Below are 72,089 nucleotides of genomic sequence, written 5' to 3' on the forward strand. Positions count from 1 at the left end.
TCATACAATCAATTGTAGCCTATGCAAGCATATAGTATCAAAGCATTAACGTTGCAACCTCTAACCTACCAGGTTCCTAATTATACAGCTTGGTTAACTGGGCACACTTGTCGTTAATATGTTATCCAATGACTTAATCATTCAGAAACAAACGGTCCTAACCAAAGACTCGAATCTGCAACATTGGTGATGTACATGATACAAACTGCTGCTACAATAAGAGACAGTTTAATCAATAACATCATATTATGTGCATTTGGAATACATACATTGTATTTACCTGACACTTTCCTACAACATGACATCAGAGGTTTACATTGTAATTGCTTACTCTGTTCATATCCATATCTTCCTAACATATTGACTTATACACCCATCGATCCATCAATCATCAATCTATCCATCCATCCATCCATCCATCCATCCATTCCTTCCTTCCTTCCTTCCTTCCTTCCTTCATTCATTCATTCATTCCACCTACTAAAACCATCCACTTATCCATCCATCAATCCATCCATCCATCCATCCATCCATCCATCAATTCATTCATTCATTCATTCATTCATTCATTCATTCATTCATTCATTCATTCATTCATTCATTCATTCATCCATTCATTCATTCATTCCACCTACCAACACACCCATCAACTTATCCATCCATCCATTCATCCATCCATCCATCCATCCATCCATTCATTCATCCACATATATCTCACATAGTTCAACATCCAACTGAAACCCCATTTCAGTAATAACAATTAAGTAATACAGCCTACCTTGCCATTAAACGCCGAGTTATCAGAAATCTACTGCGCATGAGTAACTGCATACAAATGTTCACCATCCATGCACAATTACTCATCATTACAAAATGCATTACGATGGCCGTCAGTTGACAGGATATCTATCAAATACAACCATAACAATATACTTATATCAATTCATTCTTCTTTTTTTCAATAATCATATTCTGTTATTGTTATTGTTATTGTTATTGTTATTTATTATTTAAGCCTTGTAGTACAGGTCTGATGTAAAATTTCGTGTCATTCAGTTATGACAATCAATGAACACCCATAGTGACTAATAGTTTCCGGCAATTGTAAATTGTCACCTTCCACTTAACATTCCACTATTATAAAAAGATGTTATGTATGTTTAGTCTGTTATCTTTTCTTTACCGTATAGTCATCACTGCTGACCAGATTGGTACCTATGGCAACCATTATAGGAAAGCAAGTCATGGACATCAACATCTGTATCAACACATAATAGTGGTCTTCAGTCAATCTGTAATCATAAAGGTGAACATGTTATGTGATCATCTGAACTTCAGCTTGACACTCAAATTTAAAAATTGCTGTGGTTTTTCAATCACAAAAGGTATAGATTGGTTTGATCTATTCCCTTGCATAGATTTGCTTAGTAAAAAATATGTTGTGTGAGAACAGTGTCATACCCGTGTGACTGAATGACGATGATGATGATGATGACGATGGCTGAATTTTAATGCGAATCAGACAGAACAGGGGCTAAAGAAGAGAGGCAAATCGGTACAAGAGAACTAATCAGACCAATGTATACACTGGGATTACGCATGATGCTTTTAAAACCACATAATCCTTTAATTTAAGATGTGAAACACACGATCACTGAACTTTAAGATGTTCCCTGTAGTACTATTGACCTCTGGCCAACGACCAACATAATGTTTCGTTATACTTTAGTGCTGGCCGTTCAGCCATACGGATGCATATCTGGTATCAAAAAACCAACACTGGTATAATGTCACAATCTAATTAAAGAATAAACGAGTGATTTCTAGAGTATATCATCTTACCTTGCTATTAGGATCATAACGATGCTGACGACAGTCAAGATAACAGATATAATACAGACAACAGTTAGGATGATCTTTTCTGCATATTCTTTGAATGGCTGTAATAAAGAACCTCAGTAGTTGATGGTATTGCATCGTTAAAGGATATGATGTCATAATTATCATTTCAATTATCGGTGGTTACATTACACCATAGTTACCAATCTAAGGCTATAAGAAGGATAATATACGGGGAATGGTGATACATACCTGTGGTTCGGCACCCAAGGTCATTATCACTGCAAAACTTGTCAGGTGATCACATAGGCATTCAATGAAGGTTCCAGATGACTTGTTACCACCTGTAGCAAGGGTACAGCCATCGGTACTCCAAATTCTTATCAAAGAAATAGTTGTAGTTATTGACAACCATTTCTATATTCACTTTATCTGTATTGCAAACTATTTTTAGGTTCAGTAACTTCAGAGAACTCATACTTCAATTTCGTCTAAGAAATATTTTCATAAACGTATTATTGAAATAGCAACAGGTTTCAATGAGAGACATGTTTGAAAATCATACCTTGGAAAGTTATGCGAAATGCTTACATGCATAGGTTACTCTACATATATGTTCATTAAAACTCACCCATAATTTGCAGTGTAATCGATGAAAGAACACCGTGGAGCATAAGCCACCTGTGAAAAAATGTACACAATAAATTGGGCTCCTAATAAATCTCAGGAAGGAAGATTTACTAATCTAGCTGAACGTTAACCCTTTAATAGTAAAGCTGTTAGGTTGCATTCAATGATAGCCGACACATTTTACTTTGTTTGGCCATTTCAGTGTTATATCAGTAAAGAGGTAACCCAGTAAATAGATCTAACATAAAGGGTAATGAACTTATATTTTGATATGGCAGCTATGAATTCGTAATATATAAAATGGTCTGTCAATATCATACAGGCTTAGTATTGATACTGTTGATGTTAAACCTCTTTCTATGACCTCATTTGTGACCGACTGGTGTGATGCTCCCCTCCACCTCTCTCTCTCTCTCTCTCTCTCTCTCTCTCTCTCTCTCTCTCTCTCTCTCTCTCTCTCTCTCTCTCTCTCTCTCTCTCTCTCTCGACGCACACTTCATGATGAGTTCACCTTAGTATGCCCTTTGATCGATTTCCAACAGCTGACCTGTATATTCAGCTGACTCCATTCCAACACAAGTGACATTATGGATATACAATGTAATCTCGTTAACATGTCACATAAATATCACTTTTAATAAAGCATTCTATATCTCAATAGGTCAAACAACTTAATTGGAACACGCAATTAGTCGTATAAGTATATTTCCCTTGTAATAACAACGCTCAGGATATATTAATGACATATCCTAGATCACTGGGGCATGAAAAATAAGGAAAACTATATCTTACGTTGTTTTCATACAAGACCATCTTGATAGGTTCTGTCATGTCTGTGGTGAGTTCTGACTTGGGATAGATTGTGAGCGATACCAAGGGGGTGTTCACTCTTTCCACCTTCTGAGTAGCAGTGATAGATTTCACCCACTGTCTTAACTTTGGTCTATGAACAAAATAGTAAAATAAAATCTAGTTATTCGAAAATAGGTTAGAATTATATCTAAATTTAAACTAACAATATCACAAAAACAAGAGCAACTTGACAGAATTTAAAAGAGCGCAATAATAATAAAATACCTACTTCTTAGAAACTTCATCACTCGGTATGATATCTGTAGGGTCCTTGATAACGTACATTACCACTGCAGCGGGGTTATCTAAAAATAGAATGTTAAAATTACAAACAAACACCTCTCCTTTATATTTCTGAAATCTTTCCTAGTATTTCCCTAGGTCTTATTGTTTAATTCCACTTCTGCCATTTCAAGAATTATCTGTTTGCTGAATTAGGTATGACATATTCTTTACTCAGGACCTTGTAACATCAAATGATTTTTTAAAAGAAATTTGTTGTATAATAATGTATAAATGTTCATACCTACAGTACTTATAGTGTCCAATGCTTCCATTGTTGAATGTGGTATAACAATATAACTCTGTCGTGCAGCTGTATCATTAGCTATAGCATCTCGTTCTGTTCGGGAGTCATGCTTCTCTTGTGGGAATATGTATTTCTTGTGTCCTCCAACGTGAACAAGATAGCCTTTGATATCTAGAAACGTACGATAATAATCAATGGGTTAAACCGACAGGGTTTATAACTGCTATACTTATTTAGACAGACTTGTTATATACATGTATAATATATCATCATCATCATCATCATCATCATCATCATCATCATCATCACTGTAGGTTTGAAAAGTTGAACAGTTCCATGCCCGACGCATTGATATATGCTCATCATTTCATCAATAATTTATCAAGGTTTACTCGCATACTTACACATGAAGTTGTTGGTGAGAGAAACGTTGTGACCTGTATACACCATGTATTCATATACTTGGTCTGCAAATGCCTCCATCGAGGATAGCAGTCCCGCGATGCTACCGGCTCCTTTTGTCTAAAATAGGAATAAACTGATTACGTTAATTAAGGTATGAATATGGCTTCTCTAAAGAGGAGAATGTTGATGGAAATTGTTGAAGGAGAAATCATTAATTACAACTGAGGGAATTGGATATAAATGATACAATTGTATTTGTGCCTGTAAGAAGACTTACCTCATAGGTGGTTCGCCATATCTCCTCCAGATCAGGCTGTAGAAATCGTCCAATCAGACCAACAAATTGCTATAGTATAATATTGATAGAAAGACACATTAGGAGTGAGCAGTGACACGGGCAAGACTTACATGAATTTAATCGACAGGTTCGAATATTCTTTGCTCCCACCGCCCAATATCCACGCGCTGTGCACTGGTGATGATCGCTAACAAGCGATCTGTAAAGATCTAAATGATATCATTATAAAGAATGATTCGTCGTACAAAATCGTTATATTACATCTTTTAAAAGACACCAGAAGACATCCAATTGTTTTTTGACTTCATCTGTATAGTTTATCCTCACATTTGTTCGTGGAATTTCCTGTCCCTCTGTATGACGAAGCCTTGTCGAACTTTAATATTTATGAATTAAAAATGAGTCTCCTTATATTAAAGGAGGCATATGGGTGAGGAAAAATATATTTTCATTTTTAATGTTAACAAATGCAATTATATTACTATGTCTTTCCATTTCGAAAGACAATATTTGAAACAAGCTAGATCAAGTCGGTGTTTTAAATTCAATAAAATTTTTTAATGCAGAAAATTAAAATTTAACAAAGTTTCATCAACCTACCTCCATGAAGCCATCGATAGCCGCCGTGTTATTTTCAAAACTAAGTTTAATCGACCCAATATGTTCTGTTTGACCAGCAATAGCGATCACATCACCTCCATAAAGTTGTACCCTGTCCATTATATTCTGCATATCTTTCATCTTGCCAGCCATTTCAAGTGGATCAGTAATCTCTGCCATCTAAGCGTTGTAAACAAGATAACAGTAGAATGAAATGTCCTGTCAGCTAAGCACCGTAAACGTTGGAGTAAATTACAGAAAATGCGTAATCTGTTAAGAACCATAATTTTCACATGTATGTGTCTGTTTGTGGGTTTTTTCTTTCTTGTAATATTATAAAGAGATGTGTGCTCTGGGAAACAAAGAGACTTGTGTATTACCGATTTTAACAACTCAGAAACGGCAGTGTTTATGCAATCGGTTGTATCTGGTTGATCCCACACGCCATCAGATCTGCAGTACCTTCTCATGAATCCTAGCATAAAATACATACAAGAATTACAAAGGTTATATAGAGAACTATCAATTCAATTCATTTAATAACATCGAGGTCCTTCATCCGCCCTGTCGATGATCCTCATCAGAATGTTATAGTTACAACCGACTATTAGGTAACCACCGGGCGATCACTTCAGATAACTTGAAATATAATAATAAAGCTATATTTTGATACAGTGTGTTCATTAACTATTGAGTATTGCGTTGCCATTTCGAAGAGTAATTCAATGAAATGTAACAGATGGAGAGTTTTAGAAGATGACATACCAGATGATCCAGTCGGACAGTCCATCCAATCTGTGAACTGAGATGACTTTGTTTCTTGCCATGTAGTACCAAGAGTGATCTCTGCCTTGCATCTACTACCAACGGTAGCCCCTGTATCAGTAATGAGAATGTAACATGACATATCAAAAATGTATTCTATTATACTGTGGGAACGAAATGTCGTTTTATTTCCGTTGTTGCTTGGTTTGTACTTGCAGGAATGACCTGCGATCGCTTTGTTTAGCCAGAAGTGGTGCGTGAACATATTGTTTCACTCTTCTCTGCATATATCAAGAGGTTTCGCTATACATTGCCAATTAGTCGAAAATATCAATGCGAAATGTGACACTGACCTTGCAACAAGTAAACATGTCGGCTTACATTGATTGCCACCTTGCAAACAACGCTGGTGGTTGTTGACTATTGGACTTTTGGCATCTTGTAATACTTTACTATAAAAGGCTATTATTTTGTCTTACGCTATATTTTCAAATTAATTTTGCAGTATCTTATTCACAATTAATAATTTATATAATATGCAAGATTTGGATTGAAGCAATTCCAAAATTTGGTGAAATTCAATATTTTGAATTGAATGTGAAAGGTTTATCAAAACATCTTCGACAGTGGGAAGAGGTATCGGAAGAAACGTCTTACTAGAAAGATGTGAATATTTGAAAATGATTATATGTGCGTTTGATAACCAACCGTGAGAATCTCCTTGCGTTTCAGAGTAAGGAACGCAGCGGCCATATTTGTCGTTTGCGTAGTCCGCTAAACATCCACATATGTAGCTACCATCAGTATCTTCGCACTTCGCATTAACACCACAAATACCAGGCTGGGTTGTACATTCATCAATATCTGTAAAATACAAACTCGAACTTGTATAGAAATTTGATTAAATGCTCTGATTAAATGTTAAATGCAAACAAAAAACATTGACAATCCTAATTATTGACTGTTCTCGCCATATATAGGTAGTGACAATAACTTCCATTGTGGTTCGGGTGAGAAGTGTTCAAGACAAATACATACGGTGTGTCTAGTTATCGTTGCAAGAATCGATAAATGAACCATGACAAATGATCTCGACATTGCATTTATAGACAATATGAAATGTTTATAGATGGAAGATATTAAGAATACTTACTGATGCATTGAGGCACAGGTGGTTCAAATTTACCATCTTGACATGTAGTTTTACCAATACCATTCGTTGTCATACCAGTAGTACAGATTATTTCCATAGATAAACCATGTGGTACAAGTACTACAATCTCAAGCTTAGCTTCATTATTTGAGGTCAGATATTCACAGTCCTGACCATAATTTGCCGTTGAGACTGAGAGTGCTGTTCTACTAGTTGGTGTCGAAGTCAGAAATGTTGTATCACTAGTTGCTGTCGAAGTAAGCGATGTTGTAGTGATAGTTGGTGTCGAAGTCAGCAATGCTGTAGTAGTTGTTGGGGTCGAAGTCGTCGACGTTGTAGCAGTTGTTGGTGTCGAAGTCAACTGTGCTGTAGCAGTTGTTGGGGTCGAAGTCGTCGACGTTGTAGCAGTTGTTGGTGTCGAAGTCAACGGTGCTGTAGTAGTTGTTGGAGATGTCGTCGAAGGTGGTATCTCGGTGATTTGTGTCGTCGAAGCTGAAGTATCAGAAATGAAAATGTATTACGTTTATAATTGTGTTTAATGATCGATTCGAAATTATTAAAATGTGTACGTTGACGTCATCAAAGAAAACTTTTCAGATTTCTACAAAACTACGAATTTCCTGTTTAAATACAGAAAACAGTTAATGTTTGCATAAATAAAATTGTTAGGTAACAGACAGCTTCGAAAATAACGAGTTTACCTATTATGTCCCTATCATCAATGTCGAACCAAGCCTATCAATGAAGTGTTCGAATTCGTAAACATTTTTTTAGTTAAACTATTCAACCCCTATGACATGAATGGGATGAAGCATTCATCTTTAATTCAACGATATAGGTGCATGTCTTCTCTGGTGTATCTGTTACAGTACAGTGAAATTAGAACTTGTACTACGACGATCACTGTCGAATATTGTACATTTTTACTCTACATGAGGCATTCCTTTTTCCAATAGAGAAATACTGTAGTTCCTTGATTACATGATTGAGATGTACTTGCATCACTAGAAATTATCTCATTGACATAAACACCAGTCTTAAGTGCATAGGTCATCTTTTTTTTAAGCTGGGCATTCCAACGTATATGATCTAATCGACCATTAACATGACGGATGTATACACTATATATCCTTAACTCGGAGTTTCATGCTTTTGCACTCTCAAGAAAGCTAGTACAACTTGTCCAGGTTTACATATTAACGTAAAAGTCCGGTTACTCCGTTGCGTTATTAGATACTTGGACTAATCCAATGTGCGGGTTTGCCGATGTGGTCGGCAAGTTAAAATATATTCTCGTAGCGGCATTTCAAAACCAACTCTTGTCATGGATCCTTGCTCTTGTTTGCTTTTTTCAACATCATTGTTTATGTATATCTTTTTCAGTTAAACATCGTTTCGTCTCATATTTGTACAAGAAGCTGGGTTGGAGATAATAGGTTACTGAATGCTGTATGGTGGTTTATTTTCTTTCAGGCTCAAATGTGTTTTGATAGTAATACGTTGTAATACGTTGTACTGGTATCTTTGATATAAGGGAATGTGTTTGTGATTTGTGATCCGCTTCTTGAATGTGTTATCTGATAGTACAAAGTAAAATATTGTGTTGAAAATTATTCTCCTGTGTGTGTGTGTGTGTGTGTGTGTGTGTGTGTGTGTGTGTGTGTGTGTGTGTGTCTGTGTCTGTGTCTGTGTGTGCCTATGTGTGTAATGTCAGGTTGTATCTTGCCTTGGTATTTTCTGTCAAAGATTATTTATTCGAAAAGTCAGGATTGAATTTAATTATCAGAACTGTTCTACTCATTACTTTTGCACTCATATAGACAAGGGCACTCAGGGAATAACGGCAGTATAGGGAACCTTCTACAGTATTTGCAAAAGCCTGTGTCGTTAAACAAATATATCATCAATTGTGTTTTTGTGATCTTTCATATTTCCCCAATGCAATGTGGTCCCAACCCATTAAACTTCACACAAACTCGGCTTTCTTGAAAAATTGTCTTTGAAAAACTGGTGTATTTATTAGATTGAAGTCGATGAGTGATGTTTGGTAAATTGAATGTCGTTACTTACTCTCGATATGTTTAGGTACCATGACTTGAACTTCACAAATGTGGAGGACTAGCGATCGATCCACCAGTTGAACACTGACATAGCGACCATTAACAGTCCCATTGCATGGAAAAGTCAAAATTTCGTCATTGGCTCTGTCCAATCCTACCAACTCTCCACAACGGGTATTTAAACTGATGTCCTCACTGTTTCCCACTCTTACTTCAGCATTTTCAATTCGTATACCTGCAGACAGGATAACTCGGTTATATATATATATATATATATATATATATATATATATATATATATATATATATATATATATATATATATATATATATATAATATATATATAAATATATATATATATATATATATATATATGATCATTTCATTGGTTAGCATTGTTAAGAAGCTATCAAATGATGACACTACAAGAACGTCTTGAGGAATGCAAATCGGTTTGCTAGTTAGACCTAACAAACAAATTATGTGGTTCCGATTACACTCAATTGTAGAATAGGTGGGGATCTACAGGTATATTTTTAAATTTATTTTTAAAATATATGTTTTCATAAGCGATTGTTCAGGTTCAGGTGGTTATGTTGTTCGTTGCTTTCCATATGGTCTCTGTGTTATTGGTTTCTTCTCAAAAGATGTACAGCCATTACAGATTAGAAGAACAGTTCCATATTGTCTTTTTAAGTTAATTCCATTTTCCGTATCCACTATTTCGTGCGAGACTTCAGAGTTTTTTTTCTCGAATACGTAAGAAACAAACTATGTGGGATCTGGTAACCGGAACTAAACAAGTTTTGTTAGGCCTCAGCAAGACACGGCTTCTATGGAAGTCAGTTAAAGTGGCCATATGGATGACAATAGGACATCATCAACAATTTTGATAGTATGATAACATTTGTTTCATCAATTTTATGAAATAAATTTATCAATATGAAACAACATATGTCAAGTCTTCGTAAATCAATAAATTACGAAAGATTAAAGAATGTATGAAATGTTTGTTATTGTACACATACGTTTAATAACAAATATTTTACACATTTGTTTAGCTATTTGCAATGCAATGGCTTACAAATACAGACTTGATCAATGTTTTTTTTCACACTGAATTTTCGAGTAGGAAGCCAAGATATTGTTTTTCATTAAAAACTGTAAAATAAATAATATTACCAAATACCCGTCCATATGGCCACTTAAAATCTTTATTTCTACTTTTCGTCTCTGTAGAGAAAGCCTTTGTCAGGATGTTAAAAAACATTGAGGGCGAATAAGTGAAAACAATATACAATAACGTATAGAACTGGAAAAGTGATGGATATGCAAGTCAAACGACGAAAACAAGCTAAGCCTAATAGCCTAATAAGGACGTTGAACCTAGCAAACGGACTTATATAAATAATTGATGAACCACTGTAACCACGGCACTGTATACTGAACAAAGACGTTGAAATGTTTTGTTGTTTGCAATTGATAATATAATTATAATACTAGAAGATTGCTGAGATCAATCTAAAAGGTAAAACTGGATACAGTTACCTTCACTTACCCTTATCATTGTCCTGACGATTGGTTACAATGACCTCGTGTACATCATACGATTTTCCTAAATCTACTTTCCACCAAGCATTCTGATCATTGTTGGTATGGGAGCAACTTCCCAAAAAATAGTCACTTGCATAATTACCATCTATAGATAGGTTTGCATGGGCCCCATCGCCATTATAGATAAACGTGCTACTTTGAGAAGCAGTCCCCATCAAAGCAATATTCTCATAGTCGGAAGGTTCTGCATAAGTAAACATAAACATATGTGAACTGAATTGCCCCAATAGATATGTTTGTTAATACAGGGGGGGGGGGGCGCTACATCTTTTTAAAAATATTTAAATTGTAATGTTGATAATTACACTTCCATTTCATTAAACCAATAACACAATGCGTCGACGCCGTCTACGAAGCACAAAGATCATAAAGCTTTGATTTCTATTTGGGTGTGACCAGCATGCAATTAAGGTTTCCTTGCTCTACTGTTGCTACATGGCGCTATATTTTTGTTTCACATGTGTGTAGTAAACAACGCCATCCTCGTGACATCCGCTTCTTGAGTGCTTGATCATGTTGGGTAAAAGCCTTACTTCCATGATCTCAACAATTTGCATCATGATTGAGCACGTAGGACCGGATTCATTGTTCTGTAATATATACTGATAACATTTGTTGATGTTTTTAAGTCATTGGTGTTTTCAGATAACCGCACAGTTATTCAAATTCCTGTAAATTAATGATTATTCCTCGTCGTTCGGCAAATTCACGTAAACAATAGACTAATTAGCTTGTCTGTATCATTGTGTATCTCACTTGTATGTGATGCGTGTACCGCTCACACACATCATGCATATAGTGCTGTGCATGTGATTCATGTCAAATTGTTACATTGTAATACATCAAGTGACGTGTCATTCGCCTGGTGCATGCACAGTATAACAGTCGCCATCTTCTCAGTCACTCTGCACATAACAAGTCTCATGACTGAGAAATGCTGGATAATTTATCGATATAGCTGTAACAAGGGATGATACCATGACTGCTACCTTTCCCCAACTATATCCAGTGTCATTATCGTTCCCATTTAGCATGTGTCATGCACTGGGACCCGGAAATATGTCTGCATGTACGCATGTATGCACACTGTGTTGTCAGTTGAAGAAATTGAATTTAAACTTGATGCAGATGACAATCAAAACTTTGTCGGATTTTCTGTCCCAGTGCAATCAACATATAGCATGGCTCACTGATGTCAACGTATACTTAAATATGTGTGTACATCTTACTTTTGAAGAAGTTGTGATAAAAGAGATGGAATTCTCACGGACTGCTAGCATTTTAAGTATTTTTAATATTAATGTCATTGTCATATTTTGAGTTTTAGAATTGCTTATGTTCGATAGAACAGATATCACCAACTCGTACATGCCAAAAGGAAGAAAGTTTTTTCCTAAATTTTAATTTCAAAATATGTTTGATGTCCTATTGTTTAAATAATCCACATGATATGGTTATTTTGGTTACCATGGCAACTAGTGATCATTAAAATGACCATTTTTTCGATCGAACTCGGCATAACAAACTACCCTACATAGCGTGGTCACAATATGCAAATAAAAAAGATTATTATTAAAATTATAACGTTGTCAGATGCATATGTATTTAACGAAAACATATATCATTTTCAAGTCTCGTGTATGTTTCCATTGAAACAGCTATCCTATTTCAGATCATTAATGTTACAACAGATAGCACCAACTCACACCATTTTGTTGATCTTTATACAGATTAGCCGAGTCATCGATAATCGTAACCATATAAATTTTTTTAAATTTTGTTTATTACCCAATACAATTGCAAAACAATACACAAGAATGCAGTACAGAACACACAGGAAGTACAAAAGGAAATGGGGGGGGGGGGGGTGAGGGCTGGTTAACATAATTAATTAACTAAATTAATACATAGGCTTGAAAATAATTACAATTGATAAAGATCAATTTTACAATAATGTGCATAGAATGATGTATGTGATGAAAGGCAAAAGACACCAAATTAATTACCTTACTAAAAACTAGTTTCTTTGTATCTAACCATACTGAATAATATCATATTCTGACTATTTACAATATCAATAATAATAATAATAATAATAATAATGGAACTGATGAATAATTATTATACTGTTTCATCCCAGTCCACGATAGTGGTGGTCTGCAATTTCATCAGATAATGCAATGTTAAGCACAACCTGTGATAACCATGACTCGAGACAGGAAAGAAATATACGATGAGATCTTCAAATGAAGTGTTAAATAGAGTTAACAGAATAAAAGATATACAGGGCTTAAACTCAACCATGACCCTCCTTGGAAACCTTATGCACTGTTAGATTCAAATAGTTTCCTGCATCGGAACACAGCTCTATCAAAACCCCAACCCTAAGTAAGCCAATCTTATCTGGTCACCACAGCTTGAGATAGATGTTGATAAAGACAAATTCATTGTCACAAGTGGGATTCGAACTCAGGACCTCCTGACTACTAATCTTGAACTCGAACAACGACGTCACAGTAAGGTGGTGTTAAAAATATTTTCACTGTGACTGCGGACTATGGATAAGGTCACATTTTATGCAATAGAGCAGGTTTGATTCCCCCCCCCCATGTGATTACTGAAGGCTTCCTTAGTTTGAATTCTTCCGAAACAAATTCATTTTTGACAAATAAAGCATCATATATCCTTGCTAGCATATGTAGAACCATACTGAAATTGAAAACTGGTAGACTAACACCGTCACAATATGTCAACATAAATGTTAAACTGCAAATAATTTGTAAACGTCTCTTTACTGTAGTGGGGTGTATATTAAATTTGCTATACGCATAGCGTTTTACCGAGTAAACATAATTCAAAGGCATCATTAATATTTTCCGTCGTCGATGTGCTTCAGTCATTTAACATCCCTTGTTTAAAATCGGTTTTCTAAAAACCTTACAAACTGTTTTAAACATATCAATTATGTAGCTGTCGTGAAGAACTCGAGCAATGAATAAATGATATGCAGTTTAAAAACCACTTATTCATCCTAAACAATAGTATAATAATAGAATTATTGAATGGAGACAAATTTACACCTAAAAGTGCATCTCATGGTCCTTGTCCATAATGCTCACAGTGCCTAAAAACACCACCTTAGTGTGATCTGATCATACAACAAAGGCATTCTAATGAAGGTGCGTGTCAAATACAGTTCAGGTCTGGTAATATATAACTTAATTGTTTGCGAGTTATATTGAACCGAAAATGTTCAAAATACGTCACTAGTGTTGTCATGGTATCGCTTCAACAGAACAAACTGGGTATATATAAATTATGTATTGATTTTATCTGTCACTGTCTGTGTCTCTGCCCTGTCTGTCTGTCTGCCTGCCTGCTTGTTTGTTTGTTTGTCTGTTACATTACATTTTCGATCGAATTGAAATAAAACATTCACGAGAAATAAAAACGGATAAAATACATGTCCATTTCCAAAATAAATTTATCCATGGATCCGGTTACGACCTGAATGATAGTTCTGTGAAACGTGATAAATATTACCATTCCTTCACAGTGCTGTAAAAACAGGAAACGTAACATTACATATGGACTTGATGATTTAAATGGCCTGTTATTTCACAACTTATAACTTCCAAATCCACACGAATTATTTCTTTTTCATTTGAAGTTGTGTGAAAATGTCATGTCATCACGAGTGCACCACCAAGGCAAAGCCATTTGTACTATAATTTCGCAATAAATAGGACGTGAAGAGGCAGAGAGAAAGAAAGTGAAAAGCTAAAGACAACAAATCCTACCCACCTCCAGATAATAACACGACTACCATTAGCAGAACAAATAAAATATACTTGTAGTTTTGGTACATTTTTGCGATACTCTTCCTAGATGTTGTTCGATGTTATCGTTCCGAACCTTTATTCTTGCGAACTGTCTATCACAATAGTGATACACACTTGGTTGCACCATTTTGACTAATAGGTAATACACGATTCCTATCTTTCAAAGTAAATATTCAATATTCAATTAGTTGATCGAATGCTACTACAATGATAACATACCACGATGATGTTATTTTGGTTATTTGTCTCTTCTCCAAGATTTAAAAAAATATGGGCAATATTTTATGTCATCACAATTTGTAGAGTGGGAAAACAACATCGCTTACCCCTTTTGACCTTTCGATTAAATGGAATGTACCATTTTATTTATAAGCAATTCTTTGACGATCTCCTGGGAGTAGTTTTGATGAGTAATTACATTATCAAGTAAATGGCTCAGTGAATATACTTAACTGACAGTCACAAACAAACTCTACATCAGCTAGTAAAGCAGAACTAGTTGCAACTAGAATATGTTTTTTTCATCGTGTGACCAAAGATATATTCACTAATAATTGGTTCACATACAAATACATTGGAACTGTTAATTGATGCTCAGTAGTATCCATAGGTGATGCAGTGGCAAGTTTAAGGCTTGATTGAAAGCTTGGTTTTAAAAAATATCGCCATGTTAAAGCTACACGATTATAAATGTAGCAGCACTGTTGATCAGATAACAAGAATCTATTCACAAAATAAGTGTTCAAATACCAATCACTAGACATTGAATTGAATTGAATTGAATTGAATTGAAATTTATTCCACCAGAAGAGAAAAATATATACACAAACTCTGAAAGCAACGGATAAAACATTTCTGGTGAGGGCCATGGAAATAGTTCGTAGGAACTAATCAATGTCCATGGACCGTACATGTAGATAATAAATACAAATTTGGGCTGGTACGAGTTTCACAATAACAACAAAAATACAATTCTTAGTAAATAAGGAGAAGTGTTGGTGGCAAAATTAAATGGAAGCTTGTACATGTTAATCGGTGGTTGATCTTATCCACAAGTCATATGGATACGCGTACCGATTTATGAGTAGTTGTCAATAGTTTTATTCTCTCTGTTTCACCAAATCTGTGTCAGATTGAATATTGATGTCAATAAATACAAAATAAATGCGACGCAATATATTCTAACAGTTGTCAACTATAATGACCTCTTCAGTGTAGGCAGCTTTTGTAAACTGGAAGCAAATTGAACGACGTAGTTTTGAATTTTGATCGATATTGTCATTCAATTTTGAGTTGAACATGCTCTGGTAACCATGGCCACGCACCAAAAACCAGACCATTGAACGAATCCACCTTATTGCTATTTCCCATCTGTTTTCGTTTCGATTAGTGTTGGTGTTAGTATAAAATTATAACGGGCACAAATACGTATAATATCTATTCCTCTCCACCATCACATCAGTTCACAATTTTCTTGTCTGCTTTCTTTGCAAATCCAGATAATCAAGCTCCAGGAAGTGGTCTTGTTCCCATGCTATTTTCTCAGTGGTATCATCATGCCCTAGGAAACAGTTCACCCTTAGATTTACCAAAACCTATTGGGCAGTATTGAATACAAAAACAGAGATAATGAAAAACATGTTGAGCTACTTTTGTTCCAGGTAACAGAACAAGCATAATTATAAACACATATTTTATATTCAGTACTACGTGAATTATCAACAAAACCACATTCAACGTGTCCGTGCTTATAACTCGAAGTATATACGTACACATGATCTAAGCGGACGATTTTGCCTTCTTTGTATCGCTACTTGGGTTTCCAAAAGAAATTGTTGAAGAGGCGGTCAAGTTAGTTGATGTCATTATTGTCATCAATGCAGGCTTCATTATGTTTCATAATCCAAATGTCTTTTTGGCGGTTATGTTTGAACCAGATGTTGTGCGGTGCTAATCAAAGTGACACAATGATATACTTACCTCCTGATTTGTGCCGACAAAGCAGAGAAATATGATAGAGCCCTGCGAAAACATTGAAGCTCTTTTAATATAATGTTGAATTCATTAAGTCATATGCTATATGAAAACATAGCAAAAGAAATTTTCCTTACACAGGGACCGCTGAATTTAAATTTTGGATATAAATAAATACAAAAATACAAATAGATTAATTGACAGCAAACAAACACACAATACTAGATCATACAGGAGTATTTGCCATCATGATATAATGAAGAAAAATCGCAAACCATTCTATTTTTTTCATTCCATCCGACAGTTAATAGTTTTTCTACCTAGCTCCATGCGATTCATGTGTTTCTTCTATGTTTAGTTCAGTTCTATTGTCATCACCATGTCATGACCCTATATGGTCGTTGAAGAAAAAACAGCGATACACAAACCTGGTATGGAGGGGGGGGGGGGCACACCCTACATTTTCAGATGGGGTGTGCACCCATGCATGCACGTTACAAAGGTACTATCCAACGAACACCAGACTCATTGTAAGAGGTGTCTAGGTTTCGTGAATCAGTGAGCCATTTGGGCAGCACGCACCTGGGTGCATTTCTGTGGGAGTAGCCCCATCCATTTTTTCACACTTTTCGATAACACCTGAAATGAATAGCACTTGGCGAAAATACGTGATCTGGGTACTATAAAAGTTATTATGCATGTACTAACCTCAACGAAGATAGACCCAGAAAATACGTAGCTTGTGTCCAATGATCCGTTACCAGTGTAGACAACCACACACAGTGTACGAGTAGAGATGGAAACAATCAGTAATAGTAACACTGAACGCAGTTTTAACCTGTAGGTACAAAAGATAACCATCTAGTGACATGGCGATAAATGGTAAGGCTATGACAGCAATATTAGATACTAATTATGGGTGTTATGCAGCAGCAACTATCAGTAGTTGCTGTATAACAACACGGGGAAGAGTAATATTGTCTAATTATTTCCGAATAAGGCAGGGCATTACAATGTAAGTGTTTAGAACACATCAAATTCTAAGGCACACATTCGTGCTACAGTGAAGGCAAATCACCGACAGGGGGTTCCCGTGCTTCATAAGTAGTGTCCTATGGAAAATAGAAAAGAACAGTGTCCGGTCTATGCAATTGGGTTCACTCGTGTACCCCGTACCAGGTGACACACAATCTAAGCCAATTATGTAAGGCTGTATGAAAACGACGTGTTATAATATGGTATAATTGTTCAGTCAGTTCAGTTCACTCCAATACGTCCATGCACTTTCGTTGTTACAAACGCAACTTCTTAATTTCATAGAATATAGTTCTACACATTCTGCTTCGAATGGTTGTACACATATCACACTGTAAAAGCTGTTTGAGAGTCGTGAACGCTGATTTAGCGTGAGAAATACTACACTGTAGAGATACGTAATACAGATGGAATCATTTGTAATGAATTTACTGTAAGCATCTTCTAATAAAATGGCGTAATTTGTAATAAAATGCCACGGTAATACACTATTGTGTTCTCACCATAGTCTCTCTTCAACAGGCCCCCAATCATTAACATCTTGATAAGAACACAGAACAGCGATAGACAAGGCCAGGATTGACATCTGTAGTGAAGAATGAAACACACATATATAGTTATGTTCCATGTATTTATAACACAGAATGTCACAACATGAATTAGGAACAGCGAATGATCTGTTTGTTTCTTTTTTTTTGTCAGTGAAATATAGATGTTGAAAATTAATAGTGTCAGAATGGCTCGATAATCTTATATTCCATTGTGCTCTTCATTGAACAATGTTGTATTGCTTTGGAACAAGCTTGGAGCAAGATGTGCTTTGGACTTGCATTGTTTTCAGATACTAAAAACAGAGTTTTGACAGTCTATCCAAACAGTTTCTAAATTACCATAAAGAAGGTGATGCTGAACAATATGAAAATTATTTGGAGAAATATATATATCTGAAATTATTATATGTAACCAAGTCATTACTTACCAGTATCATTACTCCAAGTAATACCCCAGTCGTTGACAATACCACCATTGATGTAGTTATGAAACAGCTATGGGTTGGAAGAGAAATTGTATAAACATATATATCAATGAGAACCATATATAATTTCTATCTTAAAAGTTGTATTATCACAGAAATGTCAAGGAACTATTCATAAACAATTCAACACAGTTCATGTCGTATTAGTGTTCCTTGGCTCTGTTTTTCACAACCACGCATAATGCGAAACTGCACACGCTATAATGGATACAGTTTCTTGGTAGAGACATTATGAACCAACATACCACCATGCAGACATCAAAATTAAGACATTGGCGCCCACATGACTGCGTCTAGTTATAACACTTTTAGATGGTTTATTTCATTTAGACAAAATGTAGCTAACCATTTCTATCTTGCTGTCTTGGTGCAAAGTGTAGTTCTAATTTGTTTCTGCCCTTTTCTATAAACAGAGTGAATACTAACACGAAACGGGTTGTATGTCCTTCCCTTGTACGTCACCATAGTAATAATACTTTATTTCCACTACATTAAAAGTATACACCTGAAACTATGGGCAGATGTGAAAATGAGGACAAAAATAATTGACAAAACAACTCATTTGATCTCACTCAAAGTAGAAAAACTCAATATACACAAATTTACAGCAAGAAAAAACTTAACCACGATACAGAACCTATGTACAATGTGGGAACAACATACAATAATAAATAATAGTAACAAAATAGTACTAAAGAGATGGCATCCATTATTGGTTTAAAGGGTACTTCTTGTTGAAGGCTGTTTTAAACTTAGACTTGTCAAGTTCATAGCTGAATGATAAATGTATTCGAACGTCTGGCGAGAGTGCTTGTAGGCTTTGATTTAATAATTAGTCTAAGAAACAAGTTGTCAGTGACGTAGTTATTTATAATGGGATGTTTATGTGCATATACATATACATTCGCAAAAGTAACTGTTTTATTATCTTGTGAAATTAACCAATTAAGTTATCCACATTATTCATAGCACAAAATAAACTTGAATATATTATCGTGTCTTCTTTGCCCAGCTACTTTTCAACGAAATATCAGCTGACGGGCTTATTCTATTGCTAAAAATTATAATCAATCTTAAGACACGAGTCTTGACAGTGACATAAATCCTTCTCTGAACTTGATATGTTGACAGGCGAAGTTACATTGTTATGTTGAATAGATATTTCACAGTACCTGTCCTCTACAGCGGTATTCAAGTGATTGTGAATACAGGCAGACGTTGTCCCTATGGGTACTACCCATCCAATTACAGGATATAGGACTCTATAAACCAAACAGAATATCAACATTTATGTTACTGTATGGTGATGCTTCACATATCATTAGATTTTGTAGAAGTGGTCAGATATGCTTTTTATTTTAATAATACTTGTGTATATTTTGATACAAATTCTGGTTGGTTTCCTTGTCTTTTTTTCATTTAAAACCTGTAAATTTTCCATTCATTCATTAATTCATTTGTTCGTTCATATGTTTGTTTATCCACCATTACTTCAATCAATCAATCAACCAATCAATCAACAAATCAACCAACCAACCAACCAACCAACCAACCAACCAACCAACCAACCAACCAACCAATCAATCAATCAATCAATCAATCAATCAATCAATCAATCAATCAATCAATCAATCAATCAATCAATCAGTCGATCGATCGATCGATCGATCAGTCAACCAACCAACAAACCAGCCAGCCAGCCAGCCAATCAATCAATCAACCAATCAATCAATCAATCAATCAATAAAATCAATCCATCCAGCCATCTTACCATTTATCCATACTTCAATGCAGTAATCAAGCAGTCCATTTTCATCAAAGTGATTGTACTATTAGCAAATGATGAGTACCCCACTTGTTTTAATCATATATCCTTACGTTAATCAGACAATACACAATCATTGTACATGTTCAAGTTCAATAACCTACCTTGCCACAAATCGCCGAGTTATCAGAAATCTACTGCGCATGAGTAGTTGAATACAAATGTTCATCATCCATGCACAATTACTCAGCATTACAAAGTGCATTATGATGGCCGTCAGTTGACAAGTGATCTGTAAAGTACAGTTATGATTTTGGTGTTACTCATCCATATTGTAAGTAATGTTAGTGAATATGCCAAGGAATTGTTCTAACCAGGAAAAGGGACAGCATAGATTGCATTTTTTTGGAACTGCACTTTTTCAAATATCTGAAAAAAACTTGATCTACAACTTGACCTAATTGTCACTGCCACAAATATCTTGCAAATATGTTTTTAATAGTTTTGCCCTTACCGTATAATCGCCACTGCTGGCCAGATTTGTTCCTATGGCAACCATTATAGGAAAGCAGGACATAGACGTCAACATCTGTATCAACACGTAGTAGTGATCGTCAGGCAATCTGTAATTATAAAGATGAACATCTGTTACGATGAGCGAACGAACGTCGTTGTTTTGTCTTGGGTGTATTTGGAAATCATAAAGCAAATTATTACGTCAAAGTGTAATCGATTATATATAGTGTGGCGTCATTTGTTCAACATGTTCATTATTACTAAGTTACTACCAGCTACAGCGTTTATATTTCTGTGTATGCGATAATCCATTTTGGATGTTTACACAACATTCTAAAGATACATTTAGCGCGTTAACCCATATTTGAGGTGTTCAGTGAAAGGGAATATGAATATGGGTTGCTTGGGTCATAAACAGATTTCAACACAGACGCTGAAAGGAACGTTTTTGGGTAATTGGCCATATCATTATATCTGTGCTGTTGGAAAATTCAACTTTAGATACCTTTCAGTCAAAATTAAACAATGTATAGAATTGACACAAAACATGAAAAGGGTCAACTGACCTTGCTAACAAGATGGTGATGATACTGATGAAACTCAGAAAGGCTGATAAAACACAGGCGCCAGATAGGATGATCTTCTCTGCATATTCATGAAACGGCTGTAACGTATATAATGGGGTATACAGATTTAGTTGTTAACTTGAGGTGATTCTATGCTGACTATTTCAACGTTACTACAGTAATGAATCTATCAGTTAGGTAACGGCATTGGAAGGGTAATAAACAAATGATGGTAGCGTTATCAAATACCTGTGGCTCGACACCCAGGGTCATTATCACTGCAAAACTTGTCAGGTGATCACACAGGCATTCGGTGAAGTTCCCAGATGAATCTTTGCCATTAGCTTTCAAGAAACAGCCATCATTTCGCCACATTCTTTAACACGTAGAAATACAAACAAAAACTTGTAAGCATTTATGTCAAAAAAATTGGGTACCCTCTCAAACATTCACACTATCAAAGTACAATAATTCATATGATAAACATCGTTGGATGGGGAGGGGGCATCTTTTACATATTGGTTGTTTGGTTGCTAGCAATATGTTGGCAGAAAGGAATTGGGGACGGGCAAATTTTATTTTGAGTAATTGCATTATCAGTCTTCGCATTAGTGGGTTTTTGCATCACTACCACAGGAGCCACATCACATTGTTGCAAGATCCAAACAGTAATATTAGAACATGAAATCCAATGAAATCGCTACCGAAAACCATGCATTGAATAAATTATTAGCTATTATGTGGGTGGGTATCTTGACCTAGGCCCTGGCAATGTTTTGGCAATTGCACCCATCTAGCCTTTGCGAGTTCTGGCCTTAAGTACACCAGAGCAAATGAATAGATAATTAATAGAGTGCCTTGGTTTGAAGGAGTGGGAAACAACCAAAGCCTTTAAAAGTATTAATGTTGTGCCAGTGGTAGGATCGTGTTGTAACTTGTCAATATCTGGAACGTGTATCCCTTCTGACAGCATACATCCAATGTTTTTGCTTTAATTTGCGAACGGGGGATGGATACGTTTGAGAGAAAGGGAATTGAGGAGGGCCACATGTTGCAAAGCTTGATCCCCAAGCCCCCCCACCCCCTCCCCTTGGTAAATCGCTATAGAAAATATATCATTACTATTGATGAAAACTTACCCATATTTTGCATTTTGATCAATATAGGAACAACGAGGATTAAAACCTACCTGTTAAAAAAAAGATTAATTCATTACCTGATCAATCCACACTGTAATTGACCAGATACAATTCTCTTCCCACGTCTAATTTTCATAATTACATTTGCATTCACATTCAAACATGGCCAGGGATGATTAGTTGTCAGGGACAACGCGGTGTAATATATAAAGTTTAACCCTCTTCCTTTGATCACATTTGCGATCGATCTATATGAGATAGTAGGATTATCGATTCCCTCTTATGATTCTGGGTTTAATTTCAAAGACACTTTTATCGATTTTCTAATAATTTGGCACGTCGGGAAAGGTTATCGACAAAATATGGTCACAGCTCAAACTACGTGGCAGACATTCGATACAGTCTCGTCGATGTGATGAATGAGGTGATCTTTTAATAATAACATCGTGTTTCTTCAGCGAAGCGTTCATTTTTTAAGAGACAATTTGTAATTACTTATATTTTCATCAGCGAATAGGTCATCGTTAATAGGTTTTTAGGGTCATACAAGGACATGTTGAACTCTACTCAACTGTGTACAGGAAGTAGTCATAAAGTTTGCTAAATTTCAATCTTCTAGTAGTAGTGTCTTACCTCTACGATGATGACGTTTTTTATAGCTAAATTGATATAGGATTGGTGTTTCACTCACGGGACATAATGCTCGACATATTTCAACTCTAGACTAGCAATAACATAGACATAATAAACACAGCAGGATCCTTTGCCCAACCAACCAACAATGATATGCATTGCAATTGCTATTCTTTCACAGTACAGTAAAACCAGGCTTCTAATGAAAACATTACACATGGACTTGATGATTTTGCTGACTGCAAATGTTTATTTTCTAACTGATAATTAACATTTAAACTTGACTACTTCCACATCCCACTATACACCGCAAATGTAGAATCGTTTCCTTTGCATTAGAAGTCGTCTGAGGGTGTGTAAATAAATACGATGTCTCATGAATGAAACACCAAGCCTACATCATTTTAGCTGTAAGAAAGATATAGTAACTATGTATATTCAGAGTATTTCAGTGGGTTCACATTATCGTAATTGCACACACACCCACACACACAGCGTTAGAAGCTACAATAATCATACAATCTACACGGATTAATCAATAATTGAGAAAATGTAACTTAAATAAAACTAGGTTCATTAATATTTGACTAAATCGTCATATTATTGGTTGCCGTCTTCCTGTGGCTTTCTTTGAACAAGTTGTGACTAATTCTAACAAAGGTGTCGCCACATCGGTGCAATCTTTAAAGTGAAACTATGAATGTGCACAATTTAAAATAAAGTAAATATTTTGTATTTGTTCGGTGAATGAATGAATGAAAGCGTACATTTGCTTGAAATCGGTCAACGTGGCATTTCACCAACCGTTGAGGAATGTTTTCACTTCTAATAACGACATCCGGGTAACATTTGTGACGTGTACTAGAGTATGAATAATTAAGAAAATTATGTCCTACATTGTTTTCATAAAAGACCATCTTAATAGGTTCTGCCATGTCTCTTGTGAGTTCTGACTTGGGATAGATTGTAACGGATATCACGGGGGTGTTCACTCTTTCCACCTTCTGAGTAGCAGTCACAGATTTCACCCACTGTTTTAACTTTGGTCTGTGAAATAGAATTTAAAAATGAAGGCATTGGAGTCATGTTGATACCTCTTGAGATTTATTTTTTATTGTACAAGCTCTCATTACGTGTTTGTATACGATTATTACAATAACTGCCAAACAATATAGCTTAGAGGGAAATGCCACTCTTGGAACTAAAAGTCATCTTCATAAACTTTGGGTTCTCAGGAGTCATTTCATACTACACCACCTACATTACACACAATTTCAAAGGAACACCACATCCTGTGCGCTTCATTGGAGATTTGTGTTGTGTTGTGGGCCACATCGCCTCACAGGAGAATGCTGACTCCATCGAGACAATGTTGCCCATAGCAAACATCACCAAATGCGGCACAAGTTCAAATTGGTGATTCTCTGACATTGTGCGTAATGTAGGTGATGTACCATGAAATGACTCTTCAGAACCCAAAGTTTATGGAAATTCTTTTTATTCCCTGGAGTGGCGTTCGCCTTCAACCAACTGGGGATTAGATGTTTATAACGAGCTATTCAAACAAAAATAATCCATGAATCTATCGATTTGTTCACCTTCTCTCATGGATGAAACCTAACGTGGGATGGTGTTTCAGCCTGTTTTATGAGCTCACTAACATGGCACCAATAAAAGGAAGCTTTAGTGAGGAATTGGTTGAATCATTTCATCAGTTTACCATATGATGCTGTTCCCCTATAAAACAAGTTTGAATTGTAAACTTACTTTTTGGAAACCTCATCAGTCGGTATGATATCTGTAGGGTCCTTGATAACGTACATTACCACTGCCAAGGGGTTACCTGAAACATAGACTTTGAGGATTAGATTGACATCAGCATCACTTCAGATGATTTACTTTTACATTTTCTGAAAGTCAATTCATTTTTTAAAAGCAATATCCATTTAATGAGACCGACTTGAACCAATTCGAACATAAGCAATTTTAGCTGGAAATGACACTATAAAACACCTGTTGCTGTTGAGCACTATGTTTGTTGTCGTCGTTGAACATTTTTGTTGTTGCTGCTGTTGTTGTTGTTGTTGTTCTTGTTGTTGTTGTTGTTGTTGTTGTTGTTGTTGTTTTTGCAAGTGGTTGGCCTACTGGAACATTGAACAAATATACATGTACAACATATACAGTCGGTGACAGATTGAACTTAGAAACACACTCTCATGTCTATGAAATAGCGACACATGATGACATTCATACAGTATCTTGCACAGCTAAAAATCGTATTATTCGATACCTAGAGGTTTGGTAGCGTTGACTACTTCCAGTATTGACTTTGGTATAACAGCATAACTCTGTGGAGTAGCTGTATCGTTTACTTTCATATCTCTCTGTGTTCGGGACTTGGGAAAATTCTGTGGAAAAGTGTATTCCATATGTTTTCCAACGTCAATAATATATCCCTGTAGATCTGATGATGATAGACAATAACAATCAATGGGTTAACCTGACAGACGAATTGAGATGGGAAATGCACTAAATATGAATATTACTGTAAAGTCGACCATTATAAAGCTAACATTAAAACACATTGACATGGGAATAGTAAGTTTAGAAGTTATGCACCATTTTTGTTTTATATACTTACATAAGAAATTGTTGGTGAGGGAAACGTTGTGACCTGTATACACCATGTATTCATATACTTGGTCTGCAAATGTCTCCATCGAGGATAACATTTTCACGATACCACCTGCACCCTTTACCTTAGATATACAAATAAAACTACGTTATTATGCCCTAGGTATGTCAGTATGCATGTCAGTATATGTCAGAATGTATGCCAGTGTGTATGTACGTCAGTATGTATGTCAGTATGTATGTATGTATGTATGTATGTATGTATGTATGTATGTATGTATGTATGTATGTATGTATGTCTGTCTGTCTGTCTGTCTGTCTGTCTGTCTGTCTGTCTGTCTGTCTGTCTGTCTGTCTGTCTGTCTGTCTGTCTGCCTGCCTGCCTGCCTGCCTGCCTGCCTGCCTGCCTGCCTGCCTGCCTGCCTGCCTGCCTGCCTGTCTGTCTGTCTGTCTGTCTGTATGTATATTATATTATATTATTTATTTGCCAGAGGTCGAAACAAAAATTTACATATCAAGTGAGGAAAATGAAATAATCAAGTAATCACATCGACAATGAGAAAAAAAAGTATATATAAAAGAATAACTTGAACTTTTGGCTGGACCACAAAAATAGTTTGTTCAAACTAGTCGAGTTCGAGGCCCAAGGAAAACATATACAGTAATATGATATAAAAATAACCAAAAAAACCCTTGAAATAAAAGACCAACATAACCATATGTACACCATGCCTTAAACTGATTACCTCATAAGCTTGTCTCCATATCTTCTCCATATCAGGCTGAAGAAATCGAGAAATCAGGCCTACAAAATTCTGCAAAATTTACAATATATATCAGAGAAGTTTTAAGTGACTCTTCAAGTAGTGTTGTGTATGGTGAAAGTTAGATATAGGCAATTGGTGGCATATTGGTATCAAAGAACCACTAAGAGCAGATTACACTTGATCTCAAAAGCAAAGTTAGGTTGACGATGTCGCAATTTATCCGATTGATAGCTCCTGCTTCCTTTGAGGTTTTGGCGTAGAATTCTGACTGCTTTGAAAGGAGCAGCGAAAATTTAATATAATTTCTTAAAACATAACTTCAGCAAGTACAGTTTCAACCTGTAGCTATGAAATTTGCCTAAATACGATTATTTTTAAAATGTGGATATCAACAGTCTACGGGACCGTTGTTGAGTATATTTCATGTTAATACTTCCTAACAAACGACAATGCATCAAAAGCAGGTACTGTGGTGTAATTGCTTATTAAAACACAAAGGGGTATTAAAATGTTATCAGAAAATAAGTAGGTCTTCTTTATTTTCACTTACTCAGTTCTCTTGATAATGAATTGTTTCTCATTTATAAAACACTCAATACTTGCATTTTTGCTCAGTTTGTGAAAGACTCATAAGGTGTGATGCTTTATCACGGCAAAGCTTGTCATTTGTACACGACTCTATGACTAATTATCACAGACATAAAGAAACTGACACAAGTATCGCGTGAATCTACATCATCGGTGCCCGTTATGAAATAGTCTAGTTCCTGACGGACCTTATCCTATACTATGTTATCTTCATACTCTACCGTCTAGTCAATTCCGTTACTCAAGGCGTAATTGTGTTTCAACCCCTTGTGAACAGCGCATGTCAGTAGTAATCCATCACAAATTGACAGGCTGTCGTCATCGTTCTCATGTTCCTCGGACTGATATGATATGCAAATGTCCAACCAGGACTCCAACTCCAGTCTGTTTAAACTAAAATCGTGTGGGGATGCAACAACGTCATCATGTTTATATGAATGCTGAAGGGGGAGCACAGAATTCTGTGTGAGAGTAATAGGATTGACTAGACGGTATAGTATGAAGATAATATAGTACGGAATACGGTTCATCAGGAATTAGACTAGTTATAACTATATCTCAGTTTGATAGTGAGATAAGGAGTTCAGTCCTTTTGGCACCTTCAAAAGTCAGTTTTAATTGTCCACTACTGATAAACTGTCGTTGTGATCAAAGGCGTCTCTATACCAGGGCTGCAAGGGATGAATATTCAGCGTTTGGCTTTAAAAATAGAAAGTATCACGAGCATGACAATAAAATAGCTCAATTTCCTAACTTACCTGCATGAAGTTATCGATTGCCGAAGTGTTATTTTCAGCAGTCAGATTCACAGACACCATGCTCTCCATTTGATCAGATATAAGGAGTACATCACCTCCGGTAAGTTGTACCCTGTCCATTATATTCTGCACAACTTTCATCTTCTCAGTCATCTCAACTGGATCGATTATTTCTGCCAACTGTTGAAAGATACCATATAGATAAAACGGTTTACACAGATGGTATGTATGTATGTATGTATGTATGTATGTATGTATGTATGTATGTATGTATGTATGTATGTATGTATGTAGTCTAGTTCCTGACGAACCGTATTCTGTACCATGTTATCTTCATACTATATCGTCTAGTCAATCCCATTACTCTATCACAGAATTCTGTGCTCCCTCTTCAGCGTTCATATAAACATGATGATGTCATTGTGTCCCCACATGATTTGATTTTAGTTTAAACAGACTGGAGTTGGAGTCCTGCTTGGACATTTACATATCATATCAGTCCTAGAAACATGAAAACGATGATGACAGCCCGTCAATTTATGATGGATTCCTATTGACATGCGCTGTTCAGCCTTTGCCCCCATGGGGTTGAACCACAATCATGCCTTGAGTAACGGGATTGACTAGACGGTAGAGTATGAAGATAGTGTAGTATGGAACATGGTCCGTCAGGAACTAGATTAGTATGTATGTATGTATGTATGTATGTACGTACGTATGTAAGGATGGGCGGACGCACGCACCCATGTATATATGTTATTGTGCCTTTATATACATGTATATATATATATATATATATATATATATATATAGTAAATAGTATCAAACTCGTAGAATAGAGTGCTCGATGCTTGGGTAAGCAGGGCGGGAATAATCAAAGTAGGTTGGTTGGAACTTGAGGTGCTTGGTTGTAACTCCGAGTTTCACGCTCAATGCGTTCATCAGACAAGTTGTCTGATGAACGCATTGAGCGTGAAACTCGGAGTTACAACCAAGCACCTCAAGTTCCAACCAACCTACTTTGATTATATATATATATATATATATATATATATATATATATATATATATATATATATATATATATATATATATATATATATATATATATATATGTGCGTGTGTGTGTGTGTGTGTGACAACTCAACTAGTTTCTGAAGTGACTAAATAGATATAAATTAATGAGCGTGATAGATACATTACCATTGTCAAGTGCTCCGACACTTCATTGTTTATGCATTCAGTTGTGTCTGGCACATTCCACACTCCATCTGGTTTGCAGTGCCTCCTCATGAATCCTACAACAAAGTATTATATTATAATTTAAACTTTGCAAACTACCTACCTGCATGTATATACTTTATGAAATAACTCACCATTTGCCTTTGGTGTGTTTTATACCACAACATATTCCAGGTACACACTGTTTTCATAGTCATTGCAAATAACCTGTAAGACCCCCCTACTACATTAGTAGTGCTATATAAAGTAGAAAACAAATAGTGCCCTAATTCATGCCACGTGACACGATTTAATCCAATCACATAAGGTTGAATAAAAGCTGTGTGAAATTTTATATGAGCTTGAGGGATTGCGGGTATCATCACGTAACGCACCAGTTGATCCAGTTGGACAATTTATCCAATCCGTGAACCGAGACGACTTTGTTTCTTGCCATGTAGTACCAAAGGCAATTTCCTCGATGCAGATTTTGTCAGTGGTAAAACCTGTATGAATACAAATGAGATGAAAAAGTATATGCCAAAGTTGTCTCCACAGTTGGATTGATTTGGGCGCCATCGTTGTTCGTATCTTACCCAAAAGAATGTCATCATTGAGATTCTTGCAGTATTAACGAAGCTCAAATCTACACTCTACAAACTCCAATCTGGCTACTGTGTCCTACTAGGAAGTCTTACATTGAGCAGTTGACTCTTCTAGGTTTCTAGCAGTAATTGATAAGTTAAGATACAACCAAAATGGAAAGATTATAGAGTTTCAATTAAGTGGCGTGACGTTTTATATAAACAAACTACAGACATTGATGAACACGGATTGTTACATTTGTGCTCACTGTGATAACAAATAAACCGTTTTGAGTTTGAATCTTCCTTGTTTCATGGTGATCCATTTTGCATGCTTACAAGTTATCATTGCCACCTACTTGATACTCTATATTCACAATGGTTTGGTAGTTAATTGCCCTTACCTGCTTTGAAATGCGAAATAGAATGAAGTAAATGTAAAATAGTATGCCAGATGTATGACAGATTTGACCAAAAGTGACGTGGTGTATTGCGCATATAAACAATTTGCATTCTTACCATGTTGACCACCATTACCAGAATCTTCTTGATTGTCAGGGATGGGAACACATCGACCATAAATGTCCTTGGCGTAGTTCAGTAAACATTCACACATGTAGCTTCCAATAGTATCTCGACACATCGAATTAATGCCGCAGATTTTAGCTCCAGTTGTACATTCATTGATATCTATGAAATACACAATTAGATGATAAGGAGGACATGTTTGTACAAAAAAGAAAACACCTCAAACTGCTTCTGATACATCCTAGCTAGGTAAAGTAAAATCATATTTAAAACTTTGAATATATACATCTTGTGCTGTATATGAAATAGGTAATTTTACAAAAATGATTGATAATCACTTTTTAAAATATTATATATATGCAATATCATAGGTGATTACTGTTCAAATTAATGTAAAGGAAACACAAAAATATACCACACATGTACAAGAGCCAATTTGAACAGAAAATATGGATATCTACTGGGCGTTCTACGTCACGACAACGCGTGTCTACTTTGGCTGTGTTCAAAATTTGAGTCAAAACGTTCAAAATTACCATTACTTTTCTTTGATATTAATGGTGCTATGCTTGTCCCCAATATCTTTAGAAAATATTCAAGACCAAATAAGGGTTGTCACTACTCGTCTAACGACTCGTGGTGACAAAGGCCCCTTAGGCCACTCGTATTTTCCTTGGCTGAAGGAAGACAGGTATTTGGAATAACAACCTAATTATATTATCCATGTACGCACCACCAACTTAGATGACATCCTCAGAATTTATTGATCTATCTGTAAAATATCTGTAAAATATCATATCTTCTCCATATGCATACCAAAACCATCATATGTATACCATTTATTTAGGTTAATAGGATGAATATATAAATCTAGTTAGATAAATATCTCAACAACTATCCGAGGTAGTGATGGTGGTACTGCTTGACTGACTGACTGACTAACTGACTGACTGACTGGCTGACTGACTGACACTGACTGACTGACTGACTGACACTGGCTGACTGACTGCTGAGAGCGTTTCCACCCTAGCCTCCTTACTGTATTTGGCCGTCTCTAGACGTAAATTGATCCCAAATATTAAAAGATGGAGCAAGTAGTTAAAGTACATACTGACGCATTCTGGCACTGGTGGAACAAGTGTACCATGTTCACATGTAGTTTTATCGATACCATTCGTTGTCATACCAGTATTACAGATTATTTCCATAGATAAACCATGTGGTACAAGTACTTCAATCTCAAGGTTAGCTTCATCATCAGTTGTCTGATATTCACAGCTTTGCAAAGACGGCGATGTTGTAACAGTTGTTGGTGAAAGCGTCGTTGGTATGCGGTCTGTAAAACAGTAGCCATATTCGTTTGCATATATTGCAGACAAATTACATGTTGTGAACTTTGAGGATAGGAGCTCAGATGTATTTTAGTGGATGTCACAATTAATGAAGTGATTTTGACGACGACTTTAAGAAGTCGCGTTTATATTAGCATTTAATTTATGATAATATCGACAACGAAACAAACCCTCTGGAAATAATGTTTGAATATACCGGTTAACATGCAAAGTGTAAAATTCGTTAATAGAATCTTTGGTGCGAGACATATAATCATTAGCATATTACATTGGATCGAGTAAGTGAATAAGTAAGTCACCCCCGTTTTCGCCGATTTGGAAAACAATCAAATAATGTTTACGTTGTTGGTTGTAATTTTTGCCAAACGCATAAGCTATATTCTACTCGCTGATGTATATTTAACATCACAATTGACTACACTCAAACCGGGTATTAAGATATAACCACAGGGGACAGCAAGCATGTAATTGATTTATACTGTCGATATTATGACTAAGTGTTATTGTAACTTCAACAATTAATGTTTGTCACTGATGTAGCAAATGTAGAGAATAGTTGGAAACCAATTCTTGTAATCTAACAATATCTATGTAAATATTGTCGTGAAACGAAATTAGCTGTAAATTGTTTTATACATTCAGATACACGTACATTCATCGATAAGAAATGAAATTGATGTCATGCATGGCGTCAGTGGTATTCTATTATTCCAAGTCAATTCAAGACTTTCTCGTTTCCATATATCACACCTAGTACCAATACCAAGAACTGCACCTTCAGGATCGATGGTGATGTCTAATGCGAAGCCATTTGAGTCAACCTGTGTCCATGTTCCCTGCACACCAGGACGGTAGTACAATTTGCCGTCATCTTTAAGACCAATTATTCGGTCATCGGTTGGTAGTGTTGCTATAGCATTTACACAACAGCTCTGGTCTACTGGACCGAGCCATCGTGTGTTACGCAGAGTCGGGCGGGTCCACATAGTGCCTTCCAAGTTAACACCAAGCAATGTGCCATCGTCTATGACAGTAATATCTTTCACACAGCAGCTGCTATCAATTCGTCCTTGCCAGTCAGCATAGAGATCGGGCTTTGTGTATAGCCATCCATCCGTACCTGCAGCTACAATCGTTCCATCCAACATGCTCGTCAGAGCTGTAAAGCAACAATTTTTTGGGAAAGGGCCATCCCAGACTTCAGGAATTTCACTTTGACGGTAGATTTGGTGATCTCCTCCAACACCGTAAAGCATTACTTTGGATGTGTGGAAATAATTAGACGAAGGTATCAATTTCAATATTAAATTAATTGATAATTGATAACTAATCAGATCACATCCAAATGATCTTAAATATAAAGAAGAATTTGTATCAACTAAACAGGGATTTCTTTCATGTTCACATTTTCATAAATCGATCGCGATTTGTAGAATGTGACAACTCCCTCCCCCATTTCCTTAGCCTCTCCGTTATTTCTGAAGGCTTCCTAAGCGATGTAGATGCCAAAAGACAACAGATAAACAATGTAAGATCTTACCCTGTACCACACTTAATTTAAATCTGCAGTCGAAGTGGGCGTAGGTGCACAATACTGTTGTGGTTCCAATATTAAAGACGGATGGATTACAGGATGCTTGTCGGAAATCCCCACTTGTTGATACACGTATAGAGTTTGCTACTACCGATGTACTTCGCCGGAGGTAAACAGCTTGATGAGATGGGCATTTCATCCCATAAATGTATTGCTTGCCTGTCAAAAGTAAACAATGACCGGTGATGACATGTTTAAGAAAATTGGAAAAATGTTCTCTAACAACACAACCTTGTAGGAGCTTGTCTGTACAAATGGAGGACTACATTAATCTATGTAAGGAGACAGTTGTAGAGAAGCACAGTCAAATAAAGAGAGGAACAAACAGACCCAGACTACAAGAAAACAAAGCTACATATTAGATAGCGGCATTATGTTTCGCAAGTGAAGGTGTGGGGGTGCAGTGCAACGCCAATTATCGTCAGGGTTTGTATTCCGTGTCCTGATTGTTAGAAAGAAACACATAAAAATCCATGGCTTGATGATCAATAACTGTGCGTCTTTGACGGTTGTATACGTTATACAAATTGTTTGCATTGTAAATTCAATTTATAGCAAAACGCAAGAGAAAATGAAAATCGGGGTCTTACCAACGTTGATAGTACAGATGGTATTACTATTACTATCTGTGTGTGAACAGATAATGCGAATATCTTCGTCGTCGGATTCGGTCGTACATTGGACCATGATATTTGATACTGCATTTGGGTCGTCACTATAAAACATCACAACTGCTGTTTGGCCATAGTTAATATCAGTTGGGCATAGCAACCCGTTTTTCAACGCATTCACTGTTGAAAGGATTCGAGATAAAGAAATGTTATACTGAGGCCCCATCAATAGTAAAGAAATACTTTGGTTGCCGTCCTTGAAGCCCCCCCCCCCCCCAATCAGACAGATAGGGGGAAAACAAATACAGAAATAAACACTGCTAGCACCTCATGTAAAATCACTTATGAATGCATTTCCATAATATAGCGTTTCCGTTCATTTCATTAGTATACACAAACAGGTATACCTTGCATTGCTGAATGTTGTCGTCAGAACACTAGACATGCAAGTCAAAAAAGACCAACCTACCTGGAGTTATTGCCGCCATAACCACTAGCAGGAGATGAGAAATGCAGCCCTGTTGGCTCATGTTTGCAGTATTCTTAAAAGTTCGACTTTATGTTTCGCCTCGCACTAGTATAAGTCGTCTGGACAGGATGTTTTTAACTCTTGTACACCGGGTTATACCATTATGATTTCATGCAAATGATGTGTATAATTGAAAGTGTACGTTGAGTATGATTAATCTACACATACGTCGTGAAAACATAGTTATAATTATATGCTTAAATAGTCATTTTGTCTTCTTTCTATATGCGCATGCAACATTTTGTACTGATTAGACTCACACTTACGTTCGTGCTATCACAAGATATGTAACAGATATAACCTCATCGCTCCTGGACAAGAAATGGTACATCCAATGTTTCAGGTAGCAATTGTTATTGTACAGGTATACTGTGTATTTTATTTACCATATCCAACCCAAAACGAAATTAATTTGTTAATAGAAAATGAATTTAATTTATTTAAGCCATTGTGCCCATAAAATATAAACAACCCAAGTAAATACAAATGAAATACCTCGCACTACTTCTAATTACAGTATGTTCCTGTGTGTAGCCAAACATAACATGTATTCTAATCCTTATGTATTTATAATCAATAATATATTTTTTAATTACCTGATGGATCTACGCCTAAATTATAAAATAACATACCGACGCTGTCGGTATCTTCAGATGCATGATAAACAGATCTTCGCATTACCTGACCGAATCGTACTACACATTTCAATTTCATTGTTTGGTTTCCACGGTTTAACCTCACGGCGTCTCGACAAGGGGCCATTTTAACATTAACATGTATATCCCACACCAAACTTCCATACAGCCAACATGATGTGTCATATGCCTATTTAGCAAATATGGCCGACAGGTGGTTTGCTTTACTAACACAATTTTGACAAAGTTGTTGTGTATCTGTGAACACTGGGTCAACCCACAAACGAAGTCACTGCTTCAGAACATTTCCTAAACTGCCTGCTGATTGCAGAAATACCATTTTATGACAAGTTGAAGATTCGGAATGTTGGCAAAAATAGTAATTTTCAGAAAATGACGAAACAAGCCGTTTCTTTATCCTTTTGACTGACATTTTTATTGTTCAGAGTAGAGGTTGTGAAATCGCAAACTGTTTTAAAATTGTTAAAAGTAAACTGAAAACAAAAAATGTCCCTTTTAGCACTAACTTATTTTCATTTGCTATACTAGTATGTTTTTGAATTATTCTCAACTTATTCTCAATCATGCCTTGTACATCAATCAGGCTTTAAAAAAACAACACTGGATCATTGGTATGCATTACCTTTATTATACCACCTGAACACGTGATAAACAAACCACACATGAAAACTGTGCAAGTCGAACAACAAATAAATCTAAATTAGTAAAGAAATGAGTTAGTTCAAGTCAAAGATTTACCGAACAAATCGTGATATATTTCTAATCTCGTCGTTTCGGTTTTACAGAGACATCCTTTTTCAAGGGCTGAAACCGTAAAAAGGAAAAAAAATGGACAAATTGAAAATGGAAACTATTGTATGGAATCACATTAAATGTAAACAATCGATATACAGTATTGATAAAAAATGTTGGTATAGCAATAAAATGACATTGAAAGTACTGGAATGTGAAAAGGTCACAAGAAAGGAAACTTTGAACTCCGTGTTGTGTGTCTTATAAACGAAATTACATTGTGCATAAGAAAGATCTACGATAACAATGACAAACAATGAATGCTGTTCAACAGTTGGCATTCCTGTCTATATAAGCACGTTGTGTGTTGCTTGCATTTAAATAACAAATTTTCATAATGGTTCATCTGTACTAATTTATTCATATTTCGTCATTTGTTGCTTACGATATCACATTAGGTACTGTTATTGCTCAATATAACCTATACTCATTAATATTAAACGCACTACGCCTGGTAGCATGTGGTAATTAGCATAAAGTTTACAAAAACTCATGCTGCAAAATAAAACAATCACAATAGTCCCGATCTCATCACAAAACAAGATTCAGGAGCAAATTAAAAGCACACGTTACTAGTGTTATGCAAATGATGCACAAACTAAATTATACCAATATATCAATTCTGAGTTGTATCTTTACGATGTTTTGAGTCACATGATGTGAACATCTGTCAATTCATGTATTGCGCTATGCAGACATCAAAGACATCACATTCTGCTTTATTTGGAATATCTTGAAATCCTTTCCTATAAACATCAAATATGATTGCAAAAGTGTATCGTTGTAATTGTGAATGTCAATGTAGCCCGATTGATATGTTTCAACACAGTGTGTATTGTATTGTATTGTATTGTATTGTATTGTATTGTATTGTGTTGTGTTGTGTTGTGTTGTGTTGTGTTGTAAAGTATTTACATTTAAACTTATATTTCGAGCAATGTAGTCCTAGCGACGTGGACACAGATTGTCATGATATGTACAACGACCGGGGGTGTAATCAATATTTTCTCTTCAGAGGCAATACTTGACGTGTGCAAATTTTGTTTCTCCAAGTGTCGTCCATTATGCGAATTTACAGTTCAGTTTCAATGACGCTATCATCTTCTGGCTTGGATATAACGACTGTAATGAAAATAAAGTATTCAGATTTAGCAACATATATGTAGTGGTAAGAAGGAGAGAGAGAGAGAGAGAGAGAGAGAGAGAGAGAGAGAGAGAGAGAGAGAGAGAGAGAGAGAGAGAGAGAGAGAGAGAGAGAGAGAGAGAGAGAGAGAGAGAGAGAGAGAGAGAGAGAGAGAGAGAGAGAGAGAGAGAGAGAGAGAGAGAGAGAGAGAGAGAGAGAGAGATGTCACTCCAGGAAAAAGAAGTATTTCAATAAACTGATTTTGATGATTTCCCATCACGTAAATGTTGCGTGATTACGAAAAAGCGCTAAACTGAAACTCCATTTTACCTCCATTGATGTCATATTGGTCCACTATTCATGACTCCTAAGTGCCTGTTACCTTTAGACAAGTAGTCATGAATATTCAATGTTCAATCTACGAAATGTAGCAACGGTGGAGCAGTGTTTCAATTTATTGTTTCTTGGCAACTATGCAACATTTATGTGATGTGATCATGAAGTGATCAAATGACTCTCCAGAACCCGAAGTTTATTTTCTGGATAGCAGTTAGTATATATTAAGTTAAATGTGGTTCATGCTTCGCGTGTCGAAGAAGACAATAAGAAAAAAATATATATTCTGACAAAATAACTAAAAACTCAAATGTAAATGAAAGTTACAAGGGAGATTTAATTACCCGTAGTTGTCACAGTTGCATGTTTCCCCAGCTTTAGCTCTCTTTGGATTTCCAGGTAATCAAGCTCCAGAGCATTGTTTTTTTCCCATTCTTTTTTCTCTCTCTTATTGTCATCATCTTCTCCTAGACACCATTTCATCCGTATAGCTACCAAAGCCTAACCCACGTGATTGAAAGTAAAGTACATGTTAATTTTTGTATTGAAATAATGGACGATTGTTTCTTCTTTTTGGTAGATAAACAGAAATTATGTAGTATTTTTTATGTAGTATTTAGTGAAATGGCACATTTCAAAATTTAGTGTCCTCACAGGAAGATGTTTAACTTGTTTTGACAAGTATTGATATCGTGAAGCAATTATAAATCAAAAGTACAATTTCTTAACGTACATACTAGGCTGGATATACGCAAATGCTCATTTTGAACATCGAAATGTTAATACTTGTCTGCCACTGCCCCAGGTTTCAGTACCAAGTCACGTGTTCAGTCCCTTTATACCGGGATCGCAGCATTTTCTTTCTTTTCTTACCGCTGACCGGTATGGCTTATATATTCCGCTGAATATTTGGTGTACGAGATTTACTTACTGACTCCTGATTGGCTGATACCCCGATCATTGGTACATGTCAGTCACACTTTTGATGCATGCATGCATACATACATACATACATACATACATACATACATACATACATACATACAGTGGTGCTGGCATGCACAGATGATTATCCATACTAACCTCTTCATTAGCTCCAACAAAACAGAGAAAGATCACAGAGCCCTGTAAATACAATATTTGTTTTATCAGTTTAAATCCAAGATTCTAAAAGCAGAAACTAAGTTTGTAAGACACGGGGATATTTAAATGAACAGACAAGGCCGTAAAGGAGGGAATTCTGATTATATATGTAAAGATACAAAAGGTACGGTATAACAAGTGTTTTGACCCACGTAAGTATCTTAGTTTGTTTACTATGACTGCATTTTTATTACAAGTAATATGCAGATGTATCTAATGCTGATAATGTACATTTATCTATGCAAATATTCTTTGTGGGATTTTCTGGTGAAAATCGCCACCAATTGACATATTACCATAATATGCAAATACTATAATATAATTATGTCTCATATGCAAACAATGTGACATATAATACAACCAACCTCAATAAAGATAGATTCTGCAAATATGTAGTGTATATCTATGGATGCGTTGCCCGTGCTTACAACCAGACAAAGTGCGCGATTGATAATGAAGACAGCCAGTAGAAAAATCACTGAACGTAGTTGACGCCTGCGAGAAGAAGAAATGTCAGAGTTGTCAAAGCGACCACAATCCAGTTGTAACGTACATAAACATACTTCCTAGGTTGGTAAAATGTCTGTCATAATTAATAATAACACGTGTTCATACAACCTTCAGTGATTGGCTTAGACTACATCATGTGGTATGACCTAATGACCCATAATTGCCTTAATTTGCATATATAGGGTGATATTCGTTTTCTATTTTCACTAGGGCACTATTTACAGTTGCACAGGAATCCTACTGGCGTTTTGCTTTGATGTTGCAAAGAATACCAGTCTGGAAATATGATATATTCTATAAATTACTCATTGCCTGGCTTGGGTCAGGCACTATTAGATGTCCTATCACCCCCATGCTGTAATTTAGTAATTTCCAGCCTCAGGAATCAGTTGCTTCATAACGGACCTTGGGGAATTAGACGCCTACTAATGCCATCATAGTCAGGCTAAACGATTAATATGATGGTGGTAGAACTGTGATAAATATGAATATATGAAATGTAATTACAATGCCAGTGTTTGCATGCAAAATTGTATGAATATTATGAATATTTCAGGGCAATACTTTGTCTTTTTCAAATGCAACTCAAAAAATAAAGGCATTTTTCATAACCTCTGGATTCTTGAGAGTCATTTCATGATTTTACATCGTCACCTAAATTATGGGAAATTTGAGAGAAACATCACATTGAATTTATGCTTCATTTTGGGATTTCTGCTGTAGGCCACATTGCCTCATTGTGTCATCAGAACTGTTTATGCAATATGCTTATTACATGCATAGAAAAGTCCATGAATATGCATTGCTTAACTACTACACATGTATTTCTTCTGCCCGTTTGAGGCAATGTGGTCCACAGCCACAACAAAGATCCCCAAACGAGGCACAAGTTTAAACTGATGTTTCCTTGAAATCGCATGTAATATAGGTGATGTTATATCATAAAATGATTCCCTGGAACCCAATGTTTATGAAAATGTCGTTGTGAAGTTGCCATTTGAATTAACGAAATTCTGATAACACCATTAAAGCGAGGAATGTAGCACATGTAGTTCTTCTCACCACAACTTTTCTTCAACAGGTCCTAGGTTATCAACATCTTGAAATAAACTCACAATAGCGATTCCCAAGACCAATGCTGATGTCTGCAATGAATGGAAAGTACAATATGAATGGGTAGTTAATGATATGCAAGATATATATTTTTGTTTTGTTATAGAGTATGAGAGTATTTCCAGTTACTATTCCATTGGTAAACTTCCTTTAACCTCAACAAATATGAACACCGGCTAAAACATGTTAACGATTTAATAACAATTTATGTAATAATGTTTTCGGGTATATTCCGTTTAATACTTAATTATAGGTTCAACAAAATATAACACCTTTATTCGTTGAAACCAGAAGGATATGAAAATCTTCAAATCAAAATTCATCAATGTTGGTAAATCATAGTATCGAATTGAACTTTTGCTCCAAACACAAAGTTTAAAATTGTACCAGGATCTTTCAATTGCACCCTTCAGTGGGTCAATCTGTTGGCAAATACCGAAGTATGCAGTCGTAAGTTTTAGGTATAATTCTATATTTTGTGTTTAGAACAAATTCAGATTAACAAGAAACTAATATATAAAGGTATTTCTTACCACTATCATAACTCCAGATACAAACCCAGTTATATATAGTTGTAGTGTCATCGACGTAGGTATCAAACAGCTAGATACGAAAAATAACTATTATTAATATTGGGGCTTGCTTTTGGTCTTTTTGAATTGATAAAGAAATTTGGTTCCACGGTCTTATTTTCATGGAAATCAGCAAACCGCCCTTTTCTCATAGAGTTAACGTAAACAAATGTCGGCTATATTGTATTCTTAAATGGTTTAATTTTGATGAATTTTTACCTCTATTTCAAATATTGTTAAGGCGTCCCCGTATTTTTTATTCATTTTAACTGAGTTGGAATTTTCTTGAACAAAATAACAGCAACAGTTGAAACAGTTTACTAAGGAGACACATTGTATGTGAATTGAAACCTTGTTCCTAAAGAGGAGTAACAATAATTAGTACAGCCGGGGCTTGTTCGAATCTGATAAAAAAAGGGTCTCCATTATACCATATACGCTTAGTTTATAACAAAGGTCAAATCACCAGATATGGCACAAGGAAAGATTGACACACAGAGACATTGTATTGCCCATATCTAAGCAATACGGGTTAAACATTCAAGCTGGTACTAGCAAACAGCAGACTGTACGTACCTCTCCTCATTAACAGAGATGTTCAAGTCGTCATGGAAACAGACAGATGTTAACACAACTGGTAGCAACCATCCAATAATGGGATACAGCAATCTAGATATCAAACCAAATGTCAAATTAATTAGTAATCATAAAATTCAATACTTCTCTGGTATGGCATTCGAGATCTCGGTTTACTAAGATGTATATAAAGTAATCTTATTATTGTTTGTAGATTACACAAGTAGGTGATATTGACACCTCTTATGCAAATCTATTAGATAAATCTGTAATCTACATAGCGTAATTAAATATTGGGAAGTCCCCAAAATGTACTCTCTAATAAGATCAGGGAAGTCATAAAAAATAATACTGCCAAATTAAAAGAGAGAGCATAATGTTTTTTCCCATTCAACATAATTATATATTTACAAATTACACAAACAAAACATGCCAGAGAGTGAAAACATCGCGATGCCTCGTTGCAACATAATGTCGGTAGTATCACCATCATCTATGTGTCATATGAAGAGTATATCATAGTATAATTTCATAGTTCAAGAACCTACCTTGCCGTCAACCGTCGAGTTATCAGAAATTTACTGCGCATGAGTAGTTGGATACAAATGTTCATCATCCATGCACAATTACTCAGCATTACAAAATGCATTATGATGGCCGTCAGTTGACAGGAAACCTATGCAACAAAATGGGTATGTCTTTATTGGCGTTTATCGTTTCAATTAGCCTTTTTAGTGCTGACGTGCTTAAACTATCACACATGGAGCTTGGAAGGACTACCACTTCAAGTCATGTCATTATTATCTCATTCAAATTGATTTATTTAGCCTCCCCCTATGTAAAGTCATTACCAGCATAATTATATGTTAAAATTACAAAGCTACATGTAAGCTATAAGTTATCACGGTGTTGCATTCATGATGACGCTACTGTTCATTGAAGTTGCGCGTGTTCACTTACATAATGACTTCATAAGCATAAATTCCCCCTGTTTACTAATTACCTTATTGGCAAATATTTTGAAACCGCAATAACGATCAAGACAAGGCCTAGGAATCAAGACAAGCTGAAGATACGAGCGTTAGCATTGCAAGACACCAGTGGTCACATTGCAAAACACCAGCGTTACCATTGCAAGCCACCAGCGTTAGCATTGTAAGACACCAGTGGTAGTATTGCAAAACACCAGCGTTAGCATTGCAAGACACCATTGATGAAAGCTGTATATATCAAAAGCTAACATAAGGTTCTGAAACAATGTGTCACCATAAATAATACTACATTTTAGAAGACCTATAAGCCGTAGAATTGTGTCGCCGTGAAAGACATTTACAATATCCCACCAAAGGTTATTGTTTGTACAGATATAAACAGATATCCCCACGCTGTCCTTATGTACTCTCTCCTTACCCTATCGTCAGTGTTGACCAGATTGGTACCTATAGCAACCATTATAGGAAAGCAGGATATGGACGTGAACATCTGAATCAACACATAATAGTGGTCTTCTGTCAATCTGTAACGATAAAGATGAAAAGATGGATTGAGAATCATCATTTTACTATAGCGAAAATTCTTCCATCTCTTTCAATTTGACATGTTTGTATCAATATTTTTATTTTGGGTACAAATCACATTTTGTAGGATGAGAACTAAAATGACTCAAATACCCCCCCTCCCCCCCCCCCCAAAAAAAAAGAATATGTTTTTTTTTATCCTACATTGAACTATTGCTCTCGCCACTTAGTACGCTTACCTTGCGAACAATAGTACACAAATGCTGGTGAGAGTAAGCATGGCTGAAACAATACTGGTCACCGTCAAGAATATTTCCTTTGCATATTCATGGAAAGCCTGTAATAGATAACACAGATATGAATATGTGTTGAACCGTGATATTTTGGTATGACCAATGTACATTTACAAAAAATAATATATGACCATTCTTTTAAAGGTACAGTGTATTACATACCAGAGGTTCAACACCCATTGTCATTATCACAGCAAAACTTGTCAGATGATTGCACAGGCATTCAACAGAGTTTCCGGGCGAGTCTTCCTCTTCGGCATCCAGTGTACAACCATCGGTTTGCCACATTCTTGAAGTGAAAAAATCAATAAGATACATTACTTAGGGGTTATAACTAATATTACTGTTTTGTACAATTCATTTAGGTGACTCAATCTACATTTTAATTGTCTTGCCCTATAAGAATGGCGTGGTTTCATCTGTCTATTATTCTGCCCATTGGCTTTATCAACTGTATTAACATTTAAAAGAAATATGCTCTTGACACTGAGACAGATTGTGTTACCGGAGATAAACATATACTTGGATATATGAAATTTACATAGATATTTGAAGACACTTACCCGTATTTTGCATCGTGGTCAATAAAGGAACAACGAGGAGAATAACCAATCTGTAAAAACAAGCAATCAAAAAACAGCTGTGCTACACAGATACATACTAAAACTTGACTACATACAACCACATGTATAGACTACTTAGAATTATAGATATTGATAGACTACAATGTAACCCTATTCCACTATTCGACTATTCCACCTTTTAAGGTGATCTTTTATATATTTACTAACAAAACATGCTCTCACTTCGAACAAACGATTCACGTCTTATATACGCTATAAAACCTTATCCTATTAGCCTATTAGCCCCCCCCCCCAAAATAAATAAATAAATAAATAAAATAAAAAAAACCCCCCCAAAAAAAACCTAGTTGTCCAACCCATGCAGTCTGCAGATCTGGGGAAAACACAAAAATAACCCTCCCTACACCAGTTGCTACTTCAGTGAAGACAGCTGCAAGCCAATCATGAACAAGCAAATGACATCTGCCCCACATACATATATACTTGCTCTAAAGTACTTAATCAAGAGAACAAAAACTGCCATAAATAGAAGATTGAGTGACAAGTTTGCTGAGAATGAAAAAACAATATTTTAAAAAATCACGTCGTCACATCACTTTAGGCAAGATGTCCTGACCAGAAACAATTTTCTTTTTTTCCATGTACATAATTGCAATTCAGTTCATGTACTATATTAATAAATATGTACACTGTGTCCATCTGATATGCCGCCATATTATTATTTTCTCGTGTCCATTCAATATTATATAGCCAAAAATTGTTTCTGAATTTACAATTTTAGACTCTTCGTAGATTGATAAGTTTGGAACCTCTTCATACACACAAGGCAGTTTCATTTATTGGTTTGAAGTCCACGTGGATACATAAGAGAAACTAGCAATATGCAATATTTCGATTCCCGATTATCAAATTAAAAGTACCTATATTACCAAATTGATTAGTGTGCAATGTATAACGTAGTAAGTAATCCTTTCAAATTTTAATTCGTACAGTTGTGCTTATATAAAACAAAGGCATCACACGGGGATGCACATTCAATAAAAGTAATGGTTTGTTGCCATGGTAACCGGAGAAACAGAAGTTTCAGTTGTAGACTACATAGTTCAAATACGTCTCGAAGTAATTTCACTAATGAGAAACATATTGATAAACGAGTACGTGTTAACACTGTATACGCTTCACCAGTGAAGCATCAATTTAATAGCAATAATAACCAATTTCATTACAACCAACTGTCATCTCATTGACAAATGTGCAAATGTGTTGCCGTGTACTCTTTGGCGAAATAAAACGTTTGGCATAAGTTACTGTCGGTCAAAATTTCTGAGAGCCTGAGAAGTCGATGTTATATTGTGAGTGTAAATGTGGAGTACCCGGGTATTTGCATGATTGTTTTGCGGTGTTTTCTGCTCATACATTCCGGTATCTTATCAGTTTTCACTTTGCTGAGAGGTACAATCGATGAGTACTATGATCTCTTGGATATTCTAAGGGGAAACATTAAAACAAACAACTGTTGACTTGTTTCACCCCCCATCAGTTTATTTAACTCACAACAGGTCTCATTGAAGCTAGATATTATATCACTCAATATACGTTGGTGATGACGTCATCTCCTATTTTAATACAATGACATCATCGTGATGGCACAAGCTGCTTAGCATGAAACTGTTACTATAGGCCATATTTAATTCTTCATAGTGAAAAACTCTGCCTACGTTATGTCTAGAGGGAATGTCATTAGTATATAGCTTTCCGCTAAGACTCTCATATCAAGATGAACTTTTTATTAAATTCGTGCATTTTCGTAAAAAGCCAAAAGTATGAATTAACGAAAATGACTACTTTTTACTGCATTACACAAGCAGTGGTGTAAATACCATTGAATTGATTATCCACAGTAGCCATCGCAAGGCATTTGATTCTGTTATTATCAAATACTTATTCGAAACAGAAAATTCCTGTTACAGTTATACTCTGTGATAACGCGATTTCGTACTAGGAACGAGTGCGAAATCATTTTCATGTCATTTATATACATGTGTGAATAAAATGTTTGGTATAGCACAGTAGTACAAATACTAATGGAATGCGTGCGCACGAGTCCAAGTAATCGCTTGTAGATATGTACGTATTTCCATGATAAATTAAAGCCACGCCAGAACATGGGAAAACATGCAATGATCATTTGTTTATGTTTTATGGTTTCTGAGTGGGGTGGGGATTTGGGTGTTGGAGTGGGGTATGGATGGTTTTAGGAAATGGAGAAAACCTAATGGGATTGTTGGTGTCTAAAAATTGGAAATGATATTTCTGAAATCACCTCAAAACTGCCCCAGACACAACAAGAATAACGAATAGCTAATAAACATGCGAGTCGACATATTATGAATAATTAATTAGATAACTCACTGAATGCAAACTAATCAGTCAATTTTACTGTACAATCTATTCATTAACATGCTTTTATGAGAAGATATATATTGAAAAAATTATAAATTTGTGAAGAGTGCTTTATATGCGTTATATTCGACATAGAATGCCCTACGGACAACAAATTTTCCTGTAAACCAAAGTTCTTTAATTGTTTATACACTTTCAGTGTTTTGCGGGTCCTTTTACTGTTTGCGTTATTCGGAAGCACAGTTTCGGCGGCCATATTGGATTTTAAGATGACCAAAGCTTTATATAATTTTACCCTCTATTTTAATCATTTGCACAGCGACTCAGACTTTTGTATTGATTTTAACTGAGCATGTGGGATTTTTCTTGAGCAAAGTAACGTCAAAACTTTAATGAGCTCTTTTCCGGTGCACTTTCGACATCAAACGGTGCTCACTTTAATACAAATTAAAAGAATGAAGGCTCAACTACCAAGCTATGAATACTAAACTGTCAACTACGTTTGGGACTACCAAACCAAAAATACTATAGGGTTCTAATAGGGAACTTGCAATCTAGACTGAGCATGCTCAGACTCAAAGGACTATGGATTATCTGTGGTTATCGTAATACCTAATCTGGAGCTACTGATAAAATTAACCTCCCACAATTGTCATGGTAACTATGAATTGATTATTTATGGTTACAATAAATGTATCAACATTCTTTACAATACTAACTGATTAGTATTTATTATCTCATTTCCCATCATGCAACATTCAACATGGCGGGTTTGCAAGTTCCCTATTAGGAGGCACGGTGTCTTTTTACATTTCACACAACCTATATTTGTCACGAATTACGCAAACAAAATACTGTTATACATGCACCGATAGCGCGCATGCGCATGCACACGACAAATGTTACACTTTATCTCAATGTCACCCTAAACAAAATTTTGAGCTTGAACCTTCCTGTTTCATCCGACAGTGATGTTGGTTTGTGTACACAGTGAGATCAAATATATTGCTTTTGCGCTATTAGTGTTTTTATTTATAACTTTATAATATAATTATGTTATAATTTGTTGAGAAAATCCTTGTGAGAGATGTAAGAAACTGCTTCATTGAAACTCTATAGTCACTCTTGTTTGGTAGTAGCATATACGAGATTATATAAAAAAAAGATGTCTTACGTTGTTTTCATAGAAGACCATCTTGATAGGTTCTGTCATGTATGTGGTGAGTTCAGACTTGGGATAGATTGTGAGGGATACCAAGGGGGTGTTCACTCTTTCCACTTTCTGAGTAGCAGTGATAGATCTCACCCACTGCTTAAGTTCCGGCCTAGTGATAGAAGAAACAATATCTAACGACTGACTTATCTGAAGTTTATTTTTTCACGTTATGTCCACTATGTATTACCTATATTAAATGAAAAATGTCGACGATTTATACACCCTTTTATTTTTCAAATTAGCCAAATTAGTCAAAATGCTTAATTGGTCTTTTTTATGATTCTGGTACTAATGACTTGCGATCACGCTATTTACATATAGGGATAGTCTGTTGACTGAACATGGTTATTACAAAATTATGGTTTCAATTTATGACATTAACTTAAGTCGGGTACACATCATTTAGCAAGAAAACTGGAGAACTGTAGCGTAAGTATGAAAGATCGTTGACAATACAAAATCGTGATACCGATGAGACATGCCAGCTCTTAATACATACAGTACATTGCAGGTTATAGTTCACTGGTTGTGTTTCATAAGGCCACACAGAAACAACCAATTGGCAAGAAACTGCACATGCTACACATGTAAATAGGAAGATGGCAATTTTCTTGTCATGTTTTGTCTGAATATAAAAAAACAGTTAGCATACTGTGAGTAGACGCAGACACACAGGCGCCAATGTGTTGATGTCTGTATTTGATGTCTGCATAGTGGCACGTAATTATTTCATTTCACTTTAGACAAAATGTAGCAAGAAACTGTATTCATTCAATCTTATAATCTGAAAGTGTTGCCTGTACAGTTTTCGTATTGCTTTCTGCATGGTTACATCAAACAGAGTCAGTGAACAGCAACCTGCAACACAATGTAGTTAATAGATAGATAGCAGAATCATAAACGTACTTTTTGGAAACTTCATCAGTTGGTATTATGTCTGTAGGATCCTTGATAACGTGCATTATCACTGCTATAGGACCATCTGAAATTGTAATTAGTTTTAAGTTCATATACTACATAAATAAGAATACATTTGTCGGACAATATGTATCAAATGTCTTTAAAATTATTTGTATAATAAGTGATATTTGCCCATAAATATAGTGTTTATCTAATTTTAACAAAGAAGATTTTCAAGGAAATATTGATATTTTGTTTATATGACGCGTATTTTGTGACATGTGTAGTTAGTGATAATATACAAACACAATAATGTGTTTATTACTAGCGGAATTTGAAGGCTAAATTTATGTAAATATTGCCCGTCTTCTTTGTCATCCGTTTTATTCCGGTCTTGGCCATACTGGTGTGTAATTAATATTTTTTTTTAAACGTGGCCTAAGATGAGAACATATACTGTACTTATTGATCAACCCGTTTGTAGTGTTAGGTTAAATCAATGAAGCTGTAAATACCTGTAGAATTCAAAGACTCCAATTCGTCAAGAAATGACTGTGGTATTTCAACATAACTAAGAGGACTACTGGAATCGTTCGTTTTCACGTCTCGCACTGTGCGAGAATTCAGCCTCACTGTTGGAAAGGTGTACTTCTGCTGTTCTCCAATGTGAACAATGTATCCTTTAAGATCTGAATGAATGGGAAAAAACAATTGGTGCGTAAAGTTTGCTGATTTATTGAGCACTCTATTCAGATCATACATGTTTGACATTTACACAGCGTCTAAAATAAATATCAAATTTCGAAAATGTAAATGTTATTGCTAAGTCTAATACTTAGAAGGGAAAAACCGTGCTAACAACTCAATCAACTTAGTGTTTACATGCATACTTACACATTAAGTTACTGTGGAGAGATACATCAAGGCCTGTTAACACCATATATTCATATACTTGGTCAGCAAATGTATCCAGTGAGGAGAGCAGAGTCTTGATAGCTGTAGTGCCCTTGTCCTAAACACAGGAACAAATTACTTTTTGAAAGAATGTCAGGGGTTCATTTGTCCGTATGTCTATCTCTCTACCATTATACCACTCTTTATCTTATCTCAATCGATCGACCAATCTATCAATCCATCCATCCATCCATCCATTCATCCAGCCAGCCAGTCAGTCAGTTAGTCATTCAGGCAGCCAGCCAGCCAGCCAGCCAGCCAGCCAGCCAGCCAGCCAGTCAATTAGAAGGCCGTCAGTCAGTCAGTCAGTCAGTCAGTCAGTCAATCAATCAATCAATCAAGCAGCCAACCAACCAACTAACCAAACCACTCACTCACTCACTCACTCACTCACTCACTCACTCACTCACTCACTCACAAAAAACCACACATATAAAGTACCTGAATGCAGGATACTGTAATGTTCACTGAAATGTCACTTCTTATCTCATCTTATACTCTTTAAAAATGTACTTGCTACATTAACACGTCCACCGATGGTCGTCCTTGCTAGCATTAAAATTGGATAGGGAAAATTCGATAATAGTAATATTTATAATTCTAATTACCTCATAAATATGTCTCCATATCTCACCCAGGTTCGGCAGAAGCATTTGTGAGGTGACATCTACAATTCTCTGAAATATAGATATTAAGATAAACAGAGCATTCATCTATTGAAATTACTAAATATGTGTTGTGATCTAGTAAAACTTGACCATAGTCTTGGTAATCAAGATGACTACCTTTGATGGGTACCATTATTGGTAGTAATTTGTCTAAAAAAAATTGTCATTGAGTATAAAATCCCTATTAATTCTCATACATTAATGGTCATCAGATTTATTTATGGTACGAGTGACATAATATATATCAATGATGTTCAAGGAGGCTTTGGATTATAATATTTGACTTTTTAATTTTAAAATTATTAGATATTTGTAAAACTTGATATTTACGAAAGCAAATTACTAATTAAAAGTGTCATCTAGTAGAATATGAAAACTGACCTGCATAAAGTCATTCATAATTGCCGTGTTATTTCCCAAAATGAGTTCGAACGACGCCATGTGTTGAATGTGATCAACAATGGCAATCACATCACCTCCATGAAGTTGCGTCCTGTCAATTATCTCCAGGATATCATTCATCCGTCCTACCATCTCATGTGGGTCAGTTATCTCTGTCATCTGTATACAACGATTGAATACAGCAGATTAAGTGAAGGAGGTTTGTCATTCAGTAATATATCGAATCAGCATTGCTGCCAGAAATGACATTTTAGGAGGTTCTTTCGGGTATACTAAATAATTGTGTGTGTGTGTGTGTGTGTGTGTGTGTGTGTGTGTGTGTGTGTGTGTCTGTCTGTGTGTGTGTGTGTCTGTCTGTCTGTCTGTCTGTCTGTCTGTCTGTCTGTCTGTCTGTCTGTCTGTCTGTATGTATGTATGTATGTATGTATGTATGTATGTATGTATGTATACATCTATGTATACATGTATGTTGTGTGTGTGTCTGTGTATATGTCTGTGTCGGGGTGGGGGTGGATAGGTGTGGTGTGTATTATATTTTACCGTTTCCAATTGTACTGAGAGTTCATTGGTCTTGCAATCATTTGTATCTGGCATATCCCAAACACCATTAACACTGCAATATCTTCTTGTGAACCCTAAAAATCAAGTATAATGTTATAGTATAGAATTATGAACATTAATGATGTGTTTAACTTTATCTAATAGATGTATTGTCCCGCTCAAGAGAAATGTATATTTTCTATCGATACGTATCACTATTACTTGTTATACCAATATGAAACTACATGCTACACTTTGAGATAGCAAGATTGAATAAATAGTGTAGTTTGTATGCGAAATTGTGTCTAAATGAAATCAGTCACAATAGCATGTAGACCCGGGATGCAGACATCAAAACTTTGGCAACTACGTATCTGTGTCTAGTTGCAGTATATTTAAATTGTTTATTTCACTTAGAAAATGTACTTGAGAAATTACGATCTTGCTAGCTTAGTGTAGAATATACAGTTTCTTATTGGTTTCTGCATAGTTATATCAAGCAGAGCGGGTGAATGGTCACGTGAAACATGCTGTAACGTCTGCATAGTTGTATCAAGCCGAGTTGGAGAATGGCCACTTGAAACGAGCTGTAAAAAAATTACATACCTGTTGATCCAGTCGGACAATCTTTCCAATCTGTGTAGTGAGATGACTTTGTCTTTTGCCATGTAATACCTAAGATCGTGTCTGCACTACAACCTCCATCGCCACCCACCCCTAGCAGAATTATACAAATGCAAACATCAAGGTCAAATCCTGACAGTGTATTGGTTGACCTACGACGCAATGGTCACCAGATTTAAATAGGAAAAGTGTGGCATCTTTGACCACATTTTCTTAATGTGCCTTCGTGGCGATTTCTTGCTAGCCAACAATTAAAGCTCACGCAAATGTTTTTGGACATGATGTTTCATATTAAGGTACTGGGTACAAATTATGTCGAGGGGTAGTGTTCCCCTCATCTATCATTGGAACATTTGTGATCAGAATTATCATTGAAAAAAAATATATTGACCATCACCTAAAACACTTGCTTGAGAAATGGTGACCTTCTCCACAGACCCCATCCATTTTACCATATAGCCATTCCCTAAAACGGTTCGCTATTCTAGCCAAAAAATTATCAAGAATACATCTCAATGTTTAAGCTATAGCTTTTATGACCATACACGGGTACACATACCCGAAAGATGTCAACAAATGGGACGATATCTTTCAAAATGAAGAACACGTTCTGCACACAATATAACTACAGATAAATGACCATTTCAACGATGCATGAGTCTCTTACCTCGTCGATCCACTATTTCAGAACCTCCTTCATTTTCAAGTCGAGGAACACAGCGGTCACTTTTGTCCTTGGCGTAATTTGGTAAACATTCACATATGTAGCTACCAACGGTATCTCGGCAAGTCGCGTGGATACCACAGATGCCAGGTTCGGTACTACATTCATTAGTATCTGTAAAATAGATAAGGAAGACATTTTTGTATAAAAAGGGAAAAAGGGAAAACAATTAAAACTGCTACTAAGTCATCCTAGCTGAGTAATGTAAAATGATATTTGAGTGTGTGTGTATGTGTGTCTATATATATATATATATATATATAGGAAATAGGAAATTTTACAAAAATGACTGACAATCAGTTTTTTGAACTATTAATTTTAGCGTTACATTGAATTTTACAATTACCTAAAAATATCAAATTGAATACTTACTGATGCATTCTGGCACTGGTGGGTCAAATGTACCATGTCCACATGTAGTTGTACCAGTACCATTCGTTGTCATACCAGTATTACAGATTATTTCCATAGATAAACCATGTGGTACAAGTACTGCAATCTCAAGGTTAGCTTCATTATCTGTGGTCAGATATTCACAGTCCTGACCATAATTGGCCGTTGAGGCTGAAAGTGGCGTATCGCTTGTTGACGTAGAAAGTGATGTTGCAGAGCTACCGGATGACGTTGAAATCAACGATGTTGTATCACTAGTTGGTGTCGAAGTCAACGATGATGGAGAAGTTGTCGGTGTCGAAGTCAACGATGTTGTAGCAGTTGTTGGTGCTGAAGTCAAGGATGTTGTAGCGGTTGTTGGTGTTGACGTCAACGATGTTGTAGAAGTTGTTGGTGCCGAAGTCAACGATGTTGTAGCAGTTGTTGGTGCTGAAGTCAAGGATGTTGTAGCGGTTGTTGGTGTCGAAGCCAACGATATTGTAGCAGTTGTTGGTGTCGACGTCAACGATGGTGTAGCAGTTGTTGGTGTCGAAGTCAACGATGTTGTAGCAGTTGTTGGTGCTGAAGTCAACGATGTTGTAGCAGTTAACGATATTGAACAACAACAACCTGGAAAGAAAATATTTCATGATGAATTACAAATCGATATACAATTACCATAATATGTACTCTAGTGGTGTCAATATTACAAAAAAACACATCTCTACCTAACCATGACGTGTCCTATACATAAATGGTATATTCTGTTCTACAGCCTCATATACAACTCTTTTCCCATTATAGGTCACATGTCACCAATCTCGCATTCTGGTTGGTCATGAGACCAATAAAATCAAAATTACCTTCATTTTTAATGGGTGGAAATTTACTTGACCAGATTAACTAAGCATATTATGTACATTTATGTCCGTTTGACAAAATAAATTAAAATACTCAATGCACGAATGCACTTACAACTGTATCAGTTTTCGAACCTGATTTTTGATATGTATGTCTGCCGAATCCCATGGCACAACAGAGCTAGAGGTGCAAAAGCTGTCCTTACTTTTTTAGAGTGGTGGTTCACTTTAATATGAAGATACATGTGCAATTCCTACCTTGTGTATCAGTTACAGTAACGTTGCAAGTAGAACTTGCAGTATAACCATCCATATTAACGATTGCACAAACTAAAGTGGTCTCCCCAGTGACCAGAGCTTGTCCAATTTCATAGTCACCATAGTCCGGACTACACAGTGCAACCTCTGGTCCAACAGTCTGATTTCCACATGGTAAAGATTGATCAGCTGGGCATGTCAACGTCAGTGGGTTATCTGTTTAAAAACGCACACAGTTATAACGAACTATTTTAAAATACGATAAATTCGATATGTTTAATTGATTGATCTGAGTGATTAGTGACGTGGTATATGCAAATGTTTACAAAAGAGTTGATTTAATATAGCCTAGAACGAAAATGTTTACATAGACATTGTTAAATGCTACAACAATGACAGACATGGTTGAAGAACTTAATTAGAGATAATATTAGCAGTGAACACCACTAGGGCTGCACACATATATTAGTTGCCTTGTCTCGAAATACTGATACCATGTACTGTTTAATGATATGGCTGCTACAATAGTGTGTTTTTACTTTAAACACATGCATTCTTTCATATATATATAATGTGCAGGTATTTAAAAATGATTTAAACACAAAATTGATGAGCAAATATCTCTGAAAAGAAAGTAAGACTTAGTCAAAGAAAGCAGACAACTCCTTAAATCAATTATTACAGCTACATAACAAAGCTGTTACAGCCCTTTTCCTAGAAGTATGCAGTTGATATAAAACTAAATATCAAGTTCATTTACACTTGAAACCCAGTTTTATTTATTTAGAAAACCACAAATAAATGTAACTGCTTATCAGACATGCACATGTATTAATAGATATTTAGGACTATTTAGCTGAAGGTAATAAGTACATAGGAGTCATGAATATTCATCGTTCACACGTAGGAATCATGAATATCCATCGTTCACACGTAGGAGTCATGGATATTCATCGTTCACACGTAGGAGTCACGAATATTCATGATTCATCTAATACATATGCACATCTGCTAAGTTCCATGGCGTAACAGGGGATCATTGCTTGAACAGTGAATTCAAGCAATTAAATTGCGTTTTAATTTCATATTAAACCTCTAATAATCTATTGAAATTTTCTGTTATGTGAAATCAAGAAATAATTTTCTAGAACCCAACTTTTAGAAAATGTCTTTATTTTTTTGGAGTGGTGTTCCCCTTTAATGCTGATTAATATAGTGAATAAAATAAATTAAGTAGTGTACCAATTGGTCAAATCTTTAAAAAGAAAATATAAAGATAGAAAGGGGAAAGGGACAACTCACGCCTACGTTCAGTGTCTTCTTACTGCCACAACTGATGGTACTTTTGCTATAAATTTAGGTTGTTTATAATATACAGAATGAACCTGTTTTACAATAGTAAGCTAGGGCTAAAAATAATGAGTTAGCACTTTGTTTGTAGCCACTGTTAAACCACCATATCATTAAATCGTTAGCGATGAAAGAAAGCAAAGATAGTGGTACAATGTTAGTGGTACATATATTTCACCTACCGAACCTTTCGCATATATATTTGGAAACATGTAGTGTTGTACAGCTTGTGGTATACCACTTACAATAGCTACTTCCTGACCAACATCTAAAAAACAAAACATTTTACAATAATAATATGAAAAACTATCTGTTAAAACAACTTAGAAGGTGAATCTGCAATTACATTATTTCCAATAATCAATTATATATATATATATATATATATATATATATATATATATATATATATTAATATTTATATATAATATATAAATGTATTTCAAATTTGAGTAAAAGAAAACCCTATCACATATATTGTTATTGAAATAGCGATACAGTTTACATGGCAGATGCATGTAAAAAAAATCCTGTAGATACGTGAGAGGTAGAAATATCATTTCTTGTCATTTGCATGGAAAACAATCAGACGCGAACGTTCTCACGGGCACGAGGAACAACGTACTTTTCCCCTCTCTTTTGTATCTAAAGATAACAACGATTTATAAGAACCCAACATTATTTATCAGCGAAGTCAGTTTCGAGATACGGGTTTCAATTTACTCTATCTCGTGGTGTGGAAAATGTCGATTTCAAACAGACTAAATGATTCAATGAACAATCGGAAAAGCATGTGAGCAGAGAAGGGGTACCCGGGGAAAATCCTGCGTTGTCCGGTTGAGTCAAACTAAACGATACTCCAGAATGGGTTCGAACCCCGATCGTAGAGGTAAGAGGCAAGTGGTTTGACCACCGACATCCCGACTTATGTATTAAAATAGTGAAAGAGCAGGTCGGCAAACACATATGGAATAGGCGAGGACATTCTGTGTATGGATTAAATGCGTTAAATCTGCACTAGCTGTAACGGAAAAGTATTTTGAAATTTATTTCTGTAAATATAAGGACGTACTCGTAATATACACGCTGTACAGCATTTAATCACCTGTGGTTAAACAATTTGTATTTTTAAAATTCAGCGTCACCGATAAAATCATGATTTCAGCTTATCACTGTATGGACAAAATGGACCTCTAATTAACGTTTAGAACATTCAATTATTGGTATTTTTAGTAATATCCAGTAAACATATTTTGGTCCACAGATGGAAAAATGTAATACTCCTAGCTACTCATAGTATATCGTTTTATAAATGGGTTATATGGAATCACAATATATCTGTCATTAACAAATATCCTAGACGTTCTAAAAAGCTTTGATAAGAGTAAGACTCTGGCTTTCACTTCAGACATACGTACCGGATAGCTACGCATGAATCGCCATAGGTAGGTGCCGGTTGTCCTAGAGCAAAAGGAGTATATCTTAGCGTTTGACCATCAAGAGTCTTCACAGTACCATCTATGTCGATCTTGGCGTCAATCCATACGTATATCAGCCAAACAGCGTTATCTTTCAGAAACTGACTTATCTGGTGATGTTTCGCTTCATCCATGACTTTCACTAGTTCCATTTCTTGATTTTCACAATCTAAAAAGGCCTCATCAAATGTCGATGCAGACAAACCTCCCATTAATTCAAACTTAGCTGTGGAAAGTGATATAAGAATAATATGTAGATTGATATAACGTGTAAAACATTAAGTGGGTAAAGTCACTGAAGATAACTCATAAACAGTAACAGTGTGACAATCAAGCATGCATGGTCTTTGTTTGATTATACGGCATAAAACATACAAAACAGCAAGGCCTAATAAATATTTTTTTAGAGCTATAGGTGGGGTTGGTAGAGTTTTTATTTTATTTTATTATATTTTTTTTCTGTGTGAGTGTCTAGTGTAGGTTTTCCATTGTTTTCCACGTGGTCTCTGTATTGTTTTATTTCTTCCTATCAGATATACAAACATTTTAGATTGGACAGTTTTATTTTGTCTTTTTTAGTTGTTGTAAGTTTCCTCATCCACTATTTCTCTTGAGATTTCACAATTTTGATATTTTATTTTCTCGTACGTTGTAAAAAAAGGTTAGGGTCAGCAATGAAAAGCTAGGTGGGTACGGGTAACCGGAAGCAAACAGTTATTTGTTAAAGCCTAATAACTTCATTCCACATAATATTTATCCGAAAAGAATAATATTCACTTCGAATTCGAGGATTAGTCTGAAAGGTCCAGTCGTCGTTCTGCTTATAGCTCACTATATGGTGAGCCTATTATACGCGGAAACAAAGACTGCATCTTTCAGGTTATTTGAGGTCTAAAATCTCATCATACATTTTACTAACTTATTCGTCAATTTAACACTTTTTGAATAATAACTTACGAACGGCAATGATGCAACACTGCCTAGCGTGATTATAGATGTATTAAGGGTAGGGTACTCGTTTTTCATACTGTATTTTGGGACGGTCGCTATTTCTGTGCAGCAATATTGCTGATCACAGAATTCCCAATTTTAGAGGTAGGGAAAGGTCAGCAATTATTTTTGTGCAAGGTCAAGAGAGTGGTAAACTTTTTTGACGCACTGGGCTTCTAACAGCCACCCCACCCCACCCCTCACCCCTGTAATTTGTGTTCATTTTCTTAGACTGACTGGTAACAGAACAGTTCCCATACACTAGCCTAAGCTGTGCGTTTACTTTGCGAGTCCTCAAACTTGCAATTCATTTAATAACAGGTCTAGTGAATTGGTCCATGCCTAACTGACTTTACATTCGCCAACAAAAATGCACAGGTTTTAACAAATTATATGTATTGTAATGGTTCAGTTTTTTAATTATATAGAGTGGCTCAAATGCAGTGACTTGAACATCTTTGGAGAGTCATCAACGTCAATTGATTAGTTTATTGCTTCTTATTAAATAGGACATTTTAGAAATTGTTTGCTTTTGTGTTTGTGCCGCGGTTATAAAAACAGTTATACTTTGATGAAATTGCTATCATGGGGTCCATAAGCTTGTATATGTAGGGCAAATGCAAGAATAATATTATTAATATGAAGCCCAACAATTCAAAAAATATAGAGCTTTCGGTTTTGATGATTATGAATAAAACGAAGACAGGTTTTTCAATAATAAGTCAAAACAGTTTTGCCTTATCATCATCGTCACCACCACCACCACCACCACCACCACCACCACCACCACCACCATCATCATCACCATCATCATCATCACCATCATCATCGTCATCGTCTTCATCATCATAATAATTATTACTATGCTAGTCTTTTTCCAGTGTCTTGTATATGGGTAAATTTGGTCCTGGTTTCCATGGCAACCATACATTTAAGTAATACGATTCTTAGCCGATATCGTGAAGGACACAGTATATTGTACAACTAATAGTTTGTCAGTTTGTCTGTATATATATATTGCCATTTCGACCAATTGTAAATTAGTGTTGTTAGTAGTAGCAGTCAATCAGCCAGTCAGCCAGAGATGCAAGTTAATGAAATATGAAAGCTTACAATATGATTTTAAAAGAGGAACCGTTTTGTTTTATCTGAGAGAAATGAAATAAAAATGTGTATATATCTTCATGAATATTTTTCTTTCGTTAATCTCTCCGCATGTTATGTATGGACGCTGAAGTTGATTTCTACTGTTAACAGTACTGTAGTGTACCATACTGTACATATCTCAAGTGGTGTGGGGGGGGGGGACTACTGTATAATTACACATTGAAATATGTGTAGGCGGGAAGGGGTGGGGCTACGAAAATTACTGGGTTCATTTCGGGAGGAGGGGGTGCATGAAATGTTTTAAGAGCGCGAAGGGGTTGTTGCGAAAAAAATTTTTGATCAAAATAATTTCCCCTCATGCCACCCTACCCTGCCCTAAATTCTGACCCCCAGCCTAAGTCAAAGTTCACGAGGTTAGGAGGATTTTGTATCGGGATGCCCGTTGGGTAAAGTCGGGGGTGCTAGCTGTCCTAAACACCTGATAGTGTTTACGTTACGTAATATCTACTAACATAGTGAGAGTGGTATTTGTTGGTGTCAATTAGAGAAACTAAAGATGGCTGTGTAAGTCAGGACAACACTTGAATATTCTCATGAAATATTCGTCCAAAGTGAGGAGTAAAACAAAATGTAAAATTGCAATCAAAGCAATTATTTCATTTCAGATTCATTCTCCATTACTACGCGTCAGTGGAGTCTACAGGTTAAGGTAATTGTAACCAAGGGTTTAAGGCTTAGGCCCCCGAGATATGCTATTGATTTTTTCATTGGTTCCCAATTAATTAGACCAGGCTAGACCAGGTCATACTACATAATATGGTTTACTTACCGGAATCAGATTTTTCGCAAATCCAGTGATTAGTATCGGTACAGGTGTCGTAATGCCATTTACATCCATCATCCATTTTACATCTAGTATCAGAAAAAGAGTGTCAACACGTTGCAAGGTGATGTTGTGAGGACAGTGGTAAATAGTCTGACATGAAGTAACACGACATACACATGTATTTATTTGGCATTCGAACGTAAATCAGGGTATTAATGTGATGAATGATATATATATATATATATATATATATATATATATATATATATATATATATATATATATATATATATATATATATATATATATATATATATAGAGAGAGAGAGAGAGAATGGGTAATGAGGTTTGATGTGTATCTGTGATTATATATCAGAATCGAAACTTAACTGTATAAAATACTATTTCACCTACTACTCGTATTCCTTATAATACACGTACATGGAAGGCTTGCAATAAATGTATCAATTACAAAAGAGATACTTGTAACACGATTGTCAAATTGAAAAAGGAACCTAAATATCTCGATGTAACAATATATAAATTGTGTTATTCATAAATATACATGAAATGTACTTGAACTGGGACAACATTGAAATTGACGAACACAAAACATAAAAATATTGCATTATGCTCCTATTATTGGGTCTACTTAAAGGACGTAGACTGGGCCGCTTAGTGCGTATTTTTCATCATATTTGTTTATTCAAGTTCAACTTCTGAACTTGTTTTTTACTTGAGTGTTACTACTCAGTGTTAAGGGCCTAATCACAGTCACTAGCGAACGCTTGGAGTACAGGCTGATGGAATATTACATTCATACATGGAATACTTTCTAATATTTTTTTGAGTAATTGATCCACTCAAACACAAATGATACAAGGGATTACACAGGCATTAAGTTTAGTTATATTAGTATCACCTTTTACACTTACCACTATAACATCAAGATATTTATTTCCCTCTTTCTAACCCCTCCTTAAATAAGTTTCTGAGGGGATTTAACCTTTCGAAATGCAGATCACTGGTTCTCAAAGCGGTCATATGTCGTGACGTGTAATTCCAGACGAACGTGAACACAGTGTCGCGTATCAGGGCATCATGAAATGCATGTTAACCAGAGTATTAAGGATATGTACCCATAGTAAACCAATACTTACTCGATAGAATACATGAAAGTATTTGCTGAACATTCAATCACGGAAGCAAATTGCACATATACCTTCAATAAAGTTTGTTACTTACTTTAAGGCCATGCAAACTTGAGACACATTTGGGTTTTTGAATCGATAGGGTTGGTAAGACAGTTTTTGTCCATCATAGGTCTCCACTTGTTTAGTGGTTGCATTATACATGGCATTAATCCAGACAAACTTGCGTGGTAACGGCTGTAGGTGTAAAAAGGCAGTTATCTCCTGGTGCTTCAAAGGGTCTGTGTCTTTCACCAATTCCATTCCCTTACTTTCACAATCGGCGATGGCTTCCCTAAGCATCTTGCGACCAGATAGCCATTCAAACTTCGCAGTACCAACTGGTAAATAGACATATAAAAGTAAATTTAAAAAGAAAAGCATTCGGTATTAGAAGTTCAAGTTACTGTGACGCCATTTAACGACCACATAGATATTTCTTTCTTTATTATCATCAATATGTACTGCCCGCTAAACGTATGAAACTACCATGTAATCCATAATAACTGAAAGCATTTCTTAGCGAACAGAACATTGTGTGGTATGGATTGACATGGGTTCAATTTATCGGACAAAGTCAAACCCAGCAGTTGTGGCTAACGAGAGAAGCACAAACACATCTTACATTACATTTGACGGCATGGATAAATTTGACGTTGCCTGATCGTGTTTCCCAACACAAACAGCACGGCGTGCACTCCATCAGCAAACCACAATAGTCTCAAAATTAAAGAATGTATAAATGTATAAGTTCCTAATCCGATTACATATAGATTGGTAAATATTTCCCACGTATTCTTACCTTTAAATGCTACCTTCCTAACGTAGTAAAACTCTAATTTAAAAAAATAATAACTCACCTGGAAACATTGTCATTACCCAGCACACTGCCAGGAGCAGAAACGTCGGATGTTTAAGTTGATACATTTTGCCAAAAATGAAAACCACTTGTTGTTTTTACTTCTTTTTTACGCTAGGTTTTCACACCACCGCTTGGCCCAAATGTTCGCGTTACAGTCAGTCACACTACTAGTCCAAGATTACATTTTTAGAATGCGGCATTTTCAATTCAAAGCATAGGTTTTGGGAACTATGACGGTCAGACAAACTACCGTGCTGCAGTGACATGTTACATTTCCCTCCGTTTTGTCACCAAATAGTCATCATATTATGATCTTTCCGAAGTAAAACTATACGTATAATGTCTCCAAGAAATAATTTATTTATTCAAAAATATCACAAGAATTTGCACATCCACATGAGGAAATGGTCTGACCCACCGAACGTTAAATGTCAATATGTAGAAATTATAGTGATACAATTCACAGGGTCATTATACTTAACAACTAAATTACCCTAATTAATGCATATTGACAAAAGAAATATCTACTATATAATAAAATAAAGCTGTTTACTTTGTTTCAATTGAAAGCTCGTATAATATTGTCACATTTGTACAGTGTTATATCAATCAAACTGAATAAACAAATATTGGAACTACCTGTTAAAACAGTCTCATAAGGAGAGTAATGATAAATTGTGAATACACTATATTTAACAAAACCATGGATATTAAAACCATACTCATACGAATCTGCAAACCACGACCACCTGATGACTACGACAGATTATGCTACGAAATGAATCTAGTCCTGCTCGAGCGACGCTATAACCAGTTTTGAAAATGTGAAGAAACATGCCCCGTCATTTCAGCCATCAGTGGTCTGTTTTACAGATATAACATACTGTATTAACCCAGTGAGGACATCGAAGACAACGGCTTACAAGACATTGTTGTGTACTACTCTACTATTGGTCCAGGGAATAATGAAGTTTAGTGATTAGTTATGCTCCCGGGTTATGCTATGGGGTCATTTTGCTCAAATCAATCGATGGATAAAAAATTGACGCGTGGCATGAAATTTAAGACCGAAATCGAAGACAATACCAACAATATATTCGGATAAAAGTTTGCAAGGTTATACACATTATAATTTTAGAAATGTTCATTCCAAGCGATTGTAGTAATGTCAACGTCACTAGTATTTTTTCAGCGACCGGATCCTTCAAGCAAGTAGAATCTTGACCCCATGACATAATCTTGTTTTCAAATGAAAACACAATTTTATTGTATTTTGTAGCCATTTAAACATGCTTTCCCATCAAATAATGAAGTATTTGAAGTTGGGTGGACACTTAGTACAGATGCTATTAGCATGAACGCCCCGGTCGTTTCTTCCGCTTATAAATGCATTATAGACAGTATAACAGGGGGAGTGTGTGTGTGTGGGGGGGGGGGGGGGGTGGAGATGTCTGGAAATTATTACCAATCACTCATTGTACAGTGTGGGTGTCTGACTCTTACTGTCAACAAAGTGGATACTATGCTGTGATTGGTAGCAAAAAGGCGTTGGTGGAAAATCAAATTAGGACAGATACCATCCAGATGTGTGTAGCGAGTGGTTACAGAAGGAGACCAGCGACTGGACTAGAATTCTGACTAGAATTCTATCTGCTTTCAGAGCATTGTATATGCAGTGTCAACAGGGCGCCGTCCACGGTATATTGCTGTACACATGTACATTGGATTTGAACGATTACTAGTACACATGAGTTACGGAGGTGTACACAATTTGTAGCAAATACAATAATACTCTTCTAGCCTTTAAAGGAATGTGACAAAATAATATGCGTCTGAATACAGACTAAATAAGTATAACACAGTCATTTAATTATTACATTATGCACCAGAGAGTACCAGAGATTACTTGCACCGGTGCGCGTGCATTAGCACTCCAGTGCAATCCAAGGAGTGCAATACCAAAAATATTAATGCATACATGATGCAAATGATATGCGCGTGATCACAAAGTGTCATTTAACTGACATTTGTTGTTTCGGATAAACATATATGCAATATTTATAGAACCCTATGCCGCGTGAGTGCTACTATGGGAACTAGGGATTTCGGGCATTCTCCATTGGGCAGGCACTGATTACGTTCGCTATGCTCCTGACAGTACTGTCACAGAGAACTCTACAAGCACCTGTGCAAATACCCCAAGTATGATATACTTGCGCTCGTGCCTCAAGGGATTCTGACATATAATGGGATGCTTAGCTAAGTCACCAAATTTATTTTGACAATATTGACATATTCACTCTGACTCCACCATAAAAGGCAATTCAGTTGACAGTTCTGTTTCCTTTTCTCGCCGCCTGAGGTCTTGGTTGTATAGCTTTTCAATAATTGATATCCTTCTAACGTTTGCTATATAGTCGTGTCGTAATTAATTGACTTGATATGACGAATAGCTACATGGTTGATTCAGCTGAATCACTCACTTGAAGGTAGCTTCAGACTGCGAGATTCCCCGAAAATAACGAATTTGCTTGATCTAATTTCATGAATACAGAGTTACCCTACAAACCACAGTTTCAACTTATATCCATATGTGAACAGCGTAAGTAAACAAAATGTGACTCATGCTCTATAGTTTTTCCTTCTCGTCGCCATGTTACACGGGTGTTCAATTTTGTCTGTCAGTTTTGCAGGTCAAAGAACGCGAGATCTTCGTGTATAGAAATTCTTTGGTATCGAAGCAACCCTAGAATGTTCGTGCATGAGAGCAAATCTCACAAGTAAGTACTTTGAACAAGTAGGATGGTTAGTTATCTTGTTTTCAATAACATTATCAAGTCACCTGGCTTCTATGAGTACTACAACTAGAATCTTTAAAAGAAATGCATGCAGATCCAGATTGATTGATTGATTGATTGATTGATTGATTGATTGATTGATGAATGGATGGATGGATGGATGGAAGGATGGATGGATGAAAGGATGGGTGGATGGATGGATGGATGGATGGATGGATGGATATATAAATGGTTTGATATTTAACAGACGATGGATAGGCAGTAGAGAACATAGTCTATCAGCTAGCCCTCGGATGTTCTTCCGATATAATACGACACACAGCCGAACAACGCTATCGAGGATGGAACATCCGAGGTCTAGCGAATGTCATTTTCAGATCGGACATTCCATTGAGATTACGATAAGCGGTGGGTTTGGCCATATATGCATATATATACTTTAATATATTCAATCTCTGCATGCAGGTGTTGACAAACACATTTATGTCATTACTATGTCTTATCAGTTTATGGTAATTGTGTTTGATGAGTGTGTAGACGTTGTCATTCACACATTTTAGTTAACGCATTGGTGGTTATTTTTACAAGCCCCTCCTTAAGATGAATATGCATGAAAATTTAGCTATTGTCCTCTGTTTGTGCTTGTCGCTAATACGGTTCTCTGATTGGCAGTTATTTATATCCTGATGACATTCGCTAGACTGTTCGGGCAAGCCCTCACATGCGAACTTCGTTCGCTTATAGTTATAGCATCGAAAGAAAGCCCGAACGTCTAGCAGCAAGACTATAGAGAACACAAATACAAATACACCAGAAAGACACTTTCTCTTTTTCCAGCTGTAATTCCTATATGCTACCTTACTACTTGAGTAGTTTGTTTCCTAAGCTGTTCACAACGTCAGTGCACATACACTCGAGTGTGAAAGACATGTCAATCATATTGCGATGATTAGGCTATCAAACTATTTGTCTGAGCTATGTTACACATCTACGTATACGTTAAGTTGCTGCAGGTAAAATAAAGTAAACAAGCTAAGATCAAAACCCAATTATCGTTATTCAACTTACAAGTACCAGCTTAAATTATTTATAATAATTGTCAAACATATGATAATAATTGCTGATAGAATTACAGAACAATTCCTCATAGCAGTGGTGAAAAATCAAGGTTGCTCAATTATGCCATGACGGCATTTGATAGTGAAACGACCTTTAGACCAGGAAACAATATTACTGAGTTATTTGGAGTACGTATACGTCAGATAATGAGACGACATAATGGTTGTCTCTGTCGTCATTTTGGTGATTATTGTTATTGGTCATGGTCTTGGTACAGGTGAGTAGTGCTAACAGTTATTCATTATATTCCGTATACGTTTCAGGTTCAAATATCTCCACTTGTACAAGCCAGAGACATCTCCAGATAAAACTGTGTTCTGACGATTAACGATAACAATCTTTTATGCCGTATTGTACAAGCATGTATATCGGACATCATTTTGTTAGCGTTATGTTAGCACTGATTAAAGTGGTACTACTATTGGAAATGTGCGTTCTGTAAACACAGATAAAAACTAAAGGTAAGTATTGCCTCATCAGTTTATATTACACAAGTGAGTGATGACAATAGTGGTACAATGGTTGTCTGGATATAATAACGATATTGGTGAGTTGGTTGTGTGGATATTTTCACCCTGCAATAAAGATAGTGTAAACATCGAAATGAGTGGCACCACTTGAGAAAAAGTTAGACCAGAAAGACTAGCCTACTGTGCGTATAATTACTACTTCAAAATCCGTTAATAGCTTATATCAACATAACGCAATAATAGTCATTGTGACGGTGTGACCTACGATTACCGCTCCTCCATTGTTGTATTGTATATTATGAATACTTTAGGTGAACAGAACTGATTTATCTGATTTAGATATCAAACGAAATATGTGTAATACACTATACCGACGATAGAGGGAAGTCAACCTTGGCAGACGTTAATTAGCAGATAGGCGATGAGTAATATTAATACAACCAGAATATTTGAATGAAATGAATGCACACCACAGCCAAAGTATGTACGCCAAAACTTAGTGCGATATTTATAACAAGGTGGCCAAAGGTAGTCTAGAGCAAATACAATAGCATGACAACTCATGCATTGAACTTTGATTTCAATGACGAAAACACAATATGAACAACAAGTCAGTCAGATCCACCTTTGATTTAAAGGTTATTATGACGACTGTTGCAAAAAAACAATCCGGAGGTCCACCACTGTGCACACTAGATAGGGTGACTGTGAGTACATCTGTCATATATGTCAAAATTTTATTTGTTGAACTCTTAAACCTGTATTAGTGCAACTGGAGCATTGTTTTCAACCAAATAACCAAAGATAGGATATATTCACTGAAAATGTACGTATAAAAAGCGCATTCGTATCTGTTAATTAGTGGTCAATATTATCTTTAGATAGTGTAGTGACAAGTTTAAATCTTGAGGGAAATTTCTGTTTTGAATCTGTCACGGTATTAAAACTGTAGTAATTGTAACTGGAGTACCACTTCTCGATCAGACAACCGCATCAATACGTTTATTGATTTTTTTAATATACCAATAATTAGACACTGTACATGTACATGTTAATTAATGGTTGATATCATCCATAAGCAGAACAGAAACAGGTTGAAATCGTGATAAGCAGTTGAGGGCGTCAATTTTTAGGTGTGGGCTCCAAATTACATTTGATTTGGTCTGATTTAACATGTATACAGCAACAAAATTACATTTACCATCAGTTGATACAATATTTTTCAGTGTGTACAATATCACGAGTAATTACTGTACCTATCAAAACATTTTCAAACAAAATGTTCCAGTTGCAGGTAGTACAGCTTTAAGAGAACAGTGAATTACACAGAGGATTTATAGGTATATATCGAATCAACTAATAACGTATATTTGTATATTTGTTCAATTTCTTGAAAGAGGTTATTCGATTGTTTGAAGGTTTGTCTCCTTATGAAGGGATCGTTGAAGTAAAGATTTCGAATGGTAAAGAATCTGAAGTTGTCAGAATTTGTGATAACTCATGGACGATGACAGAGGCGGACGTTGTGTGCCGACAGTTAGGTAAGATAATTTGAATGAAATCATTAGTCTTAGAGACCCTACTTCAAAATAACGTTCACTGTCTAACATAAATAACGTACTATCCTTTTTTCATTGGCAGGTTATCGAGGAGCCATGTGGGATACATCAACAACAAAGGAATACAGTAGTGACTGGTCCGATCGTTGGCTGATTGGGACAACATGTAATGGAAATGAAAATACCATTCAGGATTGTGATTATGAGCTCGGTTTAAGTTGCTTAGACTGGTCTAGTGATAGAGCATTGGTAACATGTAATTGTAAGTGCTGAAGTTAGTGGATAGTGTAATGATATACCAGATTTAAACTGAATTCCCCCCGTAAGGCAATCACTAATTATGCAAATAACTCATTAAACTAAAAAAAAATATCGTAACAGGCTTTGTTTTTGGACAAGCGTGCTTTCTTAGGTTAATGTATGTGCCAAATTATACAGAATTTGAAGAGTGCATGATACTGCTTAATTTACTGAATTCATATCGTTCATTATTCAAAATACTCATTAAAGGCAAAAGTTGTAGGAACAATTAAACTTCACGGACAGGTGCGTATTATTATGGTTGATATATGTACCATATTATACGAAATTTGATGCTTGCATTTTTAAGATACAACCTAGTTACCTAAAATCATTAATTATGCATTTTTTTCATTAAAACTGACTGTAAGCTATATCAAATATTTTATAGAACATATCCGCTTTGTTATGCTTAACGTATGTACTAAGGGAAGAGGTCCATTTCAAGTTGCCGGTACCGCGGGCGGTTCCCGCGGGAAACACACCTTTACCGCGGTAACAGCGGTACCGGGTTCAGCTGTCAGTAATGAGCTTGTATGTACACGGGAAACCGACGATACCGGGACCACGACATTATCTCCATAGTCTTTTGTGTGGCATGTCCTTTGATTATTCCGACAACACCTAAATTCATTGTTCATGAGAGAACAATAGATCGCAAACATGTCGCACACGATGCTATTCGGAGATGTTTTGCAGGTCCGATGATTTGTCGCATGTTTTTTTTTTTCCGAATTCAGTAGACCACCGAACTCAATGGGGACATGAGTGACGTTCAGACACTGAGATTGATGTTCAAAACTGACACAACTTAAACAGGTACCGACATGAACCCTCACGTCACAGTATCGATAAATGATTAAAATAATAATGCCCACTCGCCAAATCGTAAAATGCGAATAAAATCTGCAATTTGCAAGAAGATTTTGGACTCAATTAGTCAAACTTGCGAGGACACTTCTGCGACACCAGAAAGTCTATAAGCAATGGCGCGGCGTGTTCATCGATACGAAAATGTGGCGATCAGATCTGTTCACACTTGTAGCTACGTCATGATTACTTCAAGGTCGGTCAGGGGTCATGTTACGTCCCCCTTGCCATGTGCGCTTGGTAAAAGGAAATGAAAACTGCCCTTATAATAAAACGTAACTGCTTTACTTTAGGTTGTACATACTTCAGAAAGGAATATCTGAAAAATCATGAGGTAACACGAGACCAAAACGTCGCGGCCATGGCCACCCGAAGACTTTGTGTATGAAATAGTTGCACATTTCGACTGACATATTTTTGTACATGCCTTTTTTTCTACTCGCGTGTACATGTACATCATTTGTGTCTAATACTGTTTTATTGTCATAACTATTTGATTTCGGTCACACCTCTCAACTAAAGACTAATTGTTGTCACCATAGACTGGACAATTAATAAGTCGTTTACAACCTCTTACTACACTTTGATGCTTTTATAGACAAATGTGCAATATGACGTAATTCGTAGCTTTTCTTTAAAATACGAGCCAATGATAGTGTACGAAGAAAGTGTGAACGTTTCATCGGTCACGATGTATAGTAAGCATTACGGATTTCATATTCACTGTCAGAACTGTATACAATAGAAAAATGTATAAATATAACCAGGACAAAAGACTAGTGACACTATGATACTGGTTTTTATTCACAGCATTTTTATTCATTTAATTCAAAGTCCTACCCTTTCGATGAACCCGCTCAGCATTTGACCCACTTGCACGGAGTTATCGTATTTTTAACAAAGCCTGCTGTTCCACTATTCGATCACACTGCATGCACGCTGCGATCGAAGAATGAAAGCAGTTGTGTCTGACTTTTCGTCACAAATTGATTACATGTTCCAATAAACTTGATTCGTATGGCAATGTTTATTCTTGACTCGAAATCGTCTGATGATTTTTAACGTACGTCGCAGTTAACCAATTGTAACATTACTTGCAGTGAATTTATAAAACCTCTTTGTATTGACGGAAGAAACCGAGGTTCCCGCGGTTCCCGCGGGACCGACCAGAAACAACGATCTGATTAATATTCAGGTACCCCATTCACACTGAATTCATTATGCCATGTCAAGCGGTAATGAGTTTCTCATGAATATGCACGGTAACAAAGCGGTAAAACCGCCGGCGGTACGGGAGGGTTTGGATTCCCGCGGGAACCGCCTGCGATACCGGCAACTTGAAATGGACTTCTTCTTAAATTATATTGAAATTCAAGTATGCAGTCTTAAGATATAGCCTAATTAACGAAAATAATTAATTATGTACATTATTCGCTAAATCTTCAAACGAAATCAACAACTTTTATAGGAGATATGCACTCTGTTATGTATAACGTATGTACTACATGTATTGTATTGAAATTGAAGTATGCATAGCCTAATTACATCAACTAACTTTATAGGACATACGAAAACTTGGGACGCACAAAGAGTTTAAGAGTTTAAATTTGGTGTTTCTCGACAACCAAGCATAATATACGTGATGTGAAATCCTGCAATTACTCTCTAGACCCCGGAGTCTATGAAAATACCTTTATATACCCCTTTATTTCTATGTTAGGCGTTTGTCATTGTTTCTGACTGCAGCTGCTCGCACATCCCGTCGCTAACCAAATCGCAAAATGCAATACAAAAGTGTTTTTGATGGAGAAACTTTTTATGACACGAATTAGCAAAGTTTGAGGACATTAAATGAGAGTACAGTAGATTTACGTCTTTATCGATGGCATATCAATAAACCAATAACCAAAATCGTGTAAGAGAAGACCAATCTATCAATCATAGCTACTATACATAATGTTAACATTATATCGCTTTGTGAATTGGCCGACACAAATATTTAATATGCTACACATTGTTTAGTTCAATCTGAGTGCAATGGCACAACTATTACTCAAGATTGACTGGGATTTTCTTTGGCCGCAAAGGCTAAGTAACGTTCAGTTCAGAGAAAATCATGGATGGGCTATTAATTGGAGTAAAATTATCTTTGGGATTTTCTTTGGCCGCAAAGGCGAAGTAACGTTCAGAGAAAATCATGGATGGGCTAATGGGAGTAAAATTATCCAGTTTGGTTATGTTCTAGAGTACTGTAGCAGCAATGTGGTCGTGGGAGGATAGATGTATGTGCTTCAATAAAGTTGGTCACTTTAAATTTGTGGTATTTAGGTGAACACTAATGTTTTGAGATTTTCTCAAATACTCCCTCCCAGTTTGGTTCTCTAGTTACTAGCACTATACCTAAATGCCTAACTCTGACTAACTTGACCAGAGATTTTAATAATTGTGATTGGTACCATCATGTTGGTCCTCTTATTGCATGAATTTGTTGACTTTATAAAATGGCCGGTCTCGTAACCACCTACATGGTTTCAGTAAACTATGTTTTATTAAACTTAATATTTCTCTATACAACAGATGCTGGTTATTTAGGTTGTTATGACAACAGTGAAGATAACTGTTTAACGGGTAAATCTGATAGAGACACTTCGTCCATGACAATTGACCTTTGTCTTGACTACTGCCGTGAAGAACCGTACAAATATGCCGAGGTTCGCCGTGGAAACACATGCATATGTGGTGATGACTCTGATTGTTTTGCTGAGGGTACTGTGGCCAACACGAATTGTAATAGAAAGTGCTCTGGATACGAACACCATGCCTGTGGTGGAACAGGATCTAGTGGTGTATATGAAAGTATGTTCATGTAAAACTGATAATTACTTTCACATAATAGACGAAATTTGTAAATAATTTCGTCTTGTTGCTCTGAAACAGTACATAACGTATAAATAAATAGGCTGAAGCAATCACGGTAATTTATATAAACTGTATCCGAAAGCATGTATTTCATTTTGACCGAAGAATGAATCTAGCGAAACACATTAATACATCGATATCATTTACAACTAGAGTAACCCTGAAGTATAGCGCTTCTGATGTGTATCATGCTTATGTATACCATTCATATCACATGTAAAATTATGTAACTGTTTAAATTGATTAAGTTTTATGCTTTGTATGTTGCCTTTCTATCATACGTAGTCAGTTGAACTTTACAGACATTGTTTTCAGCTAATGGACAATGGCTGGTTGCAACGAATGCTAGTGTTACAACTGTGATTATATATTTAGCTCTCAGTGAGATCAATGTTTTATGCATCTATGTTTAAACTCTAGTCATTAACTATTTACTTGCTTTGCACTGTCAACGGTGTATACAGATTTATTACATTTCAAACCATGTGTATTTGGTTTATAATTAACCTAATTAAAAGACTACACTTTTGTACTCGATATGCTATAAGTTATAAACAATTGCTGCATTTTGTAAAACAATTTACAGTTTATAGAATCTTATTTTATATCTTACTTGAGTTGGGTCATTCTTAGGTATAGGTGTTTCCATTGACTTGGCTTTGTTGTCTGAGTGGCTTAATTTTACTTCGATTAGAGA

At 35.9% G+C, this 72,089-nt stretch overlaps 1 protein-coding gene and 1 long non-coding RNA gene across 2 annotated transcripts; both read right to left on the minus strand.

The window, feature by feature from the left end:
• Positions 1 to 36,010: 36,010 nt before the first annotated feature.
• Positions 36,011 to 38,510, minus strand: LOC144450958 (uncharacterized). The gene is made up of 3 exons (XR_013482273.1): positions 38,409 to 38,510; positions 37,670 to 37,826; positions 36,011 to 36,988 (listed from the first exon to the last, which is right to left on the minus strand). It is a non-coding gene; the product is annotated as an uncharacterized LOC144450958 (long non-coding RNA).
• A 13,474-nt stretch (positions 38,511 to 51,984) lies between these two features.
• Positions 51,985 to 52,539, minus strand: LOC144450567 (adhesion G protein-coupled receptor L4-like). The gene is made up of 2 exons (XM_078141211.1): positions 52,437 to 52,539; positions 51,985 to 52,178 (listed from the first exon to the last, which is right to left on the minus strand). The coding sequence occupies exons 1-2, from the start codon at positions 52,531 to 52,533 to the stop codon at positions 51,985 to 51,987; spliced, it is 291 nt and encodes a 96-aa protein (XP_077997337.1). The 5' UTR covers positions 52,534 to 52,539.
• Between the last annotated feature and the right edge of the window lie 19,550 nt (positions 52,540 to 72,089).

This window comes from Glandiceps talaboti, chromosome 20, assembly GCF_964340395.1.
Source record: "Glandiceps talaboti chromosome 20, keGlaTala1.1, whole genome shotgun sequence".
NCBI lineage: Eukaryota > Metazoa > Hemichordata > Enteropneusta > Spengelidae > Glandiceps > Glandiceps talaboti.

Excerpts from the sequence above, each read along its gene's own strand:
- LOC144450567 (XM_078141211.1), bottom strand. The coding sequence starts at position 52,533 with ATGGAAATAATCTGTAATACTGGTATGACAACGAATGGTACTGGTACA. Across the intron at positions 52,179-52,436 it reads ACCAGTGCCAGAATGCATCA|ATACTAATGAATGTAGTACC; the intron begins GTAAGTATTCAA and ends TCTATTTTACAG.